Below are 72,089 nucleotides of genomic sequence, written 5' to 3' on the forward strand. Positions count from 1 at the left end.
AAAGTGGTATCTCAATGTGGTTTTTGACTTTAATTTCCAATGGCTAATGATTTTGAACATTTCTTCATGTGTCTGTTAGCCATTTGTATGTCTTCATTGGGAAAGTGTCTATTCATATCGTCTGCCCATTTTGTGATTTCTTTATTTGTTTCTTGTGTATTGAGCTTGAGAAATTCTTTATAGATCTTGGATACCAGTCTTTTATCTGAAATATCATTTGCAAATATCTTCTGCCATTCCGTGGGCTGCCTCTCAGTTTTTTTTGACTGTTTCCTTGGCTGTGCAGAAGCTTTTTATCTTGAGGAAGTCCCACAAGTCCATTTTTTCTTTTGTTTCTCTTGCCTTTGGAGATGTGTCATGTAAAAGTTGGTGTGGCCAATGTCATAGAGGTTGCTGCCTATGCTCTTCTCTAGGATTTTGATGGATTCCTGTCTCACATCGAGGTCTTTCATCCATTTGGAGTTTATCTTTGTGTATGGTGTGAGAGAGTGGTCAAGTTTCATTCTTTTGCATGTAGCTGTCCAATGATCCCAGCACCATTTATTGAAGAGACTGTCTTGTTTCCCACTGGATGTTTTTTCCTGCTTTATCAAAGATTAGTTGCCCAAAGAGCCGAGGGTCCATTTCTGGGTTCTCTATTCTGTTCCATTGGTCTATGTGTCTGTTTTTGTGCCAGTACCATGCTGTCTTTGTGATCACAGCTTTGTAGTACAGCTCGAAATCCGGCATTGTGATGCCCCCAGCTTTGTTTTTCCTTTTCAACAATTCCTTGGTGATTCGGGGCCTTTTCTGGTTCCACACAAATTTAAGGGCTGTTTGTTCCAGTTCTTTGAAAAATGTCATTGGTATTTTGATCGGGGTAGCACTGAAAGTGAAGATTGCTCTCGGTAGCATAGACATTTTAACTATATTAATTCTTCTGATCCATACGCATGGAATATTTATCCATCTTTTTGTGTCTTCCTCAATGTCTTTCAAGAGTGATTTGAAGTTTCTAGAATATAGATAATTTACATCTCTGGTTAAGTTAATTCTGAGATAACGTATGTTTTTTGGTGCTAATGTAAATGGGATGGATTCCCTAATTTCTCTTTCTTCAGTCTCATTGTTCGTGTATAGAAATGCAACCGATTTCTGAGCATTGATTTTGTATCCCGCCACATTACTGAATTGCTCTATAACTTCTAGTAGTTTGGGGGTGGATTCTTTTGGGTTTTCCATATAGAGTATCATGTCATCTGTGAAGAGAGACAGTTTGACTTCTTCCTTGCCAATTTGGATACCTTTTATCCCTTTTTGTTGTCTGATTGCTGTTGCAAGGACTTCTAGTACTATGTTGAATAATAATGGCGAGAGTGGGCATCCTTGTCATGTTCCTGATCTTAAGGGAAAGGCTTTCAGCTTTTCGCCATTGAGAATGATATTTGCTGTAGGCTTTTCATAGATGATTTTTACGAAATTGAGGAATGTACCCTCTATCCCTACACTCTGAAGTGTTTTAATCAAGAAAGGATGCTGTATTTTGTCAAATGATTTTTCTGCATCTATTGAGAGGATCATATGCTTCTTGACTCTTTTCTTGTTGATATGATCAATCACACTGACCGATTTGCGAATGTTGAACCACCCTTGCATCCCAGGGATGAATCCCACTTGGTCATGATGCATAATCCTTTTAATGTACTGTTGGATCCTATTAGCGGGGATCTTGTTGAGAATATTGGTGTCCATATTCATCAGGGATATTGGTCTCTAATTCTCCTTTTTGATGGGGTCTTTGCCTGGTTTGAAGATCAAGGTAATATTGGCCTCATGGAATGAGTTTGGTCGTTTTCCTTCTGTTTCTATTTTTTGAAACAGCTTCAGGAGAATAGGTATTATTTCTTCTTTGAATGTTTGGTAGAATTCCCTGGGGAATCCGTCAGGCCCTGGACTCTTGTTTTTCGGGAGGTTTTTGATTACTGCTTGAATCTCTTCATAATTAATCGGTCTGCTGAAAAAATAAATTTCTTCCTGTTTCAGTCTTGGTAGTTTATAGGTTTCCAGGAAGGCATCCATCTCTTCCAGGTTGCTTAATTCATTGGCATAAAGCTGTTGGTAAAGTTTCTAATGATCCTTCCTATTTCATTGATGTTGGTTGTGACCTCTCCCCTTTCATTCATAATTTTATTAATTTGGGTCCTTTCTCTATTCTTTTGGATAAGTCTTGCCAGTGCCTTATCTATTTTATTTATTCTTTCAAAGAACCAGCTTCTAGTTCTGTTGATCTGCTCTACTGTTCTCCTGGTTTCTAATTCATTGATCTCTGCTCTAATCTTGATCAACTGCTTTCTCATGCATGGATTAGGCCTGTTCTTCTGTTGCTGTTCCAGCTTCTTGAGGTGAGAATAATAAAATTGCATTTTAGATTGTTCTATTCTTTTGAGTGAGGCTTGGATGGCTATGTATTTTCCCCTTAGGACTGCCTTTGCAGTGTCCCATAGGGTTTAGACCGTTGTGTTTTCATTCTCGTTGGTCTCCATAAATTCTTTACATTGATTTTTGATTTCCTGGCTTATCGAAATATTCTTGAGCAGGATGGTTCTTAGTTTCCAAGTGTGTGAGATTCTTCCAAATTTTTCTTTGTGATTGAGTTCCAACTTCAAAGCATTGTGGTCTGAGAATATGCATTGAATAATTTCAGGCTTTTGGTATCAGTTGAGACCTGTTTTGTGACCCAATATATGGTGTATTCTGGAGAACATTCCATGTGCATTTGAAGAGAATGAATATTCTGTTGTTCTGGAGTGTAGTGTTCTATAAATATCTATGACGTCCTTCTGGTCTAGTATGGCATTCAACGTTCTTGTTTCTTTGTTGATGTTCTGCTTAGGTGATCTATCTATTGCTGTAGTGGAGTGTTGAGGTCCCCTACTATTAATGTATTTTTTATCTGTATGTCTGTTTATTCTGGTTAAGAGTTGGTTTGTGTATCTTGCTGCTCCCCTGTTATGGGCATAGATATTTATAATTGTCATATCCACTTGTTGAATACATCCGTTAAGAATAATATAGTATCCTTCTGTATCTCTAACTACAGTCTTTAGTTTAAAATCTAATCTGTCTGATATGAAAATTGCTACTCCAGCTTTCTTTTGAGGTCCATTGGCATGAAGAATGGTTTTCTATCCATTCACTTTCAGTCTGGATGTATCTTTAGGTTCAAAATGAGTCTCTTGTAGACAGCAAATGGATGGGTCATGTCTTTTTATCCAATCTGCAACCCTGTGGCGTTTATGGGAGCATTTAGGCCATTCATATTAAACGTGATTATTGAGGATATGATTTTAATGATGTCATATTGCCTGTAAAGTCTTTGTTTCTATAGATTGTAAATTTCTGTTCTGTATCACTCTTGGGGCTTTTTACTTTTATAGAACCCCCCTTAATATCCACTGTAGGGCTGGTTTCATTGTTTTGAAATTGGTCAGTGTCTGGCAATCGTGGAAGTTCTTATCTCTCCATCAATTCTGAATGACATCCTGGCTGGATAAAGGATCCTTGGCTGCCTGTTCTCCTTGGATAGAGCTTGAAAAATGTCCTGCTAACCCTTTCTCTCATTCCAGGTCTGTGTAGACAGGATGATATAATTCTGATATTTTTGGCTTTGTACATGAGAAATTTCATCACCCTGGCCTCTTTCAATACTGTAACTTTGGATCTAATAATTGCAAAATGCACTATGACTTGATGTGGCATAGATTTATGGAAAACAACGAGAATGAAAACACAATGGTCTAAAACCTATGGGACACTGCAAAGGCAGTCCTAAGGGGAAAATACATAGCCATCCAACCTCACTCAAAAGAATAGAACACTCTAAATTGCAGTTTTTATATTCTCACCTCAAGAAGCTGGAGCTGTAACAGAACAGGCCTAACCCACGCACGAGAAAGCAGTTGATCAAGATTAGAGCAGAGATCAACGAATTAGAAACCAGGAGAACAGTAGAGCAGATCAACAGAACTAGAAGCTGGTTCTTTGAAAGAATAAATAAAATAGATAAGGCACTGGCAAGACTTATCCAAAAGAATAGAGAAAGGACCCAAATTAATAAAATTATGAATAAAAGGGGAGAGGTCACAACCAACACCAATGAAATAGGAAGGATCATTAGAAACTTTACCAACAGCTTTATGCCAATAAATTAAGCAACCTGGAAGAGATGGATGCCTTCCTGGAAACCTATAAACTACCAAGACTGAAACAGGAAGAAATTTATTTTTTCAGCAGACTGATTAATTATGAAGAGATTCAAGCAGTGATCAAAAACCTCCCGAAAAACAAGAGTCCAGGGCCTGACGGATTCCCCAGGGAATTCTACCAAACATTCAAAGAAGAAATAATACCTATTCTCCTGAAGCTGTTTCAAAAAATAGAAACAGAAGGAAAACGACCAAACTCATTCCATGAGGCCAATATTACCTTGATCTTCAAACCAGGCAAAGACCCCATCAAAAAGGAGAATTAGAGACCAATATCCCTGATGAATATGGACACCAATATTCTCAACAAGATCCCCGCTAATAGGATCCAACAGTACATTAAAAGGATTATGCATCATGACCAAGTGGGATTCATCCCTGGGATGCAAGGGTGGTTCAACATTCACAAATCGGTCAGTGTGATTGATCATATCAACAAGAAAAGAGTCAAGAAGCATATGATCCTCTCAATAGATGCAGAAAAATCATTTGACAAAATACAGCATCCTTTCTTGATTAAAACACTTCAGAGTGTAGGGATAGAGGGTACATTCCTCAATTTCGTAAAAATCATCTATGAAAAGCCTACAGCAAATATCATTCTCAATGGCGAAAAGCTGAAAGCCTTTCCCTTAAGATCAGGAACATGACAAGGATGCCCACTCTCGCCATTATTATTCAACATAGTACTAGAAGTCCTTGCAACAGCAATCAGACAACAGAAAGGGATAAATGGTATCCAAATTGGCAAGGAAGAAGTCAAACTGTCTCTCTTCACAGATGACATGATACTCTATATGGAAAACCCAAAAGAATCCACCCCCAAACTACTAGAAGTTATAGAGCAATTCAGTAATGTGGCGGGATACAAAATCAATGCTCAGAAATCGGTTGCATTTCTATACACGAACAATGAGACTGAAGAAAGAGAAATTAGGGAATCCATTCCATTTACAATAGCACCAAAAATCATACGTTATCTCAGAATTAACTTAACCAGAGATGTAAATTTTCTATATTCTAGAAACTTCAAATCACTCTTGAAAGACATTGAAGAAGACAGAAAAAGATGGATAAATATTCCATGCGTATGGATCAGAAGAATTAATATAGTTAAAATGTCTATGCTACCGAGAGCAATCTTCACTTTCAGTGCTACCCCGATCAAAATACCAATGACATTTTTCAAAGAACTGGAACAAACAGCCCTTAAATTTGTGTGGAACCAGAAAAGGCCCCGAATCACCAAGGAATTGTTGAAAAGGAAAAACAAAGCTGGGGGCATCACATTGCCGGATTTCAGGCTGTACTACAAAGCTGTGATCACAAAGACAGCACGGTACTGGCACAAAAACAGACACATAGACCAATGGAACAGAATAGAGAACCCAGAAATGGACCCTCGGCTCTTTGGGCAACTAATCTTTGATAAAGCAGGAAAAAACATCCAGTGGGAAACAAGACAGTCTCTTCAATAAATGGTGCTGGGAACATTGGACAGCTACATGCAAAAGAATGAAACTTGACCACTCTCTCACACCACACACAAAGATAAACTCCAAATGGATGAAAGACCTCGATGTGAGACAGCAATCCATCAAAATCCTAGAGAAGAGCATAGGCAGCAACCTCTATGACATTGGCCACACCAACTTTTTACATGACACATCTCCAAAGGCAAGAGAAACTAAAGAAAAAATGGACTTGTGGGACATCATCTAGATAAAAAGCTTCTGCACAGCCAAGGAAACAGTCAAAAAAACTAAGAGGCAGCCCACAGAATGGGAGAAGATATTTGCAAATGACACTTCAGATAAAAGACTGGCATCCAAGATCTACAAAGAACTTCTCAAACTCAATACACAAGAAACAAATAAACTAATCATAAAATGGGCAGAAGATATGAAAATGTGGTTTTATTTGGAACACATGACATATTGTAAATGTGTGTAATGTATGTAGTATAATTATGTGGTAAAAATATGGAGGGAATAAGGGAGATTTTTTCCATCAGAATTTAGATAGATACGAACTGATTTTACAAAATTAAAGATTTCATTTATTTATTTAAGAGAGAAAGTGAGCACAAGCTTTGGGGAGAGTAGAGGGAGAAGGAGAGGCAGACTCCCTGCTGATCAGGGACCCTGATGACATAGGGCTCTATCTCAGGACCCTGAGACCATGAGCTCAGCCAAAGGCAGAACCTTAACCAACTGAACCACCCAGGTGTCACCCAACTGATTGAAATTTGCTGTATGTTTTTGTACAACTCTGCCTGATATAGTTACCCACTTATGTATAGCCCATATCCTTGCTGGAGTATAATCGTGAAATCTCAGATGACACAAATTATTTTTGGTTCTGTCTGCATCAGTATGCCATGTAATTGGAACCAAGTTCACCTATTACAACAAAAAGTCTTACATTTTTATTAATTTAATATAGGCTAATAACGTCAATATCATATGTTAAAGAAGATAAAATACCTAAAGTGTCTAAAGATTTTATGAAGGTGAATGATATACTACATATTTAATAAATGTTGAATATTAGTTTTGAATTTCAAGCTCCCAGCACATTCTAGATTTTTAAAATATGGAATAAATATATTTTACTTGTTCTTCGATTGCTTCCAAAAATACCTGGAGCATAGTGAGCACTTATAGTGTATTGAACAGAATCATCAGGCTATTATCTTTTAATTCATGGGAAGTTACATTAATGTTATTTTGATGATTCTATATTCCATATTATCTGCCAGTGATTTTGGCAATATGACTCTTTTAATGACTGTAGTTTTGTTAAAGAAGAGAGGAGCTTATATTGGGTCTAATTGATTTTACTTTGCTGAAGACATGGATTGCCACATTGATATGTTTCATATTAAATACCTATACACATTTTTGGTAAACAAGATATGATGACGACTTTTACTTAGGATATAGTTCACTAGCCTAACCAAAAAAGAAGGCAAAAAAAAAAAAAAAAAAAAAAGAAAGAAAGAAGTAGATACATTATGTATTGATCTAGGTTTCAAGTTACTTCCAAAACTTATGATAAAGTGGAAAAGTATTTCTTACCCTTTGTGATGCTAAATGAGGTTGTCAGGGACAGTTTTTCAAAGTATATGCAGCATAACCTGAAATTAGATAAGATATAGTGAACCTTTGTCTCTGAAACAAAATAAATGGAGTGAGAGAATTCATGTTGAAAATACTATCATAGAAGTTTCCATGAGGACGTTGAGAACCACATTATTTGGAGTAGATAAAATTACAAACAAATTTGTGTATTTCTTGGGGATTTTTGTTTGTTTGTTTGTGTTGACAGAGAGAGGGACAGCCAGCAAGAGAGGGCACACAAGCAGGGGAAGGGGGAGGGAAAGAAGCAGGCTCCCAGCAGAGGAGACTGATGCGGGGCTCGATCCCAAGACTCTGGGATCATGCCCTCAGCCGAAGGCAAAAATTTAACGACTGAGACACCCAGGTGCCCTGCAAATTTCTGTAGCTTGAAGGTAAAAAGAACATAGGATAAAAACTTGGGGAGTGTCAAAATTTAAATAAAATCCATAGAAGAGAAGAACATGGTAGGAAATGATAAACTAATCTAAATTATTCACTGATGACTCAAGAATAAGGTTAGTAGGGGCGCCTGGGTGGCTCAGTCATTAAGCATCTGCCTTCGGCTCAGGGCGTGATCCCAGAGTCCCGGGATCGAGCCCTACATCAGGCTCCTCCGCTGGGAGCCTGCTTCTTCCTCTCCCACTACCCTTGCTTGTGTTCCCTCTCTCACTGGCTGTCTCTCTCTGTCAAATAAATGAATAAAATCTTAAAAAAAAAAAAAAGAATAAGGTGAGTATTAGCTCACATGTCAATCTGACCTCTGAATCAATTCCATTCAACATGAATCAGTGCCATTGTATCTGTCTCCTTCACATAAAAAATTCAGGAGAAAGCATTTAAGGTCCTTTGCTCTTTTGTCTCTATCCCTATTTTACCTGAAATTACAAATGCCCTCCTCCATCTCACTGACTAGACAGATTCAATAGATATATTCAGAACATTTTATCCTAAAACAGCAGAATACACACTTTTTGAGTGCACATGGAACGTTCTCCAGAATAAATTACATATTAGGTCACAAAAAACATCTCAACAAATGCAAAAAAGATTGAGATCATGCCATGCACCTTTTCTGACCACAATGCTTAAAACTAGACGTCAACCACAAGAAAAAATTTGAAAAGACCACATATGCATGGAGGTTAAACAACATGCTACTAAAAAATGAATGTGGTTCATTTATACAATGGAATATTACTCAGCCATCAGAAAGGATGAATACCCACCATTTGCATCAACATGGGGGGGATTATGCTAAGTGAAATAAGTCAAGCAGAGAAAGACAATTATCTTATGGTTTCCCTCATATGCTGAACATAAGGAATAGCATGGATGACTATAGGGGAAGGGAGGGAAAACTGAATGGGAAGAAATCAGAGAAGGAGACAAACTATGACAGATTCTGGACTACAGGAAAAAAGCTGAGAGTGACAGCAGGGAGGGGGATAGGGCGATCGGGTAACCAGGTGATGGGTATTAAAGAGGGCATGTGTTGTGATGAGCACTGGGTGTTATATGCAACTAATGAATCGTTGAACACTACATGTAAAAGTAATCACATACTATTGTTGGTTAACTGAACATAATAAAAAAATCAAGGGGTCAGCAAGGAAATCAAAGAAGAAATTTAAAGAAATACGTGGAAATGAATGAAAATGAAAACAAAATGTTCTAAAATCTTTGGGATGCAGCAAAAATGGTCATAAGAGGGAAGTATTTGGCAATACAGGCCTATCCCCAAGAAGCTAGAAAAATCTCCAACAACCTATTCTGGCATCTAAGGAGCTAGAAAAAGGACAACAGATGAAGCCTAAAGCCAGCAGAAGGAAGGAGATAATAGAAATTAGAGCATAAAGAAATGATACACAAACTAAGAAATCAATAGAACACATCAAAGAAACCAGGAGTTGGTTCTTTGAAAAAAATTAATAAAATTGGTAAACCTCTAGCCAGACGTACCAAAAAGAAAAGAGAACAGACCCAAATAAATAAATTCACAAACAAGAGAGAAGATACAATAACCAACACCACAGAAATACACAGAAATAATTATAAGAGAATATTATGAAAATATGAACAACCGTATGCCAACAAATTGGACGACCTGGAGGAAATGCATCAATTCCTAGAAACATATAAACTACCAAAACTGAAACAGGAAGAAACAGAAAACTGGAACAGACTCAAAGAGAAGGGTACTATATGCGTAAGAGCTTCTTTGAATTCAGCGTTCGTTATCATGATAAAAGATATACTAACTTTTCTCCCCATATTTCTAAAATTTGTAATGCATTTATCATATCTTCTTTTTATTTACATCAAGAGCAAATGGCATGATTCCTCCACATCTATGAGGCATAAGACACCTGCATTCTGAAGGAAGAGTGGAAGAAAAGAGGGAGAAAGTCACAAACGAGGGATGGAGAAAAATTTCATCAGATGTGCAATAATTGGCTCAGAGCTCAGTACAGAAGGATTTAGAAAGGTCCGTCATAACTGGTCATTCTGAGAGTATTACTGAATTCACAAAAATAGCTTCAAAAAGATAAAAATCTATGGAATGATACTGCAAGAGAATGAGTTAAATGTGTGGAAAAGAGCCATTGTGGATGCAGATTTTCCTTCCAGAAATGTCTCAGTGAAAGAAGGGTCACAAACATACTTATTTATATAGAACTCATCAGCATAGGAAGATGCCTACATTTAAGTGTTCTTTAGATTTTTTCCCCAATGAGGACAGCAGGACAAAAAACAAAAACAAAAACAAAAAACCAAAACCTGACCAAAGTAAGTTTCATTTCTTACTTCTTACAGTTTTCCTTCTTGTAAGGAACTAAAGAAATATCACTTGAGTATATTAATGTCCCTGCATTGACCCTGTGGGGAAAAAGAAATGAGAAGACGAAGGTGACTCTGCAAGTTGTTAAATTGACTTCAGAGACATTAGCTGTGGATGGACCCAAGAGAGCTTCATTCTGAGCTAGTGGGTCCCTGGTGGCTTGGGCTAGTGGCTAGGAAAACTCATGTTCAGACCTCCTCCTTCTCCACATTCACTGAGAAACATTATAATTGGTGGCCAATTTAAGCTTAATAAATGTATGCTGTGTCTAGCAAATCACAGACCTCGCTCTGAGTTTTGTTGGAGGATGAACTCACCTATGTGATCTCAGACACACTTACAGAAGAGAGAGCAAGTCTGCTTTGCAGGGACAGACAAAAGCAGGAAAGGCTGTTCCAGAGATGTCCACATATTGGCAGATAGCCCCGGTAGCAAATGGATCAGAGTTCATGACGTTTACAAAGGGCTGTTCTGGAAGGTGCAGAGAGAAGAAAGGGGCATTTTGAGTACAAACACAAGGGAATGAGGTGGGAATCTCAGGAGGAGGAAGAGTGGATGACAGCTGAGCAGTGAGAGATGGAGCGATGAGGACTGTTGATGGTCTTCAGTTATCTGGTAAGAGCAGAAGTGTTTGCCAACAACAAAGAGAGAGGAAGTTTACCCCTTAATGTTTCACTATCAGCATTTCCAATGATAAGCACTCCTTCTCACGTGCCCTGTAATCACTTCTGTCCTCTCCCACCTGCCTTCCCACAGTCAGGACCTTCCATAAATGTCAGGTAATGCTCCCATGGCAAATCCTTTCTCTTGAGTAAGTCAATGGGATTTTTACTAAAAGATTCCTATTCTAATTCTGATTCAATGAGGAAGGAAAAAGTCAAGCCTGTGAGAAACAATCTGTGACCTATGGATTTGTAGAATGAAGCACCGGAGAGCAAAGCTGTGGAAACCTAGGACGTAGCTGACTGATGACTAGTCTATCCTAAATGCATGTTGGCGGAATACAGCCTTTCTTCACAAATGATCCCTGTGACTATGATGCTTCCCTAGAGTTTTAGCTGCAGAAACCACAGCTGTTCTTGAACTACTGGCATATTTGGTGACAGTCAATACATGGTTAGGTCACCGTGAGCTTGCTCACATAAAGCAACAGTGCTGGAGAGTCTAGGAAGGAACGACATACCTGAACCTTCCTTTCTACAGGATAGCGACTATTTTTCTATTGTACGACTTGAGAATTTCATGATTTTGTTTGTAATCTTTTAAAGATTATTTATTTTTTTATTTGAGAGAGGAGAGAGAGCACAAGTGGGGAGGGGGCCGGCAGAGGGAGAAGCAGACTCCCCGCTGAGCAGGGAACCTGATATGGTGCTTGATCCCAGGACACTGAGATCATGACCTGAGCCAAAGGCAGCTGCTCAACTGACTGAGACACCCAGGTGCCCCAGACATGACATTTTTAAAAGCAATGTTCTTTAAGAGAGAAGTATTCTCATGTAAGAACTAAGAGCCCAGTTAGCAGAAAATTCAGTCATTAGGCAATTGAGGTGATTAAATTTTCATTCATTGCTCACTAGCCCTCTCCTGAATCTTTCTACTATCCCAAGTGCACTCTCTGTCTGGTATTTGTACTTCTCCATATGACTCCTGATGGGGATGCTATCCTTTCACCGCTTTACTTTCTAATCATTTCTTGTGACTGAACTCACAAAATGATTTAAGTGTTCAAATGATCTGTATTTCATTAAGAATTAATAAACCTAAGTTGGCCAAATCTCATGCTAATGGTACCTCTGAACAGTTCAAACCCAAGACCCAGTCTCTAGTCCATGAATTACCCACTTACTCATTTTCCTACACCCTGTAGTCATCAGCATGGTCCTGTCACCTGTATACTTTGTCACTCTGAACTTCTGAGCCTTCTAGAGATTCTTCCCCTCTAGGGGTTCATAAATGTGCTTACAGAATGTCAGCTGTATTAAGCACACAACTAATTTTAAGGAATTCAGTTATTAGAATATGGGAAAAATAAAATACAGTCATACTAGAAATGTAAAAATGGCATGCAATTTTGACCCATTCTCACCAAAAGCGAATTGGTTTGGATGATCTTTTCCAAAGTTCTTCCTTTACTTTCTTTTGAAAGGACATCCAATATTACATAGGTACGAATGATACAGATAGATAAAGATATCTAAATAAAGTGTGTTTTTAGGTGTCAGCTGTTTTTCTCTTCTCTAACATAGGCAGTGTTTTCTTCTAATACTGATCCGAGAAGGATTTGCTGGTCCAAAGTGTCAGTTCCAGACCCAAAGGCAGTGGGAAATTACAGTACAATTGGGTAGCTGGAATGTGGGATATGGAGAAATTCATCAAACTCTGACTCAAATACCCTTTCCAAGCAAAATAAACAAGTATAATTATTCTGTCCACAGGTCCAGAATGACACAACTGACAGGCCATCAGTTTATTCCTGTACCCATGAGACCTGGCTGGATCTAATGCAGTGGCCTGCCATGCCCATAATCTCTGTTGCACTACAGAGCTTCTGGATGTCCTTCCTGAAAATGGTGGTGTTTCTCTATGGATCTTTTTCCTTCAATAATACAAATGAGATGGAGGATATAATCTCTGAGTTCAGCCAAAATCAGAGACACTCACTATTATGACTTTGGATAAAAATAAGATTGGATGAGAAAGTGCCACTGACTGAGATATTTCTTTCATTATCTTCTTGAGACCCAAAGACATTATGTCCATCTCCAACATTACAGTCTTCATGCCTTCTGTGTTGACACTAATAGGAATCCCAGGTCTACAGTCTGTGCAGTGCTGGATTGGGATTCCATTCTGTGCCATATATCTCATTGCTATGATTGGAAATTCCATGCTTCTGATTATCATCAAATCAGAGCGCAGCCTCCATGAGCCCATGTACATTTTCGTAGCCATGCTTGGAGTCACAGATATCGCCCTTGCAACCACAATTATGCCCAAAATGCTTGGCATCTTCTGGTTTCATGTACCAGAGATTTATTTTGAGTCTTGCTTGCTTCAAATGTGGCTCATCCACTCATTTCAGGGCATAGAGTCAGGCATCCTCATGGCCATGGCTCTGGACCGTTATGTGGCCATCTGTTATCCACTAAGACACCGTGCTATCTTCACCCACCACCTGGTCACCCAAATAGGGGCTATGATAACACTCAGGGCTGCCATTCTAGTAGCCCCGTGCCTAGTACTAATAAAGTGCCGGTTGCAATTTTACCATACAACCATCATCTCCCACTGCTACTGTGAGCATATGGCCATTGTGAAGCTGGCTGCAGAAAATGTGCGGATCAACAAAATCTATGGCTTGTTTGTGGCATTCACTATTGCAATATTCGATATTACCTTTATCACTTTGTCCTACATGCAGATCTTTTTCACAGTTTTTCGTCTGCCCCAGAAGGAGGCTCGGTGGAAAGCATTCAATACCTGCATCGCCCACATCTGTGTCTTCCTCCAGTTCTACTTCCTTGGCTTCTTCTCCTTTTTCACACATAGGTTTGGTGCTCATGTTCCCCCTTATATTCATATCCTCTTTTCTAGCCTCTACTTGCTGGTCCCCCCATTTCTCAATCCACTTGTCTATGGTGCCAAGACCAAGCAGATCCGCATTCACGTGGTAAAGATGCTGTGTTCATAAAATCCACTGTGATTAACACCTCTAGTCTTCCCCTTGATACGATAGTAACAATGTCCCCAAACTACATCAAATATTTCAAAAACAACAGTGATTGAGATGGCTTAGTTTTCTATCTATCTCTTTTGTGAAATTTTCCTGCATTTTAGATTGTTTTCACATCATCCTACTCCTTGACGACTGTTACTCAGTGGGTTTCTGGATGCTACTGCATAATGAGAGGAAGAAACACAAAGAATAAAACAGGGAAGATGTGATGTTTCCTTTTCTCTCCTCTTTTTCAGTCTCTTTTTCTTCTGCTTCTTTTACGGATTCTTCTCCAGAGGGATTCACAAATATGCATCTATCATTGAATTCAATGCACCCAAACCCATTGTTCTACAGTGTCCAGTTACTCAATAAAAACAAGGTGTTGGTGTGTCTAGACCATTTTCATCTCTAAAAACCTTTTTTGAGGACGTGTTTCCTAAGCATGTTGTGTCAAAACAAACAAAGATATAAACAAACCCAAACCTTTATTGATGTGAGATGATAATACAAAAATTTCAGTGTACCTTCAGAGTCATTAGGGAATTTTGAGATGCAAAAACCATGTGAAATCAAGTGCTCCATTTTATACACCCTTCCTTTTTCTGTTACCTCCACTAGTCTTCATTATTTTATCAAGTGTTATCAAAACACAATACGTTAAGTACTGTACAAGGGAATATTGGCAGAGTGGTAAACTGGACACATTGCATAAGTTTCATGGATTTGTTTCCTTGTATTTCTGGGAGGGAAGACGAGAGAAACAAAGAGAGAGGGAACGAAGCAAGAGTTGTAGTGGTATGCCCTGAGAGTGAGGGAAGGAAACATTGAAATCTATCTGATAGCAACAGGCAGGAGAGTTAAAATCATGTTCTTTGGTTTTTAATTGGGAAGCCTGGTTTCTGAAGAATAACGAATGCTTGGTCCCATAAGGAAGGACACACTATGCCAGGTAGATGATAGAGGAGGCACCAACCAGAGAATGTGCTTAATGTCACAGAACAGAAGGTTTTTTTTTTTTTTGGAGATACAATTTGGAGAGACACAGATTACTATGATATCAAATACAGCCATGGAGGGCAAACTGGGTAAAGGGCAGCAGGATGAAAAGTCTCGGGTAAAAAGTACAGCCTAGAGAATAGAGTCAAGGGTATTCTAATAGCTTTGTATGATGACAGATGGTGGCTGCACTTGCTGTGAGGACACCATAATGCATAGACTTGCTGAATCACTCTTCTGTACTCCTAGAAATACTGCAACATGTTTGTCAGCAAAACTTTAAGTAAAAGAAAGAATGTCTGTGGACACTCTTGAAAGAAGATGAAGTTTATCCCAAAAGTTATTATGTGTCATTAGAGGTTTTCTCCAGAAGGTAAACACATATTCTTGTGTGCATGTGTAAATATCTGTGTGTGTGAGTGTGTGTGTGTGTGTGTGTGTGTTGTGTGTGTGTGTTGTGTGTGTATCTATCAGGCAGGTGATAGCATATCTTCTCAGGAGATATAAAGCTCATGCTTTTTAATCATGCAAGGCTATTAAATTAATGAAGAGATGGAGGGTTTTAACTATGATTAACAACTTCAGAGCTTAAGGCTAGTGGACCATTCCTGAAAACTTCAGCTCATAGACCATTTAATGAATGATGATGGGAAATATGCATATGTGTGCATAAAATCAATGCATCTATAATATAGACTGCATGTCATATAAATGGGAGATACCCTGGCTTGCTTAATGGGTTCACGCTCAATATCAATGACTGCTGAGGATGACTATTTGTAAATCTAGGGGATGTCTTGGGGCATCTGTTGAAAATGTTTTCAGTGTCAATATTTATTATAGAATTAACATATGATCTGATTATAATGGATTGCCAATAGGAGTTGTCATTCTTAGATAACATAGTTTCTTTAGGAATAAAACTGAGATGGCATCAGAAGTAATTTCTTAGTGTTTTAGCCAGGGTTCACCAATCTTCTATGAAAAGGAACAAATACAGAGCTTAGGCTTTGTGGGCAAAGAGGCAATTCAAACCTAGTAAATAGGAATTTGGATAGCAAGAGAGAAAACATCTTTGCACAAACAAATTTTAATGATATTCAAAATTTAGTACGAGCAATAATAATCCTAATTGTGTAGTTTTTGTATAATTCAGTCTAAAGTAGACGAATGGAATTCATTTTTTTCTGGGGGATAGAATTCTGCTTAAGTGGGGCTGAAAGTCAGATATTCGCTAGAACACATGTAGAATGAAAAGCCACTTCTGAAAATTTACACTCTGTAGTTCCTATCACATTACTCCGAAGTAATTATTTCTATTAATATAAGAGTTCTAAGGAATTCTATCTGTCACCAAATAAGGAATCACATTGTTTCTAAAATATCGTATTCCCCTTTAGCTCTCATGGGTTTTAACTAAAGTGTATCTAAGAGTTATTTCGTCTCCAACATTCGATGGCATTATGATTCTACAAGGCTCCAAAGTTTTTGCATTTCCCAAGGTGTCTTGAGAGTCATTCAATATGTGTATCATATTATAATTCTCTGTAGAGAGAGTAGTGCACCAATTTCAGAGTCTGCTGACTTCACCTCTGCCTGCTTCATATTCTATCTGAAAACTAATTCTTTCGTTTTCTCTGAAAATACGCTACTTTATTTTGAGTTCATCAGGTGCTACTCTGCTGGGTGGGTGGCGCTCTGATACAGGTTCTTTACTGATTTACCTGTTTGTGCCATTTATTTCAATCTACCAGGTGATGTCACTGCAGCAGAGCTGGAGAGAGATACACACAACCGAGTCCCCAAACCACTGTGAAGTAACCCAGCACACCAAGCATCCATTTTCTAGGATGAAGATAATTTTAGGGCGGTTTAAGGGCAAGATGGGAGTCAGAGAGTCGTTCAGTGCATAGCGAACATGTCTGCTCAACAATGCCAGATGCAACGACACAGGACAAACACCATGTGACTCTCAGTAAGGCCATCATGTCCTCAGGCAGATGCATGTAAGGAGGTCTTGTTAGACTTTTTCTTGCACCACACAGATGGAGACTCTTTTCTTTTCCTCGTGATACCAGAGCTTAAATTCACAATCCTTCCCTTTTTTGAACTGCGTAAACACTGGTCATAAATAATTCATAACTGGGCAGTATATATATATAAGGTGACTGGCACTAAAATCTGGAACTGCATAATATCATTACATGAGAATCCTAAATGAATGAGAAAATTTCTTTTTTTATTTAAACGTAATTTCCCAACATACAGTACGTCATTAGTTTCAGATGTAATATTCAATAATTCATCAGTTGCTTATAACACCCAGAGCTCATCACATCACGTGCCCTCCTTAATGCCCATCACTCATTTGCCCCTATTCCCCCCATCCACCTCCCCTTCCATACTCCTCAGTTTGTTTCCCAGAGTTAAGAGTCTCTCATGGTTTGTCTTACTCTCTCTGATTTCTTCCCCTTCAGTTTTTCTCCATTCCTTTCTGATCCTCCAAACTCTTTCTTATATTCCACATATGAGTGAAACCATATGATGCTTGTCTTTCTTTGATTGACTTATTTTGCTTAGCATAATACCCTGTAGTCCCATCCACATCAATCCAAATGGTAGGTATTCATCCTTTCTGATGGCTGTGTAATATTCAACTGTATGTATAAACCACATTTTCTTTATTCATTCATCTGTTGAAAGATGTCTCAGCTCTTTCCATGGTGTGGCTATTGTGGACATTGCTTCTGTGAACACTGGGGTGCAGGTGTCCCTTCGTTTCACTACATCTGTATCATTGGTATAAATACCAAGTAGTACAATTTCTGTTTCGGAGGATAGCTCTACTTTTAACATCTTCAGGCACCTCCATAATGTTTCTCAGAGTAGCTGTACCAGCTTGCATTCCCACCAACAGTGTATGAGGGTTTAATTTCTAGGTCACCAAGAAATATTCAATTTAGTTCTTTGTCATCATGTCTACAGTGATTATTCTGAATACCTTGAGATGTTTTCATTTCCCTTCATTGGCTCATTACTTTGTATAAAAATGTCATTGACTCTCTGTGTTGTCTTGGGACATTGCCTTCTCTTAGATGTTTCTGAAAGAATGGTCAATTTGGCTACCAGCCCCCAAGGGCACAAGGATTTGGGGTTTTATTAGATGCAGATCTACTATGAGACAAATTCCCCTGGGTTTTGAACAGTATTGTGCCTGCTTTTCACCCTTGTCCTAGGCCAATTGAAAGGTCACCAAGGACTGGTGCAAAAAGTCCCCCAGGTGGAAATAAGTCAAGCAGAGAAAGACAATTATTATATGGTTTAACTCATTTATAGAACATAAGAAATAGGATGTTCGGTAGGAGAAGGAAGGGAAGAATGAAGGGGGGGGTAAACAGAAGGGGGAATGAACCATGAAAGACTGTGGACTCTGGGAAACAATCTGAGGGCTTCAGAGGGGAGGGGAATGGGGTATTGGGATAGGCCGGTGATGGGTATTAAGGAGGGCACGTATTGCATGGTGCACTGGGTGTTATATGCAAATAATGAATCATGGAACATTGCATCAAAAACTGGGGATGTACTGTATGGTGACTAATATAACAATATAAAATATTTAAAAAAAAGAAAGAAAAGACAGTCATCTTCACTCTTGGAAACACCAGAAGATTTTCACTCTATGGCTTCCAGGTAAATCTTTGGGCCTTAGATATTCACTGAGTGTGGAGAAAGTGGAGGATTGATTTCAAAGAGAACACAAGACCCTTAGGAGCCAAGAAGATAGCAGGATGATAAAAAAGCAGTAGAGTCTTACAGTAGCTGATTTTTCAAACATGAAGAATATTTTGTTTCATGGTGTTGTCCAGAATGTTTCTTAATCAGTTAATCACACAATGGGTGATAGATTTTAAGGTAGGCCGACAAATGAAGGATATTATGTATATAATAAACATTAAAAAAAAAAAACCATGAAAAAAACCCCTTTGTATCTGATAGTCCAACCCTGATTGCTTGGAGCAAAGATCAAAGGCTGAATTTCAGAGACTTTGTACAGGGAAAGGTTTCCTGAGGGGATTGTAGATTTAGACCTAAGTCCCTTAACTGGTTTAGGTTCTGGGAATCAGCCTGAGTCAGAAGAATAGCAGTCCCTAACATGAGTGTTTCAGGGGTGATGCTGAACATGACACTCGTGATTGTCTTCCTGACCCATGAATTTCAAGGGTTTAAGATTTGTCTCCTCCCTCTTCTAAAAATGTACGTGTCTGTGTCCATACACACAGTTGCTTCAAACATCCTTGGCATTCAGTGTTGCTGCTTTCAACCAAGAAAATCTTAGTCTCCCGTCCCCTCCCATGATTTCCCACTATCAAGTCAGCAAGCAGCAGAGATATTGCTTCCTTGTTAATCTTCCGATGTGGCCAGGTCATGTCATCCCATTCCATCTGGACTACCACAAGTATCCCTCTAACTTCATCTCCCTATGCCAGCTCTCATCCTTTTAAGCCATTTATCAATCTACTAGCAGAACAGATTTGTAGTGGCAAAAAAAAAATCCTTGTTATTCCACCTAAGTTTTTGAAATTATTATCGTCAAATTAGAACCGTACATTCGTTACTCTTCCCTTTCCTTCACCTCAACCATCATCATCTCTGTTTATGGAACAATTCATACGTGAAAAGTACTTGTTGATTTACACTCCCACTGCACATCTCATGCTTCTTTGATTTTGTCCAAAGTATTTCCTCAGGGAATGCCTTTCCATGTCCTTTATCTGACCAATATCTGCTGAAGAATGATCCCCCTTGCTACCCAGATTTATTCTGCCTATTTTGAATAAAGCTAAAAACATTGATTCTCCTTTAATTAAAGACTATTCAAATTCCAGAACTATGGTTACTAACCAGGTATGTTATGTCTCTCCCCACGCAAGCAGGTGACATTTGGCAATGCCCGAGACATTTTTGATTTTCATGACCAGAAAGAACCACTAGCATCTAGTGGGTAGGAGTCAGGGATGCTTCCAAGCCTGCTGCAATGTAGAGAATTACCCCAGGACCAAAGTGTATCTGAGTAAAAATGCCAGTTGTGCTGAGAAGGAGAAAACCTGCTTAAGAAGCGTATCAGTTAGGGCTCATGAAGTTGGAAATTTAAAACTATCAGGAAGAAAAGTAACTACTTTTTTCATATGATTTTTCTTCTGCTAGGTTGAAAGCATGCTTTTGTTTTAAATTTCTCCTCCATTGTTTACTTTCTTTCTTCCTCATTTTTTTTCCCTCTCCTCCTGATTCCTCATGGTATATACTGCTGTTGAGCTTCACTGGGCACACTATCCTGTGAGGATTCTCTAGGACAACTCTGACCCATGTGGCCATGTTAGGTCTCCCAAATGAATGTTCCTGATAAAGACAGTAGCACACACTTATGAGCTAAACAACGGAGAGTGTTAGCCATTACATGGATGATATGGCATTGAAAATGTATTTGTTTATAATAATTTTTTATTATATTATGTTAGTCATCATACTGTACATCCTGGTTTTTTATGTAAAGTTCCATGATTCATTAGTTCCATACAACACCCAGTGCACCGTGCAATACGTGCCTTCCTTACAACCCATCACCAGCCTATCCCATTCCCCCACGCCCCTCGCCTCTGAAGCCCTCAGTTAGTTTCCCAGAGTCCATAATCTCTCATGCTTCATTCTCCCTTCTGATTATCCCCCCTTTCTTTATCCCTTTCTTCTCCTACCAATCTTCCTACTTCTTATGTTCCATAAATGAGTGAAACCATATGATAATTGTCTTTATCTGCTTGACTTATTTTGCTTAGCATTATCTCCTCCATGTTGCAGCAAATGTTGAGAAATCGTTCTTTTTGGTGGCTGAGTAATATTCCATTGCATATATGGACCACATCTTGTTAATCCAGTCATATGTTGAAGGGCATCTCGGCTCCTTCCACGATTTAGCTATTGTAGACTATGTTGCTATGAACATTGGGGTGCATATATCCCTTCTCTTCACTACGTCTGCATCTTTGGGGTAAATACCCAGTAGTGCAATGGCTGGGTCATAGGGTACCTGAATTTTTAACTTTCTAAGGGACCTCCACACTGTTTTCCAAAGTGACTATACCAACTTGCATTCCCACCAACAATGTAGGAGGGATCCCCTTTCTCCACATCCTCTCCAACAATTGTTGTTTCCTGCCTCGTCCATTTTTGCCATTCTAACTAGTGTAAGATGGTACCTCAGTGTGGTTTTGATTTGAATTTCCCTGATGGCTAATGATTTTGAACATTTTTTCATGTGTCTGTTAGCCATTTATATGTCTTCATTGGAAAAGTGTCTATAATATCTTTTGCCCATTTTATGAATTAACATAGTTAAAATGCCCATGCTACCCAGAGCAATCTACACTTTCAATGCTATCTCGGTCAAAATACCAATGACATTTTTCAAAGAACTGGAACAAACAGCCCTTAAAATTGTGTGGAACCAGAAAAGGCCCCTAATCGCCAAGGAATTGTTGAAAAGGAAAAACAAAGCTGGGGGCATCACATTGCTGGGTTTCAAGCTGTACCTCAAAGCTGTGATCACAAAGACAGCATGGTACTGGCACAAAAACAGACACATAGGCCAATGGAACAGAATAGAGAACCCAGAAATGGACTCTCGGCTCTTTGGGCAACTAATCTTTGACAAAGTAGGAATAAACTTCTGGTGGAAAAGACAGTCTCTTCAATAAATGGTGCTGGGAACATTGGACAGCTACATGCAAAAGAAAGAAACTTGAGCACTCTCTCACACCATACACAAAGATAAACTCCAAATAGATGAAAGACCTCGATGTGAGACAGCAATCCATCAAAATCCTAGAGGAGTACACAGGCAGCAACCTCTACGACATCGGCCAAAGCAACTTTTTACATGACACATCTCCAAAAGCAAGAGAAACAAAAGAAAAAATGGACTTGTGGGACTTCATCAAGATCAAAATCTTCTGCACGGCAAAGGAAGCAGCCAAAAAAACTAAGAGGCAGCCCACGGAATGGGAGAAGATATTTGCAAATGACACTACAGATAAAAGACTGGTATCCAAGATCTATAAAGAACTTCTCAAGCTCAGTACACAAGAAACAAATAAAGAAATGAAAAAAATGGGCAGAAGATATGAAAATGTGGTTTTATTTGGGACACATGACATATTGTAAATGTGTGTAATGTATGTAGTATAATTATTTGGTAAAAATATGGAGGGAATAAGGGAGATTTTTTTTTCCATCAGAATTTAAATAGGCACAAACTGATTTTACCAAATTGAAGATTTTATTTATTTATTTAAGAGAGAGAGCGAGCACAAGCTGTGGGGAAAGTAGAGGGCGAAGGAGAGTCAGACTCCCTGCTGATCAGGGACGCTGATGACATGGGGCTCTATCTCAGAACCCTGAGACCATGAGCTCAGCCAAAGGCAGAAGCTTAACCAAGTGAGACACCCCGGTGTCACCCAACTGATTGAAATTTGCTGTGTGTTTTTGTACAACTCTGCCTGATATAGTTACACACTGATGTATAGCCCATATCCTTGCTGGAGTATAATCCTAAAATCTCAGATGACACAAATTATTTTTGGTTCTGTCTGCATCAGTATGCCATGGAATTGGATCCATGTTCACCTATTACAACAAAAAGTCTTAGTTTTTATTAATATAATATAGGCTAATAATGTCATTTTTGGTTCTGTCTGCATCAGTATGCCATGGAATTGGATCCATGTTCACCTATTACAACAAAAAGTCTTAGTTTTTATTAATATAATATAGGCTAATAATGTCAATATCATATGTTAAAGAAGATAAAATACCTAAAGTGTCTAAAGATTTTATGAAGGTGAATGATATAGTACATATTTAATAAATGTTGAATATTAGTTTTGAATTTCAAGCACCCAGCACATTCTAGATTTTTCAAAATATGGAAAAAATATTTTTTACTTGTTCTTCAATTGCTTCCAAAATTACCTGGAGCATAGTGAGCACTTAAATAGTGTATTGAACAGAATCATCAGGCTATAAGCTTTTAATTCATGGGAAGTAACATTAAAGTTATTTTGATGATGTTATATTTCATATAATCTGTCAGTGATTTTGGCAATATGAGTTTTTTAATGACTGTGGTTTTGTTAATAGAAGAGATGAGCTTATATTGGGTCTAACTGATTTTACTCTGCTGAAGACATGGATTGCCACATTGATACATTTAATATTAAATACCTATACACATTTTTGGTAAACAAGATATGATGATGACTTTTACTTAGGATAATGTTCACTAGCCTAACCAAAAAAAAAAGGAAAAAAAAAAAAGAAAGAAAGAAGTAGATACATTATGTATTGATCTAGGTTTCAAGTTACTTCCAAAACTTATGATAAAGTGGAAAAGTATTTTTTACCGATTGTGATGCTAAATGAGGTTGTCAGGGACAGTTTTTCAAAGTATATGTAGCATAAACTGAAATTAGGTAAGATATACTGAACCTTTGTCTCCGGAACAAAATAAACGGAGTGAGAGAATTCATGTTGGAAATACTATCATAGAAGTTGCCATGAGGAAGTTGACAACTACATTATTTGGAGTAGATAGAATTACAAACAAATTTGTGTATTTCTTGGGGATTTTTGTTTGTTTGTTTGTGTTGACAGAGAGAGGAACAGCCAGCAAGATAGGGCACACAAGCAGGGGAAGTGGGAGAGGAAGAAGCAGGCTCCCAGCAGAGGAGACTGATGCGGGGCTCGATCCCAGGACTCTGGGATCACGCCCTCACTGAAGGCAGAAACTTGACGACTGAGCCACCCAGGTGCCCTGCAAATTTCTGTAGTTTGAAAGTAAAAAGGACATAGGATAAAATCGTGGGGAGTGTCAAAATTTAAATAAAGCCCATAGAAGAGAAGAATATAGTAGGAAAAGATAAACTAGTCTAAATTATTCATTGGTGACTCAATAATAAGGTGAGTAGGGGCACCTGCATGGCTAAGTCGTTGTGTCTGCCTTTGGCTCAGGGCGTGATCCCAGAGTCCTGGGATCAAGCCCCACATCAGGCTCCTCTGCTGGGAGCCTGCTTCTTCCTCTCCCACTACCCCTGCTTGTGTTCCCTCTCTCACTGGCTGTCTCTCTCTCTGTCAAATAAATAAATAAAATCTTAAAAAAAAAGAATAAGGTGAGTATTAGCTCACATGTCAATCTGAACTCTGAATCAATTCCATTCAACATGAATCAGTGCCATTGTATCTGTCTCCTTCACATAAAAAAATCTGGAGAAAGCATTTAAGGTCCTTTGCTCTTTTGTCTCTATCCCTATTTTACCTGAAATTACAAAAGCCCTCCTCCATCTCACTGACTAGACAGATTCAATAGATATATTCAGAACATTTTATCCTAAAACAGCAGAATACACATTCTTTTTGAGTGCACATGGAATGTTCTCCAGAAGAAATCACATATTAGGTCACAAAAAATATCTCAACAAATGCAAAAAAGATTGAGATCATGCCATGCACCTTTTCTGACCACAATGCTTAAAACTAGACGTCAACCACAAGAAAAAATTGAAAAGACCACATATGCATGGAGGTTAAACAACATGCTACTAAAAAATGAATGTGGTTCATATATACAATGGAATATTACTCAGCCATCAGAAAGGATGAATACCCACCATTTGCATCAACATGGATGGAACTCGAGGGGATTATGCTAAGTGAAATAAGTCAAGCAGAGAAAGAAATTATCTTGTGGTTTCCCTCATATGCTGAACATAAGGAATAGCATGGATGACTATAGGGGAAGGGAGGGAAAACTGAATGGGAAGAAATCAGAGAAGGAGACAAACTATGACAGATTCTGGACTACAGGAAAGAAGCTGAGATTGACAGCAGGGAGGGGGATAGGGCGATCGGGTAACCAGGTGATGGGTATTAAGGAGGGCATGTGTTGTGATGAGCACTGGGTGTTATATGCAACTAATGAATCGTTGAACACTACATGTACAAGTAATCACGTACTATTGTTGGTTAACTGAACATAATAAAAAAAATGAAGGGGTCAGCAAGAAAATCAAAGAAGAAATTTAAAGAAATACGTGGAAATGAATGAAAATGAAAACAAAATGTTCTAAAATCTTTGGGATGCAGCAAAAGTGGTCATAAGAGGGAAGTATTTGGCAATACAGGCCTATCCCCCAGAAGCCAGAAAAATCTCCAACAACCTATTCTGACACCTAAGGAGCTAGAAAAAGGACAACAGATGAAGCCTAAAGCCAGCAGAAGGAAGGAGATAATAGAAATTAGAGCATAAAGAAATGATACACAAACTAAGAAATCAATAGAACACATCAAAGAAACCAGGAGTTGGTTCTTTGAAAAAAATTAATAAAATTGGTAAACCTCTAGCCAGACGTACCAAAAAGTAAAGAGAAGAGACCCAAATAATAAAATTCACAAACAAGAGAGAAGATACAATAACCAACACCACAGAAATACACAGAAATAATTATAAGAGAATATTATGAAAATATGAACAACCGTATGCCAACAAATTGGACGACCTGGAGGAAATGCATCAATTCCTAGAAACATATAAACTACCAAAACTGAAACAGGAAGAAATAGAAAACTGGAACAGACTCAAAGAGAAGGGTACTATATGCGTAAGAGCTTCTTTGAATTCAGCGTTCGTTATCATGATAAAAGATATACTAACTTTTCTCCCCATATTTCTAAAACTTGTAATGCATTTATCATATCTTCTTTTTATTTACATCAAGAGCAAATGGCATGATTCCTGCACATCTATGAGGTATAAGACACCTGCATTCTGAAGGAAGAGTGGAAGAAAAGAGGGAGAAAGTCACAAACGAGGGATGGAGAAAAATGTCATCAGATGTGCAATAATTGGCTCAGAGCTCAGTACAGAAGGATTTAGAAATGTCCGTCATAACTAGTCATTCTGAGAGTATTACTGTATTCACAAAAATAGCTTCAAAAAGATAAAAATCTATGGAATGATACTGCAAGAGAATGAGTTAAATGTGTGGAAAAGAGCCATTGTGGATGCAGATTTTCCTTCCAGAAATGTCTCAGTGAAAGAAGGGTCACAAACATACTTATTTATATAGAACTCATCAGCATAGGAAGATGCCTACATTTAAGTGTTCTTTAGATTTTTTCCCCAATGAGGACAGCAGGACAAAAAACAAAAACAAAAACAAAAAACCAAAACCTGACCAAAGTAAGTTTCATTTATTACTTCTTACAGTTTTCCTTCTTGTAAGGAACTAAAGAAATATCACTTGAGTATATTAATGTCTCTGCATTTACCTTGTGGGAAAAAGAAATGAGAAGACGAAGGTGACTCTGCAAATTGTTAAATTGACTTCAGAGACATTAGCTGTGGATGGACCCAAGAGAGCTTCATTCTGAGCTAGTGGGTCCCTGGTGACTTGGGCTAGTGGGTAGGAAAACTCATGTTCAGACCTCCTCCTTCTCCACGTTCACTGAGAAACATTATAATTGGCGGCCAATTTAAGCTTAATAAATGTATGCTATGTCTAGCAAATCACAGACCTCGCTTTGAGTTTTGTTGGAGGATGAAGTCACCTACGTGATCTCAGAGAGATTTACAGAAGAGAGAGCAAGTCTGCTTTGCAGGGACAGAAGAAAAGCAGGAAAGGCTGTCCCAGAGATGTCCACATATTGGCAGATAGCCCCGGGAGCAAACGGATCAGAGTTCATGACATTTACAAGGGGCTGTTCTAGAAGGAGCAGAGAGAAGAAAGGGGCATTTCCAGTACAAACACAAGGGAATGAGGTGGGAATCTCAGGAGGAGGAAGAGTGGATGACAGCTGAGCAGTGAGAGATGGAGCTATGAGGATTGTCCATGGTCTTCAGGTGTCTGGTAAGAGCTGAAGTGTTTGCCAACAACAAAGAGAGAGGAACTTTACCCCTTAATGTTTCACTATCAGCATTTCCAATGATAAGCACTATCTCTCACCTGCCATGTAATCACTTCTGTCCTCTCCCACCTGCCTTCCCACAGTCAGTACCGTCCATACATGTCAGGTAATGCTCCCATGGCAACTCCTTTCTCTTGAGTAAGTCAATGGGATTTTTACTAAAAGATTCCTATTCTAATTCTGATTAACTGAGGAAGGAAAAAGTCAAGCCTGTGAGAAACAATCTGTGGCCTATGGATTTGTAGAATGAAGCACCGGAGAGCAAAGCTGTGGAAACCCAGGACTTAGCTGACTGATGACTAGTCTATCCTAGGTGCATGTTGGCGGAAAACAGCCTTTCTTCACAAATGATCCCTGTGACTATGATGCTTCCCTAGAGTTTTAGCTGCAGAAACCACAGCTGTTCTTGAACTACTGGCATATTTGGTGACAGTCAGTACTTGGTTAGGTCATCGTGAGCTTGCTCACATAAAGCAACAGTGCTGGAGAGTCTAGGAAGGAACGACATACCTGAACCTTCCTTTCTACAGGATAGCGACTATTTTTCTATTGTACAACTTGAGAATTTCATGATTTTGTTTGTAATCTTTTAAAGATTATTTATTTTTTTATTTGAGAGAGGAGAGAGAGCATAAGTGGGGAGGGGACCGGCAGAGGGAGAAGCAGACTCCCCGCTGAGCAGGGAACCTGATATGGTGCTTGATCCCAGGACACTGAGATCATGACCTGAGCCAAAGGCAGCTGCTCAACTGACTGAGACACCCAGGTGCCCCAGACATGACATTTTTAAAAGCAATGTTCTTTAAGAGAGAAGAAATCTCATGTAAGAACTAAGAGCCCAGTTAGCAGAAAATTCAGTCATCAGTCAATTGAGGTGATTAAATTTTCATTCGTTGCTCTCTAGCCCTCTCCTGAATCTTTCTACTATCCCAAGTGCACTCTCTGTCTTGTATTTGTACTTCTCCATATGACTCCTGCTGGGGATGCTATCCTTTCACCGCTTTACTTTCTAATCATTTCTTGTGACTGAGCTCACAAAATGATTTAAGTGTTCATATGATCTGTATTTCATTAAGAATTAATAAACCTAAGTTGGCCAAATCTCATGCTAATGGTGCCTCTGAACAGTTCAAACCCAAGACCCAGTCTCTAGTCCATGAATTACCCACTTACTCATTTTCCAACACCCTGTAGTCATCAGCATGGTCCTGTCACCTGTATACTTTGTCACTCTGAACTTCTGAGCCTTCTAGAGCTTCTTCCCCTCTAGGGGTTCAGAAATGTGCTTTACAGAATGTCAGCTGTATTAAGCACACAACTAATTTTAAGGAATTCAGTTATTAGAATATGGGAAAAATAAAATACAGTCATACTAGAAATGTAAAAATGGCATACAATTTTGACCCATTCTCACCAAAAGCGAATTGGTTTGGATGATCTTTTCCAAAGTTCTTCCATTACTTTCTTTTGAAAGGACATCCAATATTACATAGGTACGAATGATACAGATAGATAAAGATATCTAAATAAAGTGTGTTTTTAGGTGTCAGCTGTTTTTCTCTTCTCTAACATAGGCAGTGTTTTCTTCTAATACTGATCCAAGAAGGATTTGCTGGTCCAAAGTGTCAGTTCCAGACCCAAAGGCAGTGGGAAATTACAGTACAATTGGGTAGCCGGAATGTGGGATATGGAGAAATTCATCAAACTGTGACTCAAATACCCTTTCCAAGCAAAATAAACAAGTATAATTATTCTGTCCACAGGTCCAGAATGACATAACTGACAGGCCATCAGTTTATTCCTGTACCCATGAGACCTGGCTGGATCTAATGCAGTGGCCTGCCATGCCCGTAATCTCTATTGTGCTACAGAGCTTCTGGATGTCCTTCCTGGAAACGGTGGTGTTTCTCTATGGATCTTTTTCCTTCAATAATACAAATGAGATGGAGGATATAATCTCAGAGTTCAGCCAAAATCAAGGACACTCACTATTATGACTTTGGATAAAAATAAGATTGGATGAGAAAGTGCCACTGACTGAGATATTTCTTTCATTATCTTCTTGAGACCCAAAGACATTATGTCCATCTCCAACATGACAGTCTTCATGCCTTCTGTGTTCACACTAATAGGGATCCCAGGCCTAGAGTCTGTGCAGTGCTGGATCGGGATTCCATTCTGTGCCATGTATCTATTTGCTTTGATTGGAAATTCCATGCTTCTGATTTTCATCAGATCAGAGCGAAGCCTCCATGAGCCCATGTACATTTTCGTAGCCATGCTTGGAGTCACAGATATCGCACTTGCAACCACAATTATGCCCAAGATGCTTGGCATCTTCTGGTTTCATGTACCAGAGATTTATTTTGAGTCTTGCTTGCTTCAAATGTGGCTCATCCACTCATTTCAGGGCATAGAGTCAGGCATCCTCATGGCCATGGCTCTGGACCGTTATGTGGCCATCTGTTATCCACTAAGACACCGTGCTATCTTCACCCACCAGCTGGTCACCCAAATAGGGGCTGTGATAACACTCAGGGCTGCCATTCTAGTAGCCCTGTGCCTAGTACTAATAAAGTGCCGGTTGCAATTTTACCATACAACCATCATCTCCCACTGCTACTGTGAGCATATGGCCATCGTGAAGCTGGCTGCAGAAAATGTGCGGATCAACAAAATCTATGGCTTGTTTGTGGCATTCACTGTTGCAATATTCGATATTACCTTTATCACTTTGTCCTACATACAGATATTTATCACAGTTTTTCGTCTGCCCCAGAAGGAGGCTCGGTGGAAAGCTTTCAATACCTGCATCGCCCACATCTGTGTCTTCCTCCAGTTCTACTTCCTTGGCTTCTTCTCCTTCTTCACACATAGGTTTGGTGCTCATGTTCCCCCTTATATTCATATCCTCTTTTCTAGCCTCTACTTGCTGGTCCCCCCATTTCTCAATCCACTTGTCTATGGTGCCAAGACCAAGCAGATCCGCATTCACGTGGTAAAGATGCTGTGTTCATAAAATCCACTGTGATTAACACCTCTAGTCTTCCCCTTGATACGATAGTAACAATGTCCCCAAACTACATCAAATATTTCAAAAACAACAGTGATTGAGATGGCTTAGTTTTCTATCTATCTCTTTTGTGAAATTTTCCTGCATTTTAGATTGTTTTCACATTATCCTACTCCTTGACGACTGTTACTCAGTGGGTTTCTGGATGCTACTGCATAATGAGAGGAAGAAACACAAAGAATAAAACAGGGAAGATGTGGTGTTTCCTTTTCTCTCCTCTTTTTCAGTCTCTTTTTCTTCTGCTTCTTTTACGGATTCTTCTCCAGAAGGATTCACAAATATGCATCTATCATTGAATTCAATGCACCCAAAGCCATTGTTCTACAGTGTCCAGTTACTCAATAAAAACAAGGTGTTGGTGTGTCTAGAACATTTTCGTCTCTAAAAAATTTTTTGAGGACGTGTTTCCTAACATGTTGTGCTAAAACAATCAAACATATAAACAAACCTAAACCTTTATTGATGTGAGATGATAATACAAAAATTTCAGTGTACCTTCAAAGTCATTCGAGAATTTTGACATGCAAAAATCAGGTGAAATCAAGTGCTCCATTTTATACACCCTTACTTTTTTGTTACCTCCACTAGTCTTTATTATTTCATCAAGTGTTATCAAAACACAATATGTTAAATACAGTACAAGGGAATAGTGGCAGAGTGGTAAACTGGACACATTGCATAAGTTTCATGGATTTGTTTCCATGTATTTCTGGGAGGGAAGACGAGAGAAACAAAGAGAGAGGGAACGAAGCAAGAGTTGTAGTGGTATGTCCTGAGAGTGAGGGAAGGAAACATTGAAATCCAGCTGAAAACAGTAGGCAGCAGAGTAAATATCACATGATTTTAACTTATCTTTGGTTTTTAATTGGGAAGCCTGGTTCCTGAAGAATAACGAATGATTGGTCCCATAAGGAAGGACACACTATACCAGGTAGATGATAGAGGCATGAACCAGAGAATGTGCTTAATGTCACCGCACAGATTTTTTATTTCAGTGTAAGATACAATTTGGAGAGACACAGATTACTATGATATCAAATAGGCCACAAGGGCAGATTGGGTAAAGGGCAGCAGGATGAATAAGTCATGGGGATAAAAAGTACAGCCTAGAGAATAGAGTCAAGGGTATTCTAATAGCTTTGTATGGTGACAGATGGTGGCTGCACTTGCTGTGAGCTCACCATAATGTATAGACTTGCTGAATCACTCTTCTGTACCCCTGGAAATAATGTAACATGTTTGTCAGCTAAACTTCTAGTAAAAAAAAAAAATGTCTATGGACACTCTTGAAAGAAGAACCTTACTCCAAAATTTATTATGTGTCATTAGAGGTTTTCTCCAGAAGGTAAACACATGTTCTTGTGTACATGTGTAAATATCTGTGTGTGTGTGTGTGTGTGTGTGTGTGTGTGTGTATCTTTCAGGCAGATGATAGCATACCTTCTCAGTGGATATAAGGCTCATGTTTTTTAATAATTCAAGACTATTAAGTTAATGAAGAAATGGAGGTTTTTAACTAAGATTAACAACTTCAGAGCTTAAGGCTAGTGGACCATTCCTGAAAACTTCAGGTCATAGACCATTTAATGAACAATGATGGAAAATATGCATACATGTGCATAAAATCAATGCATCTATAATATAAACTGCATGTCATATAAATTGGAGATACCCGGGCTTGTTTAATGGGTTTAGGCTCAATGACACATCAATGACTGCTGAGGATGACTATTTCTAAATCTAGGGGATGTCTTGGGACATCTGTTGAAAATGTTTTCAGTGTCAATATTTATTATAGAATTAACATATGATATGACTATAATGGATCGCCAATAGGAGTTGTCATTCTTAGATAACATAGTTTCTTTAGGAATAAAACTGAGATGGCATCAGAAGTAATTTCTTAATGTTTTAGCCAGGGTTCAGCAACCTTCTATGAAAAGGAACAAATACAGAGCTTAGGCTTTGTGGGCGAAGAGGCAATTCAAAACTAGTAAATAGGTATTTTAATAGCAAGAGAGAAAACATATTTGCACAAAAATATTTTAATGATATTCAAAATTTAGTATGAGTAATAATAATCCTAATTGTGTAGTTTTTGTATTATTCAGTCTAAAGTAGACAAATGGAATTCATTGTTTTCTGGGGGATAGAATTCTGCTTAAGTGGGGCTGAAAGTCAGGTTTTCCCTATCACCACATTGATCTCAAAAGTTCATCTGTAAAAACTGTTCTCAGCTAGTGGGCTGTACAAAGACAGCAGGCCAGCATACGGTGATCCACTCTAATTCCAATTTTATCTGGAGAAGATTGAAATATATGTAACAATTACTAGTCCTAATGGTGATCCTCAAAATAGTGGGAGTGGAAACCTTTGAGGAGACAGAATGTGAAACTGGAAATTTTTTCTATCATCCTCAATTGTCAATATGGCTTAAAATATCTAGTCTAGAGTCCAGATGGCCCCATTACTGCGGCCTTCAAATTATCAAAACCAGCTCCAATCTGAGACCTGAAAAGGGAAAAAAAAGGGAAACAAATGGGTCATTGCAAGGACAAGAGGATAACTGGGACTCGCTATCTTCCCACACATGGGCCAGGACAATTGTAGAGAAACTCTTGCATGGGCAATTGTCTGAAAAAGAGAAATATATTTTGTAGATGGTAAAATTTAATGATTTCTAGAAACTTCAAAACGATCCTTTAAAGAGATTGCATTAATTCCAACGACGACTAATAGCACTTATATATCTGAGTCCTCAAACACTGGTATGATTGAGATTTTTGAGCTTTGACACTCTGCTGGGTGAAGTATAATTCTCCTTATAATTAACATTAACGAAGAGTGCAAAACTGCTGCTTTTTTCTACTTGTGTATCCTTTTGTTGAATTTCTTTATTGTTTCCTTTGATCATTTTCTGGTTTGTGTTCATTTTTTCCTTGTGTGTTTAAAATCTGATAAACATATATTGAATTAATATTTTCGAGGGCTTTATCTCTCAAGAGTGATTTCAAAAGCAGAAAGCGGTCTTCCTAATACTGAGTTTTCACACGTCAGGGCAGGAACTGACTTTCACTGTTGGTGTTGGCTTTCAGAGAAAGCAGCAATAATGCATTGACCCTTTTGGCTTTTTGAAAGCCCTTAACTAAATGTTCAATTTGGGCAGAATAACTTGCAACATTTGTCCCTCTCCATCCTTCTTCTTCTTGGGAGAAAAGTGTCCATGGACTTCTGTAAAATTCACAACATGTACAAAACACCGGTTTTTACTATATTCAAAAAAACTGTGTTACTGTCTCTTCTCTAATTCTATCACATTTTGTCATCCCGTAAAAATTCCCCTTTCCGTCACCAGGGCTAGCCACTCATCCTGTCCCCAGCTTCTGGAAACCACGCATCTACTTACAGACTCTATGGATTTGACTAGTCTGGACATTTCAGGAAAGTATATCATATGATACCAGGTCGTTTATGTCTGGCTCCTTTCACATAGCATAAAAATTTCGAGGTCAGCTATGTTGTAGTATATCAGAACTTCCTTTTTCTGTAGTTGTTGTTGATGCAATGTCATTGCACATATGTATCTGAATCTCCTCTTGCACCTGGCAGTCAGGACTCTGGCCACATGATCCTCTCCTCTCTGCATGGTAAGGACTCTGATTTTAAATCAGACAATTCCACAAATAGTATAGGCAGGCCAGGTCCTGCTATTTTGTATTCCCCTAATTCCTTTAAACTTGTGTATGTTCACTTGATAAATCTTATCAACCCTTCCAGTAAAAGCTATTTTACTTCACTTCTAACACTGTTGTGTTCAAAATTAAACTTTTGGGCATTTGGGTGGTTCAGGTCGTTAAACGACTGCCTTTGGCTCAGGTTTTGATCCCAGGGTCCCAGGATTGAGTCCTGCATCGGGCCCCCTGTTGAGAAAGGAGTCTGCTTCTCCCTCTGACCCTTTCCCCTCACATGCTCTCTGTTACTCTCTCTCTCAAATAAAAAGTCTTTAAGAAAAAAAATAAAAATTAAACGTTTGTTCCTGGTTTTTATCAGAACACATATAGAATGAAGAGCCGCTTCTGAAAATTTGCACTCTGTAGTTCCTATCACATTACTCCGAAGTAGTTATTTCTATTAATATAAGAGTTCTAAGGAATTGTATCTGTCACCTAATAAGGAATCACGTTGTTTCTAAAATATCGTATTCCCCTGTAGCTCTCATGGGTTTTAACTAAAGTGTATCTAATAGTTATTTCGTCTCCAACATTCGATGGCATTATGATTCTATGAGGCTCCAAATTTATTTGCATTTCCCCAAGGTGTCTTGAGAGTCATTCAATATGTGTATCACATTATAATTCTCTGTAGAGAGAGTAGTGCACCAATTTCAGAGCCTGCTGACTTCACCTCAGCCTACTTCATATTCTATCTGAAAACTAATTCTTTCGTTTTCTCTGAAAATACGCTACTTTATTTTGAGTTCATCAGGTGCTACTCTGCTGGGTGGGTGGCATTCTGATGCAGGTTCTTTATTGATTTACCTGTTTGTGCCATTTATTTCAATCTACCAGGTGATGTCACTGAGAGCAGAGCTGGAGAGAGATACACACAACCGAGTCCCCAAACCACTGTGAAGTAACCCAGCACACCAAGCAGCCATTTTCTAGGATGAAGATAATTTTATGGCGGTTTAAGGGCAAGATGGGAGTCAGAGAGTCGTTCAGTGCATAGCGAATATGTCTGCTCAACAATGCCAGATGCAACGACACAGGACAAACACCATGTGACTCTCAGTAAGGCCATCATGTCCTCAGGCAGATGCATGTAATGAGGTCTTGTTAGACTTTTTCTTGCACCACACAGATGGAGACTCTTTTCCTTTCCTCATGATACCAAAGCTTAAATTCACAAACCTCCCTTATTTTTCAACTGAGTTAACACTGGCCATAAATAGTTCATAGGTGGGAAATATATATATATATAGGAACTGGCACTAAAATCTGAAAATGCGTTATATTATTTCATGAGAATCCTAAATGAATGGGAAAATTTCTTTTTTTAAGTTAAATGCAGTTTCCCAACATACAGTACATCATTAGTTTCAGATGTAATATTCAATAATTCATCAGTTGCATATAACACCCAGTGCTCATCACATCACATGCCCTCCTTAATGCCCATCACCCATTTACCGGAATCCCCCCACTGACCTCCTCTTCCATACTCCTCAGTTTGTTTCCCAGAGTTAAGAGTCTCTCATGGTTTGTCTTCCTCTCTGATTTCTTCCCCTTCAGTTTTCCCTCCATTCCCTTCTGATCCTCTGAACTCTTTCTTATATTCCACATATGTTGAATCCAGATGATACTTGTCTTTCTTTGACTTATTTCGCTTAGCATAATACCCTGTAGTCCCATCCACATCAATCCAAATGGTAGGCATTCATCCTTTCTGATGGCTGAGTAATATTCAATTGTATGTATAAACCACATCTTCTTTATTCATTCATCTGTTGAAGGATGTCTCAGCTCCTTCCACTGTGTGGCTAATATGGACATTGCTGCTATGAACATTGGGGTGCAGGTGTCCCTCGTTTCACTACGTCTGTGTCATTGGTGTAAATATCTAATAGTACAATTGCTGGGCATAGGATAGCTCTACTTTTAACGTCTTGAGGCACCTCCATACTGTTTTCCAGAGTAGCTATACTGCTTGTATTCCCACCAACAGTGTAGGAGGGTTTAATTTCTACATCACCAAGAAATATTCCATTTAGTTTTTTGTCAGCATGTCTACACTGATTATTCTGAATACCTTGAGATGTTTTCATTTCCCCTCATTGACTCATTATTTTGTATAAAAATGTCATTGATTCTATGTGTTGTCTTGGGACAGCGTCTTCTCTTAGATGTTGATGGACGATCAATTTGAGCTACCACTCCCCAAGGGCACAAGGATTTGGGGTTTTATTAGATGCAGATCTGCTATGAGACAAATTCTCCTGGGTTTTGAACCATGTCGTGCCTGCTTTTCATCCTTGTCCCAGGCTAATTGAAAGCTCACCAGTGACTGGTGCAAAAAATCCCCCAGGCGGCTCCTATAGTACAAAACAGCCATCTTCACTCGGAACCACCAGAAGATTTTCACTCTGTGGCTTCCAGGTAAGTCTTTGGGCCTTAGATCTGCAGTGAGCGTGGGGAAAGTGGAGGATTGGTTTCAAAGAGAACACAACACCCTTATGAGCCAAGAATCTTACAGGATGATAAACAAGCAATAGAGTCTTACAGTTGCTGATTTTTCAAACATGAAGAATATTTTGTTTCATGTTGCTGCCCAGAATGTTTCTTAATCAGTTAATCACACAATGGGTGATAGATTTTAAAGTAGGCCTGACAAGAGAAGGATATTATGTATATAGTAAACATTAAAAAAAAAAAACCCTTTGTTTCTGATACTCCAACCCTGGGGCCTTGAAGCAGAGGTCAAAGGCTGAATGTCAGAGACTTTGTACAGGGAAAGACTTCCTGAGATTGTAGGGAGAGTAGATTTAGACCTAAGGCCCTTGATTGGTTTAGGTTCTGGGATTCAGCCTGAGTCAGAAGAAGAATTGTCAGTAACATGAATGGTTCAGGGTTGATGCTGAACATGACACTCGTGATTGTTTTCCTGACCCATGAATTTCAAGGGTTTAAGATTTGTCTCCTCCCTCTTCTAAAAATGTACGTGTCTGTGTCCATACACACAGTTGCTTCAAACATCCTTGGCATTCAGTGTTGCTGCTTTCAACCAAGAAAATCTTAGTCTCCCGTCCCCTCCCATGATTTTCCCACCATCAAACAGCAAGCAGCAGAGATATTGCTTCCTTGTTAATCTTCCGATGTGGCCAGGTCATGTCATCCCATCCCATCTGGACTACCACAAGTATCCCTCTAACTTCATCTCCCTATGCCAGCTCTCATCCTTTTAAGCCATTTATCAATCTACTAGCAGAACAGATATGTAGAGGCAAAAAAAAAATCCTTGTTATTCCACCTAAGTTTTTGAAATTATTATCGTCAAATTAGAACCGTACATTCGTTACTCTTCCCTTTCCTTCACCTCAACCATCATCATCTCTGTTTATGGAACAATTCATACGTGAAAAGTACTTGTTGATTTGCAATCCCACTGCACATTTCATGTTCTTTGATTTTGTCCGAAGTATTTCCTCTGGGAATGCCTTTCCATCTCCTTTATGTGGCCAATATCTGCTGAAGAATGATCCCCCTTGCTACCCAGATTTATTCTGCCTATTCTGAATAAAGCTAAAAACATTGATTCTCCTTTAATTAAAGACTATTCTTCTACAATGTAAAATTCCAGAACTATGGTTACTAACCAGGTATGTTATGTCTCTCCCCACGCAAGCAGGTGACATTTGGCAATGCCCGAGACATTTTTGATTTTCATGACCAGAAAGAACCACTGGCATCTAGTGGGTAGGAGTCAGGGATGCTTCCAAGCCTGCTGCAATGTAGAGAATTACCCCAGGACCAAAGTGTATCCGAGTAAAAATGCCAGTTGTGCTGAGAAGGAGAAAACCTGCTTAAGAAGCGTATCAGTTAGGGCTCATGAAGTTGGAAATTTAAAACTATCAGGAAGAAAAGTAACTACTTTTTTCATATGATTTTTCTTCTGCTAGATTGAAAGCATGCTTTTGTTTTAAATTTCTGCTCCTTTGTTTACTTTCTTTCTTTCTCATTTTTTTTCCCTCTCCTCCTGATTCCTCATGGTAAATAGTGCTGTTGAGCTTCACTGGGCACACTATCCTGTGAGGATTCTCTAGGACAACTCTGACCCATGTGGCCATGTTAGGTCTCCCAAATGAATGTTCCTGATAAAGACAGTAGCACACACTTATGAGCTAAATAACGGAGAGTGTTAGCCATTATATGGATGATATGGCATTGAAAATGCATTTGTTTATAATAATTTTTTATTATATTATGTTAGTCATCATACTGTACATCCTGGTTTTTTATGTAAAGTTCCATGATTCATTAGTTCCATACAACACCCAGTGCACCGTGCAATACGTGCCTTCCTTACTACCCATCACCAGCCTATCCCATTCCCCCACGCCCCTCGCCTCTGAAGCCCTCAGTTAGTTTCCCAGAGTCCATAATCTCTCATGCTTCATTCTCCCTTCTGATTATCCCCCCTTTCTTTATCCCTTTCTTATCCTACCAATCTTTCTACTTCTTATGTTCCATAAATGAGTGAAACCATATGATAATTGTCTTTATCTGCTTGACTTATTTCACTTAGCATTATCTCCTCCAGTCCCATCCATGTTGCTGCAAATGTTGAGAAATCGTTCTTTTTGGTGGCTGAGTAATATTCCATTGCATATATGGACCACAACTTGTTAATCCAGTCATCTGTTGAAGGGCATCTCGGCTCCTTCCACGATTTAGCTATTGTGGACAATGCTGCTATGAACATTGGGGTGCATATATCCCTTCTCTTCACTACGTCTGCATCTTTGGCGTAAATACCCAGTAGTGCAGTGGCTGGGTCATAGGGTACCTGAACTTTTAACTTTCTAAGGGACCTCCACACTGTTTTCCAAAGTGACTATACCAACTTGCATTCCCACCAACAATGTAGGAGGGATCCCCTTTCTCCACATCCTCTCCAACAATTGTTGTTTCTTGCCTCGTCCATTTTTACCATTCTAACTAGTGTAAGATGGTACCTCAGTGTGGTTTTGATTTGAATTTCCCTGATGGCTAATGATTTTGAACATTTTTTCATGTGTCTGTTAGCCATTTATATGTCTTCATTGGAAAAGTGTCTATTCATATCTTTTGCCCATTTTATGAATTAACATAGTTAAAATGCCCATGCTACCAAGAGCAATCTTCACTTTCAATGCTATCTTAATCAAAATACCAATGACATTTTTCAAAGAACTGGAACAAACAGCCCTTAAAATTGTGTGGATCCAGAAAAGGCCCCTAATCGCCAAGGAATTGTTGAAAAGGAAAAACAAAGCTGGGGGCATCACATTGCTGGGTTTCAAGCTGTACCTCAAAGCTGTGATCACAAAGACAGCATGGTACTGGCACAAACACAGACACATAGACCAATGGAACAGAATAGAGAACCCAGAAATGGACCCTCAGGTCATTGGGCAACTAATCTTTGATAAAGCAGGAAAAAACATCCAGTGGGAAACAAGGCAGTCTTTTCAATAAATGGTGCTGGGAACATTGGACAGCTACATGCAAAAGAAAGAAGCTTCAGCACTCCCTCACACCATACACAGAGATAAACTCCAAATAGATGAAAGACCTCGATGTGAGACAGCAATCCATCAAAATCCTAGAGGAGTACACAGGCAGCAACCTCTAACATCGGCCACAGCGACTTTTTACATGACACATCTCCAAAAGGCAAGAGAAACAAAAGAAAAAATGGACTTGTGGGAGTTCATCAAGATCAAAAGCTTCTGCACAGCAAAGGAAGGAGTCAAAAAAACTAAGAGGCAGCCCACGGAATGGGAGAAGATATTTGCAAATGACACTACAGAAAATGACTGGTATCCAAGATCTACAAAGAACTTCTCAAGCTCAGTACACAAGAAACAAATAAAGAAACAAAAAATGGGCAGAAGATATGAAAATGTGGTTTTATTTGGGACACATGACATATTGTAAATGTGTGTAATGTATGTAGTATAATTATTTGGTAAAAATATGGAGGGAATAAGGGAGATTTTTTTTCCATCAGAATTTAAATAGGCACAAACTGATTTTACAAAATTGAAGATTTTATTTATTTATTTAAGAGAGAGAGCGAGCACAAGCTCTGGGGAGAGTAGAGGGTGAAGGAGAGTCAGACTCCCTGCTGATCAGGGACCCTGATGACATGGGGCTCTATCTCAGGACCCTGAGACCATGAGCTCAGCCAAAGGCAGAAGCTTAACAAAGTGAGCCACCCCGGTGTCCCCCTACTGATTGAAATTTGCTGTGTGTTTTTGTACAACTCTGCCTGATATAGTTACCCACTCATGTATAGCCCATATCCTTGCTGGAGTATAATCGTAAACTCTCAGATGACACAAATTATTTTTGGTTCTGTCTGCATCAGTATGCCATGGAATTGGAACCAAGTTCACCTATTTCAACAAAAAGTCTTAGTTTTTATTAATATAATATAGGCTAATAATGTCAATATCATATGTTAAAGAAGATAAAATACCTAAAGTGTCTAAAGATTTTATGAAGATGAATGATATATTGCATATTTAATAAATGTTGAATATTAGTTTTGAATTTCAAGCACCCAGCACATTCTAGATTTTTCAAAATATGGAATAAATATTTTTCACTTGTTCTTCGATTGCTTCCAAAATTACCTGGAGCATAGTGAGCACTTAAATAGTGTATTGAACAAAATCATCAGGCTATTAGCTTTTAATTCATGGGAAGTAACATTAAAGTTATTTTGATGATTCTATATTCCATATAATCTGTCAGTGATTTTGTCAATATGAGTCTTTTAATGACAGTAGTTTGTTAATAGAAGAGATGAGCTTATATTGGGTCTAACTGATTTTACTCTGCTGAAGACATGGATTGCCACATTGATACGTTTAATATTAAATACCTATACACATTTTTGGTAAACAAGATATGATGATGACTTTTACTTAGGATAATGTTCACTAGCCTAACCAAAAAAAACGGAAAAAAAAAAAGAAAGAAAGAAGTAGATACATTATGTATTGATCTAGGTTTCAAGTTACTTCCAAAACTTATGATAAAGTGGAAAAGTATTTTTTACCGATTGTGATGCTAAATGAGGTTGTCAGGGACAGTTTTTCAAAGTATATGTAGCATAAACTGAAATTAGGTAAGATATACTGAACCTATGTCTCTGGAACAAAATAAACGGAGTGAGAGAATTCATGTTGGAAATACTGTCATAGCAGTTGCCATGAGGAAGTTGAGAACTACATTATTTGGAGTAGATAGAATTACAAACAAATTTGTGTATTTCTTGGGGATTTTTGTTTGTTTGTTTGTGTTGACAGAGAGAGGGACAGCCAGCAAGAGAGGGCACACAAGCAGGGGAAGTGGGAGAGGAAGAAGCAGGCTCCCAGCAGAGGAGACTGATGCGGGGCTCGATCCCAGGACTCTGGGATCACGCCCTCAGCCGAAGGCAGAAACTTGACGACTGAGCCACCCAGGTGCCCTGCAAATTTCTGTAGTTTGAAGGTAAAAAGAACATAGGATAAAAACTTGGGGAGTGTCAAAATTTAAATAAAGTCCATAGAAGAGAAGAATATAGTAGGAAAAGATAAACTAGTCTAAATTATTCATTGGTGACTCAAGAATAAGGTGAGTAGGGGCACCTGCGTGGCTAAGTCGTTGTGTCTGCCTTTGGCTCAGGGCATGATCCCAGAGTCCTGGGATCGAGCCCCACATCAGGCTCCTCCACTGGGAGCCTGCTTCTTCCTCTCCCACTACCCCTGCTTGTGTTCCCTCTCTCACTCGCTGTCTCTCTCTCTGTCAAATAAATAAATAAATAAATAAAATCTTAAAAAAAAAGAATAAGGTGAGTATTAGCTCACATGTCAATCTGACCTCTGAAACAATTCCATTCAGCATGAATCAGTGCCATTGTATCTTGTCTCCTTCCATAAAAAATTCTGGAGAAAGCATTTAAGGTCCTTTGCTCTTTTGTCTCTATCCCTATTTTACCTGAAATTACAAATGCCCTCCTCCATCTCACTGACTAGACAGATTCAATAGATATATTCAGAACATTTTATCCTAAAACAGCAGAATACACATTCTTTTTGAGTGCACGTGGAACGTTCTCCAGAAGAAATCACATATTAGGCCACAAAAAACATCTCAACAAATGCAAAAAAGATTGAGATCATGCCATGCACCTTTTCTGACCACAATGCTTAAAACTAGACATCAACCACAAGAAAAAATTTGAAAAGACCACATATGCATGGAGGTTAAACAACATGCTACTAAAAAATGAATGTGGTTCATATATACAATGGAATATTACTCAGCCATCAGAAAGGATGAATACCCACCATTTGCATCAACATGGATGGAACTGAGGGGATTATGCTAAGTGAAATTAGTCAAGCAGAGAAAGAAATTATCTTATGGTTTCCCTCATATGCTGAACATAAGGAATAGCATGGATGACTATAGGGGAAGGGAGGGAAAACTGAATGGGAAGAAATCAGAGAAGGAGACAAACTATGACAGATTCTGGACTACAGGAAAGAAGCTGAGATTGACAGCAGGGAGGGGGATAGGGCGATCGGGTAACCAGGTGATGGGTATTAAGGAGGGCATGTGTTGTGATGAGCACTGGGTGTTATATGCAACTAATGAATCGTTGAACACTACATGTAAAAGTAATCACATACTATTGTTGGTTAACTGAACATAATAAAAAAAATGAAGGGGTCAGCAAGGAAATCAAAGAAGAAATTTAAAGAAATACGTGGAAATGAATGAAAATGAAAGCAAAATGTTCTAAAATCTTTGGGATGCAGCAAAAGTGGTCATAAGAGGGAAGTATTTGGCAATACAGGCCTATCCCCCAGAAGCCAGAAAAATCTCCAACAACCTATTCTGACACCTAAGGAGCTAGAAAAAGGGCAACAGATGAAACCTAAAGCCAGCAGAAGGAAGGAGATAATAGAAATTAGAGCATAAAGAAATGATACACAAACTAAGAAATCAATAGAACACATCAAAGAAACCAGGAGTTGGTTCTTTGAAAAAATTAATAAAATTGGTAAACCTCTAGCCAGACGTACCAAAAAGAAAAGAGAACAGACCCAAATAAATAAATTCACAAACAAGAGAGAAGATACAATAACTAACAACACAGAAATACACAGAAATAATTATAAGAGAATATTATGAAAATATGAACAACCGTATGCCAACAAATTGGACGACCTGGAGGAAATGCGTCAATTCCTAGAAACATATAAACTACCAAAACTGAAACAGGAAGAAATAGAAAACTGGAACAGACTCAAAGAGAAGGGTACTATATGCGTAAGTGCTTCTTTGAATTCATCATTTGTTCTCATGATAAAAGATATACTAATTTTCTCCCCATATTTCTAAAACTTGTAATGCATTTATCATATCTTCTTTTTATTCACATCAAGAGCAAATGGCATGATTCCTCCACATCCATCAGGCATAAGACACCTGCATTCTGAAGGAAGAGTAGAAGAAAAGAGGGAGAAAGTCACAAAGGGAGGGATGGGGAAAAATGTCATCAGATGTGCAATAATTGGCTCAGAGCTCAGTACAGAAGGATGTAGAAAGGTCCGTCATAACTGGTCATTCTGAGAGTATTACTGAATTCACAAAAATGGCTTCAAAAAGATAAAAATCTATGGAATGATACTGCAAGAGAATGAGTTAAATGTGTGGTAAAGAGCCATTGTGGATGCAGATTTTCCTTCCAGAAATGTCTCAGTGAAAGAAGGGTCACAAACATACTTATTTATATAGAACTCATCAGCATAGGAACATGCCCTCGTTTAAGTGTTCTTTAGATTTTTCCCCAATGAGGACAGCAGGACAAAAAACAAACACAAAAACAAAAAACCAAAAACTGACCAATGTAAGTTTTATTATTTACTTCTTACAGTTTTCCTTATCTCGTAAGGAACTAAAGAAATATCACTTGAGTATATTATTGCCTCTGCATTTACCTTGTGGGAAAAAGAAATGAGAAGACGAAGGTGACTGCAAGTTGCTAAATTGACTTCAGAGACATTAGCTGTGGATGGACCCAAGAGAGCTTCATTCTGAGCTAGTGGGTCCCTGGTGGCTTGGGCTAGTGGCTAGGAAAACTCATGTTCAGACCTCCTCCTTCTCCACGTTCACTGAGAAACATTATAATTGGTGGCCAATTTAAGCTTAATGAATGTATGCTGTGTCTAGCAAATCACAGACCTCGCTTTGAGTTTTGTTGGAGGATGAACTCACTCACGTGATCTCAGACAGACTTACAGAAGAGAGAGCAAGTCTGCTTTGCAGGGACAGAAGAAAAGCAGGAAAGGCTGTCCCAGAGATGTCCACATATTGGCAGATAGCCCCGGTAGCAAATGGATCAGAGTTCATGACGTTTACAAGGGGCTGTTCTGGAAGGAGCAGATAGAAGAAAGGGGCATTTCCAGTACAAACACAAGGGAATGAGGTGGGAATCTCAGGAGGAGGAAGAGTGGATGACAGCTGAGCAGTGAGAGATGGAGCGATGAGGAATGTCGATGGTCTTCAGATGTCTGGTAAGAGCAGAAATGGTTCCCAACAACAAAGAGAGAGGAAGTTTACCCCTTAATGTTTCACTATCAGCATTTCCAATGATAAGCACTCCTTCTCACGTGCCCTGTAATCACTTCTGTCCTCTCCCACCTGCCTTCCCACAGTCAGTACCTTCCATACATGTCATGTAATGCTCCCATGGCAACTCATTTCTCTTGAGTAAGTCAGACAATGGGATTTTTACTAAAGGATTCCTATTCTAATTCTGATTAACTGAGGAAGGAAAAAGTCAAGCCTGTGAGAAACAATCTGTGGCCTATGGATTTGTAGAATGAAGCACCGGAGAGCAAAGCTGTGGAAACCCAGGACTTAGCTGACTGATGACTAGTCTATCCTAGATGCATGTTGGCGGAATACAGCCTTTCTTCATAAATGATCCCTGTGACTATGATGCTTCCCTAGAGTTTTAGCTGCAGAAACCACAGCTGTTCTTGAACTACTGGCATATTTGGTGACAGTCAGTACATGGTTAGGTCATCGTGAGCTTGCTGACATAAAGCAACAGTGCTGGAGAGTCTAGGAAGGAACGACATACCTGAACCTTCCTTTCTACAGGATAGCGACTATTTTTCTATTATACAACTTGAGAATTTCATGATTTTGGTTTGTAATCTTTTAAAGAGTACTTATTGATTTGAGAGAGGAGAGAGAGCATAAGTGGGGAGGCGCAGAGGCAGAGGGAGGAGCAGACTCCCCGCTGAGCAGGGAGCCTGATATGGTGCTTGATCCCAGAACCCTGTGATCATGACCTGAGCCAAAGGCAGCTGCTTATCTGACTGAGACACCCAGGTGCCCCAGATATGACATTTTTAAGAGCAATGATGTTTATCAGAGAAGAACTCTCATGTAAGGACTAAGAGCCCAGTTTGCAGAAAATTCAGTCATCAGTCAATTGAGGTGATTAATTTTCATTCGTTGCTCTCTAGCCCTCTCCTGAATCTTTCTACTATCCCATGTGCACTCTCTGTCTTGTATTTGTACTTCTCCATATGACTCCTGTTGGGGATCCTATCCATTCACCCCTTTACTTTCTATTACTTTCTTGTGACTGAGCTCACAAAATGATGTAAGTGTTCAATTGATCCGTATTTCATTGAGAATTAATAAACCTAAGATGGCCAAATCTCATGCTAATGGTACCTCTGAACAGTTCAAACCCAGGACCCAGTATCTAGTCCATGAATTACCCACTTTCTCATTTTCCTACACCCTGTAGTCATCAGCATGGTACTGTCACCTGTATGCTTTGTCACTCTGAACTTCCGAGCCTTCTAGAGATTCTTTCCCTCTAGGGCTTCAGAAATGTGCGTTACAGAATGTCAGCTGTATTAAGCACACAACTAATTTTAAGGAATTCGGTTCTTAGAATATGGGAAAAATAAAATACAGTCATACTAGAAATGTAAAAATGGCATGCAATTTTGACCCATTCTCACCAAAAATGAATTGGCTTAGGTGATATTTTCCAAAGTTCTTCCTTTACTTTCTTTTGAAAGGACATCCAATATTACATAGGTACGAATGATATAGATAGATAAAGATATCTAAATATAGTGTGCTTTTAGGTGTCAGCTGTTTTTCTCTTCTCTTTCATAGGCAGAGTTTTCTACTAATGTAGTGGTCAGAGTAGGATTTGCTGGTCCAAAATGTCAGTTCCAGAATCAGAGACAGTGGGAAATTACAGTACCATTAGGTATCCTTAATGTGGGCTATGGAGAAAAATCATCAAACTCTGACTCTAATACCCTTTCCAAGCAAAATAAACAAGTATAATTATTTTGTCTACAGGTCCAGAATGACATAACAGGCCATCAGTTTATTCCTGTATCTATGTGACCTGGCTGGTTCTTATGCAGTGGCCTGCCACGCCCATAATCACTATTGTTCTACAAAGCTTCTAGATGTCCTTCCTGACAACAGTGGTGTTTCTCTATGGATCTTTTTCCTTCAATAATATAAAAGAGATGGAGGATATAATTTCAGAATTCAGCCAAAATCGGAGAGACTCACTATGATGATGCTGGATAAATATAGCATTGGAAGAGAAAGTACCACAGACTAGGATACTTCTTTCAATTGCTTCTCGAGACCCAAAGACATTATGTCCATCTCCAACGCTACAGTCTTCATGCCTTCTGTGTTCACACTAATAGGGATCCCAGGCCTAGAGTCTGTTCAGTGCCTGATCGGGATTCCATTCTGTGCCATGTATCTCATTGGTATGATTGGAAATTCCATGCTTCTGATCATCATCAAATCAGAGCGCAGCCTCCATGAGCCCATGTACATTTTCCTAGGCATGCTAGGAGTCACAGATATCGCCCTTGCTACCACCATCATGCCCAAGATGCTTGGCATCTTCTGGTTTCATGTACCAGAGATTTATTTTGATTCTTGCTTGCTTCAAATGTGGCTCATCCACTCATTCCATTGCATAGAGTCAGGCATCCTCCTGGCCATGGCTGTGGACCGTTATGTGGCCATCTGTTATCCACTAAGACATGGCTCTATCTTCACCCACCAGCTGGTCACCCAAATAGGGGCTGTGATAACACTCAGGGCTGCCATTCTAGTAGCCCCGTGCCTAGTACTAATAAAGTGTAGGTTGCAATTTTACCATACAACCATCATCTCCCACTGCTACTGTGAGCATATGGCCATTGTGAAGCTGGCTGCAGAAAATGTGCGGATCAATAAAATCTATGGCTTGTTTGTGGCATTCACTGTTGTAGGATTTGATCTTACCTTTATCACTTTGTCCTACATGCAGATCTTTATCACAGTTTTTCGTTTGCCCCAGAAGAGGGCTCGGTGGAAGGCGTTCAATACCTGCATCGCCCACATCTGTGTCTTCCTCCAGCTCTACTCACTTGCCCTCTTCTCCTTCTTCACACATAGGTTTGGTGCTCATGTTCCCCCTTATATTCATATCCTCTTTTCTAGCCTCTACTTGCTGGTCCCCCCATTTCTCAATCCACTTGTCTATGGTGCCAAGACCAAGCTGATCCGCATTCACATGGTAAAGATGCTGTGTTCCTAAAATCCACTGTGATTAACACCTGCAGTCTTCCCCTTGATACAATAGTAAAATGTCCCCAAACAACATCCAATATTTCCGAAACAACATTAATTGAGATGGCTTCGTTTTCTATTTAATTCTTCTGTATAATTTGCCTGCATTTTAGATTGTTTCACATCCTCCTCCTCCGTGACGACTGTTACTCAGTGGGTGTCTGGATGCTACTGCATAATGAGAGGAAGAAACACCAAGAATAGAATAGTGAAGATGTGATGTTTCCTTTTCTCTTCTCTTTTTCAGTCCCTTTTTCAGCTTCCTCCTTTATGGATTCTTCTCCAGAAGGATTCACCAGTATGCATCTATCAATGAATTAAATGCACTCAAAGCCATTGTTCTAGAGTGTCCAGGTACTCACTATAAACAAGGTGTTGGTGTGTCTTGAATGTTTTAGTCTCTAAAAATTTTTTTTGAGTAAGTGTATTTTAAGCATTTTTGTCAAAAAACACAAACATACAAACAAACCCAAACCTTTATTGATGTGAGATGATAATACAAAAATTTCAGTATATCTCCAGAGTCATTTGGGAATTCTGAGATGCCCAAATCATGAGAAATTAAGTTCTCCATTTTATACACCTGTACTTTTTCTGTTACCTCCACTAGTCTTTATTATTTCATCAAATGTTATCAAAAAAGGATAGGTTAAATATTGCAGAAGGCAGCAGTGGCAGAGTGGTAAACTAGACACATTGTATAAGTTTCATGGATTAGTTTCCTTTTATTTCTGGGAGGGAGGAAGAGAGAAACAAAGAGGGAAAGAAGCAAGAAGTTGTAGTGGTATGCACTGAGAGTGATGGAAAGAAACATTGATTTCTTTTTTAAAGATTTTTTTATTTATTTTTGTGACATAGAGACAGCCAGTGAGAGAGGGAACAAAGCAGGGGAGTGGGAGAGGAAGAAGCAGGCTCTCAGTGGAGGAGCCTGATGTGGGACTCAATCCTGGAACCCCGGGATCATGCCCTGAGCCGAAGGCAGACGCTAAACGACTGCGCCACCCAGGTGCCCCTGATTTTTTTTTTAATGATTTTTTATGATATTATGTTAGTCACCATACAGTACATCCCTGGTTTCTGATGTAAAGTTCGATGATTCATTAGTTGCGTATAACACCCAGGGCACCATGCGATACGTGCCCTCCATACTACCCATCACTGGTCTATCCCATTCCCCCACTCCCCTCCCCTCTGAAGCCCTCAGTTTGTTTCTCATAGTCCAAAATCCAACTGAAAGCAGCGGGCAGGACAGTTAAAAATCATGTTCTTTGGTTTTTAATTAGGAAGCCTGGTTCCTGAAGAAAAACGAATGATTGGTCCCATAAGGAAGGACACACTATGCCAGGTAGATGACAGAGGAGGCATGAACCAGAGAATGTGCTTAATGTCACAGCACACATTTTTTTTTCCAATGTAAGATACAATTTGAAGAGACACAGATTACTATGATATCAAATACGGCCACAGAGGTCAAATTGGGTAAAGGGCAGCAGATGAAAAGTCTCGGGTAATAAGTACAGCCTAGAGAATAGAGTCAAGGGTATTCTAATAGCTTTGTGTGGTGACAGATGGTGGCTACACTTGCTGTGAGCTCACCATAATGTATAGACTTGCTGAATCACTCTTCTGTACCCTGGAAATGATGCAACAGGTTTGTCAGCTAAACTTCAATTAAAAAAAAAAAGGAAAAGAAAAGAATGACCATGGATGCTCTTGAAAGAAGATGAACTTTATTCTGGAAGTTATTATGTGTCATTAGAGGTTTTCTCCATAAGGTAAACACATGTTCTTGTGTGCATGTGTAAATATCTGCATGTGTGTGTTTGTGTATCCACCAATCAGGTGATAGCATATCTTCTCAGTGGATATAAGACATCATGCTTTTTAATCAGGCAAGGCTATTAAATTAATGAAGAGATGGAGGGCTTTACCTAAGATTAACAACTTCAGAACTTAAGGCTAGTGGACCATTCCTGAAAACTTCAGCTCATAGATGATTTACTGAACGATGATGGAAAGTATGCATATGTGTGCAGATGTCCATAGTTTGATTTAACATTAAAATCAATGCATCTATAAAATAGACTGCATGTCATGTAAATGGGAGATAATCTGGCTTGTTTAATGGGTTTAGGCTCAATCACATATCAATGACTGCTGAGGATGACTATTTGTAAATCTAGGGGATGTCTTGGGGCATCTGTTGAAAATGTTTTCAGTGTCAATATTTATTATAATAAACATATGATATGTTTATAATGGATTGCCAATAGGAGTTGTCATTCTTAGATAACATAGTTTCATTAGGAATAAAACTGAGATGGCATCAGAAATAATTTCTTAATGTTTTCACCAGGGTTCAGCAACCTTCTGTGAAAAGGAACAAATACAGAGCTTAGGCTTTGTGGGCAAAGAGGCAATTCAAACCTAGAGAGAAAACATATATGCACAAAAAAATTTAATGATATTCAAAATTTAGCATGAGCAATAAAAACCTAATTGTGTAGTTTTTGTATAATTCAGTCTAGAGTAGACAAATGGAATTCATTTTTTTCTGGGGGATAACATTCTGCTTAAGTGGGGCTGAAAGTCAGATTTTTCCTATCACCCCATTGACCTCAAGAGTTCATTTGTAAAAACTGTTCTCAGCTAGTGGGCTGTACAAAGACAGCAGGCCAGCATACGGTGATCCACTCTAATTCCAAACTTACCTGGGGAAGTTTGAAATACATCTAACAATTACTAGTCCTAATGGTGATCCTCAAAATAGCGGGAGTGGAAACCTTTGAGGAGACAGAATGTGAAACTGGAAATTTTTTCTATCATTCTCAATTGTCAATATGGCTTAAAATATCTAGTCTAGAGTCCAGATGGCCCTATTACTGTGGCCTTCAAATTATCAAAACCAGCTCCAATCTGAGACCTGAAAAGGGAAAAAAAGGAAAACAAATGGGTCATTGCAAGAACAAAAGGATAACTGGGACTCTCTATCCTCCCACACATGGGCCAGAACAATTACAGAATATTTTCTTGCATGGGAAGAAAAAGAGAAATATATTTTGTACATGATAAATTTTAATGATTTCTAGAAACTTCAAAATGATCCTTTAAAGAGATTGCATTAATTCCAACGACGACTAATAGCTCTTATATATCTGAGTCCTCAAACACTGGTATGATTGAGATTTTTGAGCTTTGACACTCTGCTGGGTGAAATAGAATTCTCTTTATAATTAACATTAACGAAGAGTGCAAAACTGCTGCTTTTTTCTACTTGTGTATCCTTTTGTTGAATTTCTTTATTGTTTCCTTTGATCATTTGCTGGTTTGTGTTCATTTTTTCCTTGTGTGTTTAAAATCTGATAAATATATATTGAATTAATATTTTCGAGGGCTTTATCTCTCAAGAGTGATTTCAAAAGCAGAAAGGGGTGTTCCTAATACTGAGTTTTCACACGTCAGGGCAGGAACTGACTTTCACTGTTGGTGTTGGCTTTCAGAGAAAGGAGCAATAATGCATTGACCCTTTTGGCTTTTTGAAAGCCCTTAACTAAATGTTCAATTTGGGCAGAATAACTTGCAACATTTGTCCCTCTCCATCCTTCTTCTTCTTGGGAGAAAAGCGTCCATGGACTTCTGTAAAATTCACAACATGTACAAGACACTGGTTTTTAGTATATTCAAAAAATTGTGTTACTGTCTCTTCTCTAATTCTATCACATTTTTGTCATCCCGTAAAAATTCCCCTTTCCGTCACCAGGGCTAGCCACTCATCCTGTCCCCAGCTTCTGGAAACCACGCATCTACTTACGAACTCTATGGATTTGACTAGTCTGGACATTTCAGGAAAGTATATCATATGATACCAGGTCGTTTATGTCTGGCTCCTTTCACATAGCATAAAAATTTCGAGGTCAGCTATGTTGTAGTATATCAGAACTTCCTTTTTCTGTAGTTGTTGTTGATGCAATGTCATTGCACATATGTATCTGAATCTCCTCTTGCACCTGGCAGTCAGGACTCTGGCCACATGATCCTCTCCTCTCTGCATGGTAAGGACTCTGATTTTAAATCAGACAATTCCACAAATAGTATAGGCAGGCTAGGTCCTGCTATTTTGTATTCCCCTAATTCCTTTAAAGTTATATATTTTCAATTGATAAATTTTATCAACCCTTCCAGTAAAAGCTATTCTATTCATTTCTAACACTGTTGTGTTCAGAATTAAACCAGCAATAGAATCTTACAGTAGCTGATTTTTCAAACATGAAGAATATTTTGTTTTATGGTGTTGTCCAGAATGTTTATGAATCAGTTAATCACATAATGGGTAATAGATTTTAAAGTAGGCCTGACAAGAGAAGGATATTATGTATATAATAAACATTAAAAAAAAAAAAACAAACCTTTGTTTCTGATAGTCCAACCCTGGGGCCTTGAAGCAAAGGTCAAAGGCTGAATGTCAGAGACTTTGTACAGGGAAAGACTTCCTGAGATTGTAGGGAGAATAGATTTAGACCTAAGTCCCTTGATTGGTTTAGGTTCTGGGAATCAGCCTGAGTCAGAAGAAGAGCTGTCCCTAACATGAGTGGTTCAGGGGTGATGCTGAACATGACACTCATGATTGTTTTCCTGACCCATGAATTTCAAAGGTTTAAGATATGTCTCCTCCTACTTCTAAAAATGTACGTGTCTGTGTCCATACACACAGTTGCTTCAAACATCCTTGGCATTCAGTGTTGCTGCTTTCAACCAAGAAAAATCTTAGTCTCCCGTCCCCTCCCTTGATTACCCCTCCATCAAGTCAGCAAGCAGCAGAGATATTGCTTCCTTGTTAATCTTCCGATGTGGCCAGGTCGCGTCATCCCATCCCATCTGCACTACCACAAGTATCCCTCTAACTTCATCTCCCTATGCCAGCTCTCATCCTTTTAAGCCATTTATCAAACTACTAGCAGAACAGATTTGTAGAGGGGAAAAAAAAAATCCTTGTTATTCCACCTAAGTTTTTGAAATTATTATTGTCAAATTAGAACCGTACATTCGTTACTCTTCCCTTTTCCTTAACCTCAACCATCATCATCTCTGTTTATGGAACAATTCATACGTGAAAAGTACTTGTTGATTTACAATCCCACTGCACATTTCATGCTTCTTTGATTTTGTCCAAAGTATTTCCTCAGGGAATGTCTTTCCATGTCCTTTATCTGGCCAATATCTGCTGAAGAATGATCCCCTTTGCTACCCAGATTTATTCTGCCTATTCTGAATAAAGCTAAAAACATTGATTCTCCTTTAATTAAAGACTATTCTTCTACAGTGTAAAATTCCAGAACAATGATTACTAACCAGGTGTGTTATGTCCCTCCCCACGGAAGCAGGTGACATTTGGCAATGCCCGAGACATTTTTGATTTTCATGACCAGAAAGAACCACTGGCATCTAGTGGGTAGGAGTCAGGGATGCTGCCAAGCCTGCTGCAATGTAGAGAATTACCCCAGGACCAAAGTGTATCTGAGTAAAATGCCAGTTGTGCTGAGAAGGAGAAAACCTGGTTTATAAGCATATCAGTTAGTCCTCATGAAGTTGGAAATATAAAACTATCAGGAAGAAAAGTAACTACTTTTTTCACATGATTACCTTCTGCTAGGTTGAAAGCATGCTTTTGTATTAAATTTCTGTTCCTTTGTTTACTTTCTTTGTTCCTCCTTTCTTTTTTTTTGCACTCCTCCTGATTCCTCATGGTAAATAGTGCTGTTGAGCTTCACTGGGCACACTATCCTGTGAGGATTCTCTAGGACAACTCTGACCCATGTGGCCATGTTAGGTCTCCCAAATGAATGTTCCTGATAAAGACAGTAGCACACACTTATGGGCTAAACAACGGAGAGTGTTAGCCAGTAGATGGATGATATGGCATTGAAAATGTGGGGTTTTTTATAATAATATTATACTATATTATGTTAGTCATCCTACAGTACATCCCATTTTTGATATAAAGTTCCATGATTCTTTACTTCCATACCACACCCAGTGCACCATGCAATACATGCCCTCCTTACTACCCATCACCAGCCTATCCCAGTCCCCAACCCCCTCCCGTCTGAAGCCTCAGTCCATAATCTCTCATGCTTCATTCTCCCTTCTGATTATCCCCCTTTTTTATCCCTTTCTTCTCCTACCAATCTTCCTACTTCTTATATTCCATAAATGAGTGAAACCATATGATAATTGTCTTTCTCTGCTTGACTTATTTCGCTGAGCATTATCTCCTCCAGTCCCGTCCATGTTGCAGCAAATGTTTAGAAATCATTCTTTTGAAGGCTGAGTAATATTCCATTGCATATATGGACCACATCTTCTTAATCCGGTCATCTGTTGAAGGGCATCTCGGCTCCTTCCACAATTTAGCTATTGTGGACAATGCTGCTATGAACATTGGGGTTCATATGGCCCTTCTCTTCACTACATCTGTATCTTTGGGGTAATAGCCAGTAGTGCAATTGCTGGATCATAGGGTAGCTGAATTTTTAACCTTTTAAGGGACCTCCACACTGTTTTCCAGAGTGGCTGTACCAACTTGCACTCCCACCAACAATGTAGGAGGGATCCCCTTTCTCCACATCCTCTCCAAAAATTATTGTTTCCTGCCTTGTCCATTTTTGCCATTCTAACTAGTGTAAGATGGTATCTCAGTGTGGTTTTGATTTGAATTTCCCTGATGGCTAATGATTTTGAACATTATTTCATGTGTCTGTTAGCCATTTGTATGTCTTCATTGGAAAAGTGTCTGTTCATATCTTTTGCCCATTTTATGAATTAACATAGTTAAAATGACCATGCTACCAAGAGCAATCTTCACTTTCAATGCTATCTCGGTCAAAATACCAATGACATTTTTCAAAGAACTGGAACAAACAGCCCTTAAAATTGTGTGGAACCAGAAAAGGCCCCGAATCGCCGAGGAATTGTTGAAAAAGACAACCAAAGCTGGGGGCATCACATTGCTGGATTTCAAGCTGTACTACAAAGCTGTGATCACAAAGATAGCATGGTACTGGCACAAACACAGACACATAGACCAATGGAACAGAATAGAGAACCCAGAAATGGACCCTCAGCTCTTTGGGCAACTAATCTTTGACAAAACAGGAAAAAACATCCAGTGGGAAACAAGACAGTCTCTTCAATAAATGGTGCTGGGAACATTGCACAGCTACATGCAAAAGAATGAAACTTGACCACTCTCTCACAACATACACAAAGATGAACTCCAAATGGATGAAAGACCTCGATGTGAGACAGCAATCCATCAAAATCCTAGAGGAGAACACAAGCAGCAACCTCTACGACATCGGCCACAGCAACCTTTTTCATGACACATCTCCAAAAGGCAAGAGAAACAAAAGAAAAAATGGACTTGTGGGACTTCATCTAGATAAAAAGCTTCTGCACAGCCAAGGAAGCAGTCAAAAAAACTAAGAGGCAGCCCACGGAATGGGAGAAGATATTTGCAAATGACACTACAGATAAAAGACTGGCATCCAAGATCTACAAAGAACTTCTCAAACTCAATACACAAGAAACAAAGAAATCAAAAAATGGGCAGAAGATATGAAAATGTGGTTTTATTTGGAACACATGACATATTGTAAATGTGTGTAATGTATGTAGTATAATTATTTGGTAAAAATATGGAGGGTATAAGGGAGATTTTTTTCCATCAGAATTTAAATAGGCACAAACTGATTTTACAAAATTAAAGATTTTATTTATTTATTTAAGGGAGAGAGAACACTAGCTTTGGGGAGAGTAGAGGGAGAAGGAGAGGCAGACTCCCTGCTGATCATTGACCCTGAGGACATGGGGCTCTGTCTCAGGACCCTGAGACCATGAGCTCAGCCAAAGGCAGAACCTTAACCAACTGAACCACCCAGGTGTCACCCAACTGATTGAAATTTGCTGTATGTTTTTGTACAACTCTGCCTGATATAGTTACCCACTGATGTATATCCCATATCCTTGCTGGAGTATAATAGTAAAATCTCAGATGACACGAATTATTTTTGGTTCTGTCTGCATCAGTATGCCATGTAATTGGAACCAAGTTCACCTATTACAACAAAACGTCTTAGTTTTTTATTAATATACTATAGGCTAATAATGTCAATATCATATGTTAAAGAAGATAAAATACCTAAAATGTCTAAAGATTTTATGAAGGTGAATGATACAGTACATATTTAATAAACGTTGAATATTAGTTTTGAATTTCAAGCTCTCAGCACAATCTAGATTTTTCAAAATATGGAATACATATATTTTACTTATTCTTCAATTGCTTCCGAAAATACCTGGAACATACTGAGTACTTAAATAGTGTATTGAACAGAATCATCAGGCTATAACCTTTTAATTTATGGGAAGTAATATTAATGTTATTTTGATGATGTTATATTTCATATAATTTGTCAGTGATTTTGGCAATATGAGTCTTTTAATGACTGTGGTTTTATTAAAAGAAGAGAGGAGCTTGTATTGTGTCTAATTGATTTTACTCTGCTGAAGACATGGATTGACACATTGATATGTTTCATAATAAATACTAATACACATTTTTGGTAAACAAGATATCATGATGACTTTTACTTAGGATAATATTCACTAGCCTAACCAAAAAAGGAGGAAAGAAAAAAAAAAGGAAAGAAGTAGATACATCATGTATTGATCTAGGCTTCAAGCTACTTCCAAAAATTATGAAAAAGTGGAAAAGTATTTTTTACCGATTGTGATGCTAAATGAGGTTGTCAAGGACAGTTTTTCAAAGTATATGCAGCATAACCTGAAATTAGGTAAGATATACTGAACCTTTGTCTCCGGAACAAAATAAACGGAGTGAGAGAATTCACGTTGGAAATACTGTCATAGAAGTTGCCATGAGGAAGTTGAGAACTACATTATTTGGAGTAGATAGAATTACAAGCAATTTGTGTAGTTTGAAGGAAAAAAGAACATAGGATAAAACTTAAGGGAGTGTCAAAATTTAAATAAAGTCCATAGAAGAGAAGAATAAGGTAGGAAATGATAAACTAGTCTAAATTATTCATTGGTGACTCAAGAATAACGTGATTATTAGCTCACATGTCAGTCTGACCTCTGAATCAATTCCATTCAACATGAATCAGTGCCATTGTATCTGTCTCCTTCACATAAAAAATTCTGGAAAAAGCATTTAAGGTCCCTTGCTCTTTTGTCCCTATCCCCTATTTTACCTGAAATTACAAATGCCCTCCTCCATCCTACTGATCAGACAGAGTCTATACATATATTCAGAACATTTCGTCCTAAAACAGCAGAATACACATTCTTTCTGAGTTCACATGGAACATTCTTCAGAATAGATCACATATTAGGTCACAAAACAGGTCTCAACAAATGCAAAAAAGACTGAGATCATGCCATGCACCTTTTCTGACCACAATGCTTAAAACTGGACGTCAACCACAAGAAAAAATTTGGAAAGACTACATATGCATGGAGGTTAAACAACAAGCTACTAAAAAAGAAATGTGGTTCATATATACAATGGAATATTCCTCAGCCATCGGAAAGGATGAATACCCACCATTTGCATCAACATGGATGGAACTTGAGGGGATTATGCTAAGTGAATAAGTCAAGCATAGAAAGACAATTATCATATGCTTTCCCTCATATGTGGAACATAAGGAATAGCATGGAAGCCCATACGGGAAGGGAGGGAAAACTGAATGGGAAGAAATCACAGAGGGAGACAAACCATGACAGACTCTGGACTAGAGGAGAGAAGCTGAGGGTGACAGAAGGGAGGGGGTTAGGGCAATGGGGTAACCAGGTGATGGGTATTAAGGAGGGCACGTGTCGTGATGAGCAATGGGTGTTATATGGAACTAATGAATCATTGAACACTACATCAAAAACTAATCATGTACTATTGTTGGCTAACTGAACATAATAAAAATAAATAAATAAATGAGTCAGCCAGAAAATCAAAGAAGAAATTTTTTAAAATCTGAGAAACAAACTGAGGGCTTCAGGAGGGGAATGGGATAGGCTGGTGATGAGAAGTAAGGAGGGCAAGTATTGCATGGTGCACTGGGTGTTATACGCAAGTAATGAATCATGGAACTTTACATCAAAAACTTGGGATGTACTGTATAGTGACTAACATAATATAATAAAAAATATTATTATTTTAAAAAATTAAAAAAATAATAAATACATGGAAACAAAAGGAAATGAAAACAAAATGTTCTAAAACCTTTGGGATGCAGCAAAATGGTCATAGGAAGGAAGTATTTGGCAATACAGGCCTATCCCCAAGAAGCCAGAAAAATCCCAAATAACCTATTCTTACACCGAAGGAGCTAGAGAAAGGGCAAGAGATGGAGTCTAAAGGCAGCAGAAGGAAGGAGATAATAGAAATTAGAGCATAAATAAATGATACAGAAACTAAGAAAACAACAGAACACATCAATGAAACCAGGAGTTGGTTCTTTGAAAAAATTAATAAAATTGGTAAACCTCTAGCCAGACGTACCAAATAGAAAAGAGAAAGGACCTAAATAAATATATTCACGAACATGAGAGGAGATACAACAACCAACACCACAGAAATACAAATAATTATAAGAGAATATTATGAAAATATGAAAAACCATTTGCCAAAAAATTGGACATCCTAGAAGAAATGTATAAATTCCTAGAAACATATAAACTACCACTGAAACAGAAAGAAATAGAAAACTTGAACAGGCTGAAAACTAGCAAAGAAATGGAATGAGTATTGATGAAAGTATTTACCTCCTGAATTTGCCAGCATGTCAACATTACCTCAAGTACCTCTTAAGGTTAGCAACATACAAGTCTAGAAAAGAGGTGAATCAAGTCAAAGAGAAAGGTACCATGTGAATAAGGGCTTCTTTGAATTCATCATTTGTTCTCATGATAAAAGATATACCAATTTTTCTCCCCATATTTCTAAAACTTGTAATGCATTTATCATATCTTCTTTTTATTTACATCAAGAGCAAATGGCATGATTCCTGCACATCTATGAGGCATAAGACACCTGCATTCTGAAGGAAGAGTGGAAGAAAAGAGGGAGAAAGTCACAAAGGGAGGGATGGAGAAAAATGTCATCAGATGTGCAATAATTGGCTCAGAGCTCAGTACAGAAGGATGTAGAAAGGTCCGTCATAACTGGTCATTCTGAGAGTATTACTGAATTCACAAAAATAGCTTCAATAAGATAAAAATCTATGGAATGATACTGCAAGAGAATGAGTTAAATGTGTGGTAAAGAGCCATTGTGGATGCAGATTTTCCTTCCAGAAATGTCTCAGTGAAAGAAAGGTCACAAAGATACTTATTTATATAGAACACATCGACATAGGAACATGCCTACATTTAAGTGTTCTTTAGATTTTTCCCCAATGAGGACAGCAGGACAAAAAAAATTGTCAAAAGTAAGTTTTATTACTTCTTAAAAGTTTCCTTAACTTGTAAGGAACTAAAAAATTATAACTTGAGTATATTAATTTCTCTGCATTGACCCTGTGGGGAAAAAGAAATGAAGATACCAAGGTGACTCTGCAAGTTGCTAAATTGACTTCAGAGACATTAGCTGTGGATGGACCCAAGAGAGCTTCATTCTGAGCTAGTGGGTCCCTGGTGGCTTGGGCTAGTGGCTAGGAAAACTCATGTTCAGACCTCCTCCTTCTCCACATTCACCTGGAAACATTATAATTGGCGGCCAATTTAAGCTTAATAAATGTGTGCTGTGTCTAGCAAATCACAGACCTCGCTCTGAGTTTTGTTGGAAGATGAACTCACCTACGTGATCTCAGAGAGATTTACAGAAGAGAGAGCAAGTCTGCTTTGCAGGGACAGAAGAAAAGCAGGAAAGGCTGTCCCAGGATTGTCCACATATTGGCAGATAGCCCCGGGAGCAAACAGATCAGAATTCATGACGTTTACAAGGGGCTGTTCTAGAAGGAGCAGATAGAAGAAAGGGGCATTTTGAGTACAAACACAAGGGAATGAGGTGGGAATCTCAGGAGGAGGAAGAGTGGATGACAGCTGAGCAGTCAGAGATGGAGCGATGAGGAATGTCGATGGTCTTCAGTTATCTGGTAAGAGCAGAAGTGTTTGCCAACAACAAAGAGAGAGGAAGTTTACCCCTTAATGTTTCACTATCAGCATTTCCAATGATAAGCACGCCTTCTCACGTGCCCTGTAATCACTTCTGTCCTCTCCCACCTGCCTTCCCACAGTCAGTACTGTCCATACATGTCAGGTAATGCTCCCATGGCAACTCCTTTCTCTTAAGTCAGACAATGGGATTGTTGCTGAAGGATTCCTATTCTAATTCTGATTAGCTGAGGAAGGAAAAAGTCAAGACTGTGAGAAACTATCTGTGACCTATGGATTTGTAGAATGAAGCACCAGAGAGCAAAGCTGTGGAAACCCAGGACTTAGCTGACTGATGACTAGTCTATCCTAAATGCATGTTGGCGGAATACAGCCTTTCTTCACAAATGATCCCTGTGACTATGATGCTTCCCTAGAGTTTTAGCTGCAGAAACCACGGCTGTTCTTGAACTACTGGCATATTTGGTGACAGTCAGTACATGGTTAGGTCATCGTGAGCTTGCTCACATAAAGCAACAGTGTTGGAGAGTCTAGGAAGGAACGACATACCTGAACCTTCCTTTCTACAGGATAGCGACTATTTTTCTATTGTACAACTTGAGAATTTCATGATTTTGGTTTGTAATCTTTTAAAGATTATTTTTTTATTTGAGAGAGGAGAGAGAGCATAAGTGGGGAGGGGAGTGGCAGAGGGAGGAGCAGACTCCCCGCTGAGCAGGGAGCCTGATATGGTGCATGATCCCAGGACCCTGGGATCATGACCTGTGCCAAAGGCAGCTGCTTAACTGACTGAGACACCCAGGTGCCCCAGATAAGACATTTTTAAAAGCAATGTTCTTTAAGAGAGAAGAACTCTCATAGAAGGACTAAGAGCCCAGTTTGCAGAAAATTCAGTCATCAGTCAATTGAGGTGATTAATTTTCATTCGTTGCTCTCTAGCCCTCTCCTGAATCTTCCTACTATCCCAAGTGCACTCTCTGTCTGGTATTTGTACTTCTCCATATGACTCCTGATGGGGATGCTATCCTTTCACCGCTTTACTTTCTATTCCTTTCTTGTGACTGAGCTCACAAAATGATTTAAGTGTTCAAATGATCTGTATTTCATTGAGAATTAATAAACCTAAGTTGGCCAAATCTCATGCTAATGGTAGCTCTGAACAGTTCAAACCCAAGACCCAGTATCTATTCCATGAATTACCCACTTACTCATTTTCCTACACCCTGTAGTCATCAGCATGGTCCTGTCACCTGTATACTTTGTCACTCTGGACTTCCGAACCTTCTAGAGATTCTTCCCCTCTAGGGGTTCAGAAATGTGCTTACAGAATGTCAGCTATTTTAAGCACACAACTAATTTTCAGGAATTCAGTTCTTAGAATATGGGATAAATAAAATACAGTCATACTAGAAATGTAAAAATGGCATACAATTTTGACCCATTCTCACCAAAAGTGAATTGGTTTGGATGATCTTTTCCAAAGTTCTTCCTTTACTTTCTTTTGAAAGACATCCGATATTACAGAGCTACAAATGATACAGATAGATAAAGATATCTAAATATAGTATGTATGCTCTTAGATGTCAGCTGTTTTTCTCTTCTCTATCATAGGCAGTGTTTTCTTCTAATACTGGTCAGAGTAGGATTTGCTGGTCCAAAGTGTCAGTTCCAGACCCAGAGACAATGGGAAATTACAGTACAATTGGGTAGCCAGAGTGTGGGATATGGAGAAATTCATCAAACTGTGACTCAAATACCCGTTCCAAGCAAAATAAACAAGTATAATTATTTTGTCCACAGGTCCAGAATGACATAACTGACAGGCCATCAGTTTATTCCTGTACCCATGAGACCTGGCTGGATCTAATGCAGTGGCCTGCCATGCCCATAATCTCTGTTGCACTACAGAGCTTCTGGATGTCCTTCCTGAAAATGGTGGTGTTTCTCTATGGATCTTTTTCCTTCAATAATATAAAAGAGATGGGGGATATAATCTCTGAGTTCAGCCAAAATCAGAGAGACTCACTATGATCACTTTGGATAAAAATAGGATTGGAAGAGAAAGTACCAGTGACTGAGATATTTCTTTCAATTGCTACTGGAGACCTAAAGACATTATGTCCATCTCCAACATGACAGTCTTCATGCCTTCTGTGTTCACACTAATAGGGATCCCAGGCCTAGAGTCTGTGCAGTGCTGGTTCGGGATTCCATTCTGTGCCATATATCTCATTGGTATGATTGGAAATTCTGTGCTTCTGATTATCATCAAATCAGAGCGCAGCCTCCATGAGCCCATGTACATTTTCGTAGCCATGCTTGGAGTCACAGATATCGCACTAGCAACCACAATTATGCCCAAAATGCTTGGCATCTTCTGGTTTCATGTACCAGAGATTTATTTTGAGTCTTGCTTGCTTCAAATGTGGCTCATCCACTCATTTCAGGGCATAGAGTCAGGCATCCTCATGGCCATGGCTCTGGACCGTTATGTGGCCATCTGTTATCCACTAAGACACCGTGCTATCTTCTCCCACCAGCTGGTCGCCCAAATAGGGGCTATGATAACACTCAGGGCTGCCATTCTAGTAGCCCCGTGCCTAGTACTAATAAAGTGTAGGTTTCAATTTTACCATACAACCATCATCTCCCACTGCTACTGTGAGCATATGGCCATCGTGAAGCTGGCTGCTGAAAATGTGCGGGTTAACAAAATCTATGGCTTGTTTGTGGCATTCTCTATTGCAATATTCGATATTACCTTTATCACTTTGTCCTATATACAGATATTTATCACAGTTTTTCGTTTGCCCCAGAAGGAGGCTCGGTGGAAAGCTTTCAATACCTGCATCGCCCACATCTGTGTCTTCCTCCAGTTCTACTTCCTTGCCTTCTTCTCCTTCTTCACACATAGGTTTGGTGCTCATGTTCCCCCTTATATTCATATCCTTTTTTCTAGCCTCTACTTGCTGGTCCCCCCATTTCTCAATCCACTTGTCTATGGTGCCAAGACCAAGCAGATCCGTATTCATGTGGTAAAGATGCTGTGTTCCTAAAATCCACTGTGATTAACACCTGCAGTCTTCCCCTTGATATGATAGTAACAATGTCCCCAAAATATATCAAATATTTCAAAAACAATATTAAATGAGAGGGCTTAGTTTTCTATTTCTTTTGTGAAATTTGCCTGCATTTTAGATTGTTTCACATCATCCTCCTCCGTGACGACTGTTACTCAGTGGGTTTCTGGATGCTACTGCATAATGAGAGGAAGAAGCACAAAGAATAAAATAGGGAAGATGTGATGTTTCCTTTTCTCTTCTCTTTTTCAGCTGCTTCTTTTATGGATTCTTCTCCAGAAGGATTCACAAATATGCATCTATCATTGAATTCAATGCACCCAAACCCATTGTTCTACAGTGTCCAGTCACTCAATAAAAACAAGGTGTTGGTGTGTCTAGACCATTTTCATCTCTAAAATATTTTTTTGAGGGCATGTTTCCTAAGCATGTTGTGTCAAAACAAACAAACATATAAACAAACCCAAACCTTTATTGATGTGAGATGATAATACAAAAATTTCAGTTTATCTTCAGATTCATTCGGGAATTTTGAGATGCAAAAATCAAGTGCTCCATTTTATACACCCTTCCTTTTTCTGTTACCTCCACTAGTCTTTATTATTTCATCAAGTGTTATCAAAACACAATATGTTAAATACTGTACAAGGGAATAGTGGCAGAGTGGTAAACTGGACACATTGCATAAGTTTCATGGATTTGTTTCCTTGTATTTCTGGGAGGGAAGACTAGAGAAACAAAGAGGGAACGAAGCAAGAGTTGTAGTGGTATGCCCTGAGAGTGAGGGAAGGAAACATTGAAATCCAGCTGAAAACAGTAGGCAGTAGAGTTAATATCACATGATTTTAACTTATCTTTGGTTTTTAGTTAGGAAGCCTGGTTTCTGAAGAATAACGAATGATTGGTCCCATAAGGAAGGACACACTATGCCAGGTAGATGATAGAGGCATGAACCAGAGAATGTGCTTAATGTCACCGCACAGATTTTTTATTTCAGTGTAAGATACAATTTGGAGAGACACAGATTACTATGATATCAAATAGGCCACAAGGGCAAATTGGGTAAAGGGCGGCAGGATGAATAAGTCCCGGGAATAAAAAGTACAGCCTAGAGAATAGAGTCAAGTGTATTCTAATAGCTTTGTATGGTGACAGATGGTGGCTGCACTTGCTGTGAGCTCACCATAATGTATAGACTTGCTGAATCACTCTTCTGTACCCCTGGAAATAATGTAACATGTTTGTCAGCTGAACTTCAAGTAAAAAAAAAAGAGTGTCTATGGACACTCTTGAAAGAAGAATCTTACTCCAAAAGTTATTATGTGTCATTAGAGGTTTTCTCCAGAGGGTAAACACATGTTCTTGTGTGCATGTGTAAATATCTGTGTGTGTGTGTGTGTGTGTGTGTGTGTGTGTGTGTGTGTGTATCTTTCAGGCAGATGATAGCATATCTTCTCAGTGGATATAAGGCTCATGCTTTTTAATCATTCAAGGGTATTAAATTAATGAAGAGGTGGAGGGTTTTAACTATGATTAACAACTTCAGAGCTTAAGGCTTGTGGACCATTCCTGAAAACTTCAGCTCATAGACCATTTAATGAACAATGATGGAAAATATCCATACGTGTGCATAAAATCAATGCATCTCTAATATAAACTGCATGTCATATAAATTGGAGATACTCTGGCTTGTTTAATGGGTTTAGGCTCAATGACACATCAATGACTGCTGAGGATGACTATTTCTAAATCTAGGGGATGTCTTGGGGCATCTGTTGAAAATGTTTTCAGTGTCAATATTATTATAGAATTAACATATGATATGACTATAATGAATTGCCAATAGGAGTTGTCATTCTTAGATAACATAGTTTCTTTAGGAATAAAACTCAAATGGCAGCAGAAGTAATTCCTTAATGTTTTAGCCAGGGTTCAGCAACCTTCTATGAAAAGGAACAAATACAGAGCTTAGACTTTGTGGGCAAAGACGCAATTCAAAACTAGTAAATAGGTATTTTAATAGCAAGAGAGAAAACATGTTTGCACAAAAATTTTAATGATATCAAAATTTAGTATGAGTAATAATAATCTTAATTGCGTAGTTTTTGTATTATTCAGTCTAAAGTAGAAGAATGGAATTCATTTTTTTTCTGGGGGATAACATTCTGCTTAAGTGGGGCTGAAAGTCAGATTTTCCCTATCACCACATTGATCTCAAAAGTTCATCTGTAAAAACTGTTCTCAGCTAGTGGGCTGTACAAAGACAGCAGGCCAGCATACGGTGATCCACTCTAATTCCAATTTTATCTGGAGAAGTTTGAAATATATGTAACAATTACTAGTCCTAATGGCGATCCTCAAAATAGTGGGAGTGGAAACCTTTGAGGAGACAGAATGTGAAACTGGAAATTTTTTCTATCATCCTCAATTGTCAATATGGCTTAAAATATCTAGTCTAGAGTCCAGATGGCCCCATTACTGCGGCCTTCAAATTATCAAAACCAGCTCCAATCTGAGACCTGAAAAGGGAAAAAAAGGAAAACAAATGGGTCATTGCAAGGACAAGAGGATAACCGGGACTCGCTATCTTCCCACACATAGGCCAGGACAATTGTAGAAAAACTCTTGCATGGCGAATTGCCTGAAAAAGAGAAATATATTTTGTAGATGGTAAATTTTAATGATTTCTAGAAACTTCAAAACGATCCTTTAAAGAGATTGCATTAATTCCAACGACGACTAATAGCACTTATATATCTGAGTCCTCAAACACTGGTATGATTGAGATTTTTGAGCTTTGACACTCTGCTGGGTGAAGTATAATTCTCCTTATAATTAACATTAATGAAGAGTGCAAAACTGCTGCTTTTTTCTACTTGTGTATCCTTTTGTTGAAATACTTTATTGTTTCCTTTGATCATTTGCTGGTTTGTGTTCATTTTTTCCTTGTGTGTTTAAAATCTGATAAACATATATTGAATTAATATTTTCGAGGGCTTTATCTCTCAAGAGTGATTTCAAAAGCAGAAAGCGGTCTTCCTAACACTGAGTTTTCACACGTCAGGGCAGGAACTGACTTTCACTGTTGGTGTTGGCTTTCAGAGAAAGCAGCAATAATGCATTGACCCTTTTGGCTTTTTGAAAGCCCTTAACTAAATGTTCAATTTGGGCAGAATAACTTGCAACATTTGTCCCTCTCCATCCTTCTTCTTGGGAGAAAAGTGTCCATGGACTTCTGTAAAATTCACAACATGTACAAAACACCGGTTTTTACTATATTAAAAAAAATTGTGTTACTGTCTCTTCTCTAATTCTATAACATTTTTGTCATCCCGTAAAAATTCCCCTTTCCGTCACCAGGGCTAGCCACTCATCCTGTCCCCTGCTTCTGGAAACCACGCATCTACTTACGGACTCTATGGATTTGACTAGTCTGGACATTTCAGGAAAGTATATCATATGATACCAGGTCATTTATGTCTGGCTCCTTTCACATAGCATAAAAACTTCGAGGTCAGCTATGTTGTAGTATATGAGAACTTCCTGTTTGTTGTTGTTGTTGTTGATGCAATGTCATTGCACATATGTATCTGAATCTCCTCTTGCACCTGGCAGTCAGGACTCTGGCCACATGATCCTCTCCTCTCTGCATGGTAAGGACTCTGATTTTAAATCAGACAATTCCACAAATAGTATAGGCAGGCCAGGTCCTGCTATTTTGTATTCCCCTAATTCCTTTAAACTTGTGTATGTTCACTTGATAAATCTTATCAACCCTTCCAGTAAAAGCTATTTTACTTCACTTCTAACACTGTTGTGTTCAAAATTAAACTTTTGGGCATTTGGGTGGTTCAGGTCGTTAAACGACTGCCTTTGGCTCAGGTTTTGATCCCAGGGTCCCAGGATTGAGTCCTGCATCGGGCCCCCTGTTGAGAAAGGAGTCTGCTTCTCCCTCTGACCCTTTCCCCTCACATGCTCTCTCTCACTCTCTCTCTTAAATAAAAAATCTTTAAGAAAAAAAAAATAAAAATTAAACGTTCATTCCTGGTTTTTATCTAGAACACATATAGAATGAAGAGCCGCTGCTGAAAATATGCACTCTGTAGTTCCTATCACATTACTCCGAAGTAGTTATTTCTATTAATATAAGAGTTCTAAGTAATTGTATCTGTCACCTAATAAGGAATCACATTGTTTCTAAAATATCGTATTCCCCTTTAGCTCTCATGGTTTTTAACTAAAGTGTATCTAAGAGTTATTTCGTCTCCAACATTCAATGGCATTATGATTTTTTTGCATTTCCCAAGGTGTCTTGAGAGTCATTCAATATGTGTATCATATTCTAATTCTCTGTAGAGAGAGTAGTGCACCAATTTCAGAGCCTGCTGACTTCACCTCAGCCTGCTTCATATTCTATCTGAAAACTAAATCTTTCATTTTCTCTGAAAATACGCTACTTTATTTTGAGTTCATCAGGTGCTACTCTGCTGGGTGGGTGGCGCTCTGATACAGGTTCTTTACTGATTTACCTGTTTGTGCCATTTATTTCAATCTACCAGGTGATGTCACTGAGAGCAGAGCTGGAAAGAGATACACACAACCGAGTCCCCAAACCACTGTGAAGTAACCCAGCACACCAAGCAGCCATTTTCTAGGATGAAGATAATTTTATGGTGGTTTAAGGGCAAGATGGGAGTCAGAGAGTCTTTCAGGGCATAGCGAACATGTCTGCTCAACAATGCCAGATGCAACCACACAGGACAAACACCATGTGACTCTAAGTAAGGCCATCATGTCCTCAGGCAGATGCATGTAATGAGGTCTTGTTAGACTTCTTCTTGCACCACACAGATGGAGACTCTTTTCCTTTCCTCATGATACCAAAGCTTAAATTCACAAACCTCCCTTTTTTTTCAACTGAGTTAACACTGGCCATAAATAGTTCATGGGTGGGAAATATATATATATATATATATATATATATATATATATATATATATATATATATATATATATATATATAGGAAGTGGCACTAAAATCTGAAAATGCATTATATTATTTCAGGAGAATCCTAAATGAATGGGAAAATTTCTTTTTTTAAGTTAAATGCAGTTTCCCAACATATAGTACATCATTAGTTTCAGATGTAATATTCAATAATTCATCAGTTGCATATAACACCCAGTGCTCATCACATCACATGCCCTCCTTAATGCCCATCACCCATTTACTGGAATACCCCCACTGACCTCCTCTTCCATACTCCTCAGTTTGTTTCCCAGAGTTAAGAGTCTCTCATGGTTTGTCTTCCTCCCTGATTTCTTCCCCTTCAGTTTTCCCTCCATTCCCTTCTGATCCTCTGAACTCTTTCTTATATTCCACATATGTTGAATCCAGATGATAGTTGTCTTTCTTTGACTTATTTCGCTTAGCATAATACCCTGTAGTCCCGTCCACATCTATCCAAATGGTAGGTATTCATCCTTTCTGATGGCTGAGTAATATTCAATTGTATGTATAAACCACATCTTCTTTATTCATTCATCTGTTGAAGGATGTCTCAGCTCCTTCCACTGTGTGGCTAATATGGACATTGCTGCTATGAACATTGGGGTGCAGGTGTAACTCATTTCACTACAATGTGTCATTGGTGTAAATATCTAGTAGTACAATTGCTCGGTCATAGTATAGCTCTACTTTTAACGTCTTGAGGCACCTCCATACTGTTTTCCAGAGTAGCTATACCAGCTTGTATTCCCACCAACGGTGTATGAGGGTTTAATTTCTACATCACCAAGAAATATTCTATTTAGTTTTTTGTCAGCACGTCTGCGCTGATTATTCTGAATACCTTGAGATGTTTTCATTTCCCTTCATTGGCTCTTTATTTTGTATAAAAATGTCATAGATTCTCTGTGTTTTCTTGGGACAGTGTCTTCTCTTAGATGTTTCTGAATGGACGATTAATTTGGGCTGCCAGTCCCCAAGGGCGCAAGGATTTGGGGTTTTATTAGATGCAGATCTGCTATGAGACAAGTTCTCCTGGGTTTTGAACAATATTGTGCCTCCTTTTCACCCTTGTCCCAGGCGAATTGAAAACTCACAAACGACTGGTGCAAAAAATCCCCAGGTGGCTCCTACAGTACAAAACAGCCATCTTCACTCTCGGAACCACCAGAAGATTTTCACTCTGTGGCTTCCAGGTAAGTCTTTGGGCCTTAGATCTGCACTGAGCGTGGGGAAAATGGAGGATTGGTTTCAAAGAGAACACAACACTCTTATCAGCCAAGAAGATGGCAAGATGATAAACAAGTAGTAGAGTCTTAGGTAGCTGATTTTTCAAACATGAAGAATATTTTGTTTCATGTTGCTGCCCAGAATGTTTCCAAATCAGTATATCACACAATGGGTGATAGATTTTAAAGTAGGCCTGACAAGAGGATATTATGTATATAATAAACATTAAAAAAAAAACAAAACCTTTGTTTCTGATACTCCATCGCTGGGGCCTTGAAGCACAGGTCAAGGCTGAATGTCAGAGACTTTGTACAGGGAAAGGTTTCCTGAGATTGTAGGGAGAGTAGATTTAGACCTAAGTCCCTTGATTGGTTTAGGTTCTGGGAATCAGCCTGAGTCAGAAGAAGAGCTGTCCCTAACATGAGTGGTTCAGGGTTGATGCTGAACATGACACTCGTGATTGTTTTCGTTACCCATGAATTTCAAGGGTTTAAGATTTGTCTCCTCCCTCTTCTAAAAATGTACGTGTCTGTGTCCATACACACAGTTGCTTCAAACATCCTTGTCATTCAGTGTTGTTGCTTTCAACCAAGAAAATCTTAGTCTCCCATCCCCTCCCATGATTTCCCACCATCAAGTCAGCAAGCAGCAGAGATATTGCTTCCTTGTTAATCTTCCGATGTGGCCAGGTCGCGTCATCCCATCCCATCTGGACTACCACAAGTATCCCTCTAACTTCATCTCCCTATGCCAGCTCTCATCCTTTTAAGCCATTATCAATCTACTAGCAGAACAGATTTGTAGAGGCAAAAAAAAAATCCTTGTTATTCCACCTAATTTTTTGAAATTATTATCGTCAAATTAGAACCGTACATTCGTTACTCTTCCCTTTCCTTCACCTCAACCATCATCATCTCTGTTTATGGAACAATTCATACGTGAAAAGTACTTGTTGATTTACAATCCCACTGCACATTTCATGCTTCTTTGATTTTGTTCAAAGTATTTCCTCAGGGAATGTCTTTCCATCTCCTTTATCTGGCCAATATCTGCTGAAGAATGATCCCCCTTGCTACCCAGATTTATTCTGCCTATTCTGAATAAAGCTAAAAACATTGATTCTCCTTTAATTAAAGACTATTCTTCTACAGTGTAAAATTCCAGAACAATGGTTAGTAACCAGGTATGTTATGTCCCTCCCCACACAAGCAGGTGACATTTGGCAATGCCCGAGACATTTTTGATTTTCATGACCAGAAAGAACCACTGGCATCTAGTGGGTAGGAGTCAGGGATGCCGCTAAGCCTCTTGCAATGTAGAGAATTACCCCAGGAACAAAGTGTATCTAAGTAAAAATGCCAGGTGTGCTGAGAAGGCGAAAACCTGCTTAAGAAGAATATCAGGGCTCATGAAGTTGGAAATCTAAAACTATCAGGAAGACAAGTAACTACTTTATTCACATGATTTTTCTTCTGCTAGGTTAAAGCGTGCTTTTCTATTTAATTTGTCTGCTCCTGTGTTTACTTTCTTTCTTTCTCTTTTTTTCTTGCTCTCTTTCTGATTACTCATGATATATACAGCTGCTGAGCTTCACTTTGCACACTATCCTGTAACGATTCTCTAGAACAACACTGACCCACGTGGCCATGTTAGTTCTCCCAAATGAATGTTCCTGACAAAGACAGTAGCACACACTTATGACCCCAATTACAGAGAGTGGTAGCCAGTATATGGATGGTATGGAATTGAAAATGTTGTTTTACATTAGACACATAGCATATTTTAAATGTGTACTTAATGTATGTATTATAAGTGATCAAAATATGGAAGGTATATGGGAGATTTTTTTCCATCAGAATTTAAACAGGCAGAAACTGATTAAAATTTGCTGTATGTGTTTCTACAACCCCCCGATGTAGTTACACACTGAGATATATTCCATATCCTTACTGAAGTATAATTCTAAAATTTCAGATGATACGCACTATTTTTTCTTCTTCCTGCATCTGTGTGCCATGGAATTTGGATCCAAGCAGATTCATCTATTGCAACAAAAAGTCTTAGTTTTTCATTAATAAAATATAGGGTAATAACATCAATATCTTAAGTTAATAAGATTAAATAATCTAAATTGTCTGACGATTTTATGAAGGTGTATGATATAGTACATATTTAATAAATGGTGGGTATCAGTTTTGATTTTTAAGTCCTCAGCATATTTTAGATTCTTCAAAAATATAGAATACATATATTTTACATATTCTCTAATTACTTCAAAAATACTTGGAACATAGTGAATTCTTAATTATTGTGTATTGATTAAAATCATTAGGATATAAACTTCTGATTTTTGGATTGCAATGTTGTTTGAGGAGAATTTGAGGAAGATCTAGTTTGACATACTGTATATTTGCTAAAAAGAAGAGTTCGGAGACACAGGGTCTCAGAAAGGAAAGCCTCTCTGAGAGTTGAATACATTTGAGGAAGAGGAATGCACTGACAAGTTGTCCTTAGAATGCACCTTAGAACGAGGTGCATTCTAAGTAATCTTACATGGTGAGAGATAATCTAAATTCATAGATAATCTATGTTATATAAAATACTTAAGAATCAATGCTTTTCAGGCTTAAGGAGGTAATGATGGTCATTGATGGGGACAGAGAAGAGCAGAGGACACAGATTGGCACTTGGGATTAAGTATAAGAGACGTGAAAACAGCAGGGCAGAGTATGAACAAGATCTGACAGGGACTGCCAAAGCAAACAGTCAGGATTGACTTATCCATAGAGAGAATAATCTGGAAAATGTGCATGACATATGGATGGGTTTTGGAAAAACATAGAAACTTTGACAAATTAGGTTGGAAACATTCTGAAGCTATTGGAGATTGATCAGACTATGAAGACACCATCCTGAGAAGTCAAGCTGGTGAGCTGCAAAACGTAAAAATAGTCTGGCCAAACTTGTCTTCTGATTATGATCAGCAGAATTTCCACCAGCACTAGGATGCTGTATGTCAGCCCACGTGGAGTCTAGTTCATGAAATGCGTATGCTTTGTATTAAATAATTTTTTTCTCGATGCCAATTTTCAGGTCACAAAATAGGCACAGGCAATGAGAAGTAAACATAAGAT

At 38.7% G+C, this 72,089-nt stretch overlaps 4 protein-coding genes across 4 annotated transcripts; all 4 read left to right on the top strand.

Annotated features, from left to right (window-relative positions):
* Positions 1-12,957: 12,957 nt before the first annotated feature.
* LOC123803748 (olfactory receptor 52A1-like) lies at positions 12,958-13,896 on the top strand. Its single transcript, XM_045815405.1, has one exon. The coding sequence runs from the start codon at positions 12,958-12,960 to the stop codon at positions 13,894-13,896; it is 939 nt and encodes a 312-aa protein (XP_045671361.1).
* A 15,115-nt stretch (positions 13,897-29,011) lies between these two features.
* Positions 29,012-29,950, top strand: LOC123786211 (olfactory receptor 52A1). The gene has a single exon (XM_045788443.2). The coding sequence runs from the start codon at positions 29,012-29,014 to the stop codon at positions 29,948-29,950; it is 939 nt and encodes a 312-aa protein (XP_045644399.2).
* Positions 29,951-46,474: 16,524 nt separating this feature from the next.
* LOC123786213 (olfactory receptor 52A1-like) lies at positions 46,475-47,413 on the top strand. The gene has a single exon (XM_045788444.2). It carries the CDS (start codon positions 46,475-46,477, stop codon positions 47,411-47,413), a length of 939 nt encoding a protein of 312 aa, XP_045644400.2.
* A 14,341-nt stretch (positions 47,414-61,754) lies between these two features.
* On the top strand, positions 61,755-62,693 carry LOC123786208 (olfactory receptor 52A1-like). The gene has a single exon (XM_045788441.2). The coding sequence runs from the start codon at positions 61,755-61,757 to the stop codon at positions 62,691-62,693; it is 939 nt and encodes a 312-aa protein (XP_045644397.1).
* The last annotated feature ends 9,396 nt before the right edge of the window (positions 62,694-72,089 follow it).

This window comes from Ursus americanus, chromosome 16 (assembly GCF_024610735.1).
Source record: "Ursus americanus isolate L20-20 chromosome 16, mUrsAme1.1.p, whole genome shotgun sequence".
Lineage (NCBI taxonomy): Eukaryota > Metazoa > Chordata > Mammalia > Carnivora > Ursidae > Ursus > Ursus americanus.

Excerpts from the sequence above, each read along its gene's own strand:
- LOC123803748 (XM_045815405.1), top strand. The coding sequence starts at position 12,958 with ATGTCCATCTCCAACATTACAGTCTTCATGCCTTCTGTGTTGACACTA.
- LOC123786211 (XM_045788443.2), top strand. The coding sequence starts at position 29,012 with ATGTCCATCTCCAACATGACAGTCTTCATGCCTTCTGTGTTCACACTA.
- LOC123786213 (XM_045788444.2), top strand. The coding sequence starts at position 46,475 with ATGTCCATCTCCAACGCTACAGTCTTCATGCCTTCTGTGTTCACACTA.
- LOC123786208 (XM_045788441.2), top strand. The coding sequence starts at position 61,755 with ATGTCCATCTCCAACATGACAGTCTTCATGCCTTCTGTGTTCACACTA.